Source organism: Ananas comosus, linkage group 21 (genome assembly GCF_001540865.1).
Source record: "Ananas comosus cultivar F153 linkage group 21, ASM154086v1, whole genome shotgun sequence".
Lineage (NCBI taxonomy): Eukaryota > Viridiplantae > Streptophyta > Magnoliopsida > Poales > Bromeliaceae > Ananas > Ananas comosus.
In genome coordinates this window covers 331,601-392,548 of record NC_033641.1, presented here as the reverse complement: position 1 = coordinate 392,548, position 60,948 = coordinate 331,601, and the positions used below count along the sequence as shown (strand labels likewise).

Sequence of the window (60,948 nt, the reverse complement as noted above, 5' to 3'; positions counted from 1 at the left end):
CAATGAAAGTATCTGAAGTGTTTAAATATATTTATAGAGTTAGACTTCTATGCTTTCGAAAGTACGAAGGTTTCGATTCTTATAAGTTATTTTCGATGATGGAACATCAGATTCGGTGATCAGTTCCGTTAGACATAATCTATACTATTCGAATTATTTAGAAACCAAATTTTGTAATTTTTTAATAAAAATTTTTTAACTTTATTTGCCTAATGAACGAGTAGTTTTAAAATGAACGGCTGAAAATAAAAAATTTTATAAAAAATAATAATAAAAGACTTAAATTTCAAATTAGAAGTTTTGATCTTTTACTATTAATGTTAAGTAAAATTTTTTAATAAAGTTTTATGTAATTTGAATTGTTCTACACTGCTGAACTTAAAAGCTTGCCACATCAGCGGTTAAAATAGTCATTTTTTAGACCGAAAAATTATAAAATTTGGTTTCTAGATAGTTCTAATAGTATAAATTATGCTTAACGAAGTCGATCGTCGAATCGAATATTCTATCATAAAAAATAATTTATAAATACAGAGATCTCCGTCTCTGCATATAAAATTTTATATTTTAGATTTTTTAAATGTCGTAAATAAAAATATATATTTAGATAGGCAAAGCGTGACAGGTTTTTTGTATTATACTCGAATAAAGTGGACGTACAAAATCCAATCAAAATTATCTTTGAATCATATGCGCTAATAATTCAACCATTCATAAGCGCATTATTTTTTTTAATTATTAAACTTTAGCAGTACAATTTTGACCTTTTTACGCCGCCTCACTTTTCACCACCAAATTGTACGTAAAATTCAATTTTGATACGGTGCAATGACATGGATTGGACGGTCACGATGAATTTGACGTCCTAGTGTATATTTTAAACGGAAAACTTCAAATACCACCCTGTGGTTTCGCACTTTTTTATTTTAGTATCCTATGGTTAGAGTGTATCAGTTTAGTACCGTGTGATTTCGTACTTTCTCACTTTAGTACGTTGTGGTTTAAAGTGCATCAATTTACTACGCTGTGGTTTCATTTTTCTCTTTTCGTCGGCTCCTCTATTAATATTTCATTAAATTATATACAAAAAAAACTTCAGATACCCTATTTAGATTTATCAAATATTTACTTTAGTACCCTTTAGTTTTAAGTTTGTCACTGATTAGTTTTCCTCCATTAATATTTCGTTAAATTATATACAAAAAAAACTTCAAATACCTTACCTAGGTTGATCGAATATTCACTTTAGTACTCTTTAATTTTAATTTTGTCACTGATTTAATAAAAAAAATTAGTGAAATGGGTAATAAAAAGTGAAAAATAAAATCACAGGGTACTAAAGTGAGAAAGTGTGAAACCATAGAGGGGTATTTGAAGTTTTCATATTTTAAACCTTATCTTTTTAAGCGTTTACGTAATAGATTTGTGGACCAGGCATGTGGGGTCAGGGATGCAAACGGATCCGGGTTGATGGATGCAAACCTTATCCTTTTAGTTTTTACTTTGTCACTGATTTAACAAAAAAAAATTAATAGAGGGGATAATAAAATGAGAAAAATGAAACTACGGATTACTAAATTGTTACACTTTAAACTATATGGTATTAAAATAAAAAAGTAGATACAAAATTAATATATATTACCAACCACAGAATTTATCACTACTATGTGATTTGTAAAATATATTTAGTTACTATTTTGTGATTTATAAATATTATCATTTTAGTACTCTACGTAACGGCAATTTTTAATGATAAAAAAGAGTAAAATTACAAAATAGTAAAGTGAAATATTTTAAATAATAGAGTACCAAATTCCAAATGTGCTTAACCATAGGACAACAAATTGAAAATTTTGCATGATAATAAAGAGTTATACCTTAATTTGTTTTCAGTGCACAAATATAAGAGTTTTATATATTTTTTATTATTATGAAGGCGTTGGTGGGTGAACCGTTGTTTAAACACGTGTCGCGTTTCGACCGATCTGCTTTTTTTGTCCCTTCAACTTTTTTTAAAATTTTTATTTTTATAGTAATGACTATGATAATTTATTATCGTAAAAATATAGTAAATATTTATTTTAATTCAAATTTGATCAGATTTAATAAATTTAATAGCCCTCGCAATATATTAACTATTCTAATATTTTTCTCTAATTAATATGTATAATAATCATGAGTTTCTCTCTCTCTCTCCCCCTTTATATCCTCCTCAAAAATTGAAGCACTTCAATAAAATTTCACATCTAAAAATAAATTCATTAAATTTTATCACTGTTTAGTAATTAAAGCTAATTATTATATTTAATAAATTTGATACCCCTCATGTTCTCCATATTATTATTATTATTATTATTATTAATTCCATTATTTTTACTCCAACCAATGCACAACATCATAAGATTCTCTCTCTCTCTCTCTCTTTTTCTCTCTCCCCAAAAATTAAAGCATCCAAACACAATAATTTCCCCCTCCAATCATTTATTAAAAAGCTAAAAACCACCAAAAAGAAAGGGATTAAAAAAAAAAAAAGAAGAAGAAAAAAGGACCAAAATAGGAATGACACTGTAAAATAGACCATGACAGCTAGGGTTTTGTTTTGGTCCCCCACAACACCTCACCATCTCAATTAATCCCACAATTAAGATGGTCACACCCAATTGGTTCTCCTCAATAGGATAAAGATAGGGTGATTAATAGCCGTCTGATCACGATCAGACGGCCGCCGCCGAAGAAAGTCCATCACGATTTGTTTCCACTTTCGATAAAATGGCCCGCTTATAAATTTCACCATTTCTGTTATTTTAAGGGTTGTTCGGTTTCTCATAAAAGTAATAAATAAAAAATTTTGAAAAAAAGTTTTTAAAGGTAATTTATTTTTCCAATTTTTTACTTGTTTAATTTTAAAAAAATAAATATTTTTAAACTTCTTCATATTTAATAAAAAAAAATAGTGTTATATATTTGAACGAAAAATGAAATTTAAAAAAAGTTTATCAAAAAAGGTATTTTTTTGGAATTTAAATGTATGGAAACTTGGAAAAGAGGTAAACTTTTTTCTCGAACTTTTATTTTTCATAATTTTTCGGCGAACCAAATTGCTCCTTAGTTCCTAACATTTATTTTCGCTATTAGATTCCGAATCTTTATATTTTGTCACGTTTAAATCCCGACTATCTAAATTTATGCTAACTTTAACAAAAACAGTTCCAATAAAACTACGTCTATTAAGATAGACAAAGGTTAGGATTCAGAAGCCCACAGTTTGTCTCGACACCCAACACCTGCACTTTTAAATTTCTGAAAGAATTTAGTGATATATCTGATTCCACATCACGAATGCGTGAATGCTCTGAAAGAAGCAATAAGCGTCATGTGTGAGGTTTGGTTGGTCACATGCACTAGAAGTGGCGCCAATGTAAAAAAGAAAAAATATATTTGTAAAGGTTAGGGACTAATGGTGCAGTTAATCTCGAAGATTAAGGATTTTATTGTAAAAATAAAAATATTGAGATCTAATATGAAAATTTGAATAAAGATGGGGACCAAGTTGATGAACCAAGTTGCAATATAAGATTTTTACAGGGACTAAAATATATCTATCTAAGTTGACAAATAAATAAATTTTGCACTGAATTGAAATGTAGAATTATTGTTCATTTGGTAAACTTTTAATTTCTAAAATTCTACGGTGATTTTATGATCCGATAAATAAACAATCAGATTTTTGTTAAATTATAAAAGTCTAGGGACTAAACTGAGAATGAAGTAAACTAGAGGGTCTATTGCATAATTTTTCGTATCATATCCTTCAAAGATAAGCCTATCCCCACGCCTTATCCCCTGAGCCTCCGCCACACCCTTCGCTCCGTGTATCGCACGCACACGCTAACTCCCCCGGATCCGCTACACCCCACCACAACACCACACGCCCAACTACGCTATCGTGGCACGTTTTTATTGGATGTTTCTACGAAACACGTATTCTCACTGCACAGCGGATCCTATAAAATTGGATGTTGCGTATAAGTATGGAGTACTCAATTTATTGGTTAATAATGGTAATATTCATATAACCCCCTAAACTTTTCTAAAATTTCAAAGTTTGTTCCCAAGTTCCTAAGTTTTCCATTTATTATAATATATGTATATCGAATTTAAAGTAAAATACTATGCTAAAAAAAAAAGAAAATTAGAGATGTTCAAAAACATACTTGAGGACTCTGTTTGTAATTTGATAAAATATTAGGGGCTTATGTAAAAATATCCTTATTATTATTTTGGTAATTAAATTCGGCGTTGAATACGTTGATTCGCCGTATCCTGCAGTTTGATTCCTCCGAATCTTCGATTTAAACCCGTGACCTACCCAAAAAACAATCGCTTTTTTTATACCAATTAAATAATTTAAAATTTATCCCAGCCGTACGATCAGGAGTTGATCCGACGCATCACGACCGTGCATTCGGGGCTCTGCGCTACGCTCCTCCTCGGCGCTGCCACGTGGACGAACGGCGCAGCTCTGTCTCCCGGAACAGGAAACAGTCTTTTAACCAATCATAACGCGACACGCGTCCCGCGGTTATAACTGCTCGTGGGCCCCACGTGCTTCGCCTCCCCCGAGCATGTACTTTACGCTTATCCTCGGCGTGTCCTGAAACCCGGGTGGGGCCCACGTGGATTTTTTTAATAATAAAAAAAAGTCAAAATGTATAGAGACCCCCCTCGACTTTAGGATATTTCGAAAAAGGGTCCTCACCTTTTTAGGAAATTCTTTAAGAATTATGTGATTTTAATCAGATATAAATTAACAATTTTATCATATTTATTTGTAATTTTTTACATATTAATTATTTTTGAAGTTTTGAATCATGGTTTAGTGACTAATAAATTTGGACCAATTAGTAATTGGTGACTAATAAATTGATTGAAATTAATTAAAATTTTAACTTGTGTGAGAATTAATTCCCTGTAACCCTAGTGGGGGCCATGAGGGTTTTTTTTTTAAAAAAAAAGGGCCAAAATTTATAGAGACCACTCAACAAGCGAATATTTGAAATAGATCCCTCAATGTTATTTTTTTTATTTTGTTGTTTTTGTTTGCAAAACAAGATAATTTTCATGAGATATCTTAAAAATTTTATCAAATTTATCATCAATAAATTTATTAAATTTAAACCACTTTTTAGTGACTAGATGGACCAAATAATAATTAGCAAGTAATAAATTTTAATTTAATAAAATTTTTAGCGTAACTAAGTATTTATAACAATTTTCAACCAAAAAAAAATTAGAACTTTAATATACACCACCCAATTTTAGTTTTTATTAAATTAAATTTTACTTTTTAAAAGTTTATTAAGTTTAGTTAAATAAATTAAAATCTTTATCTGATTTACTAATGCTTTGAACAAAGTTAATATTTTTTTATTATTTTTGATAAATAAAGCTGAACTAATTAACAATTAATAACTAAAAAAATTCAAATATACTAAACAGAATAATTTAAATTAAAAATGAGTTTGAGAATTTTTTTTTTTTTTTTTTTGCTAAATTGAGCTTTCCGTTCCCAAATTTTGAGGTTAAATTTTAATAATTTAAAAAATTTGAACAACAAATTTTAATAAATTAAAATTTCAGGACTAAAAACCTAAAGTTTTGAGGACCATAAGCTTAATTGAGCTTTTTTTTGCCCTCGAAAGTAATTATTATTATTGAGGGGTTTACTTACAATTTTGACAAAAAAAAAATTATAAAAAGTAAAAGGGCTCAGAAAAAAAAGTAAAAACTTCAAATACCATCATTGTGGCTTCGCAATTTCTCACTTTACCAACCTGTGGTTTAAAGTATATCAATTTGGTATTCTGTGGTTTCATTTTTCTCTTTTTATTATCAATTTCACAAATTTTTTTGTTAAATCAGCGACAAAGTTAAAATTAAAGGATACTAAAGTGAATATTCGATAAACATAGATGGGCATATCTAAAAATTTTTTTTTGTATATAATTTAACAAAATATTAACAAAGAGTTGACGAAAAGATAAAAATGAAACCACAGGATACTACCTGATACAATTTAAATCAAAGAGTACTAAAGTGAAAAAGTGCGAAACTACAGGGGTGATGTTTGATGTTTACCCTAATTATTATTGAGGGGTTTACTTACAATTTTAGCCCAGAAAAAAAATGTAAAAAGTAAAAGGGCTCAAAAAAAAAAAAGCAAAATGACGAAATTGCCCCTACCTAATTCGTAAGATGAAGGCGCGAAGCGCAGAGAGAGAGAGAGAGAGAGAGAGAGAGAGCATCTTTTTGCGTGTGTGTGTGTGTTTTTGACTGTGCGGTGACGGTAAACCCGTGAAAAGAGGCTTTGACGAATCATTGAGGAGATGCCGCAGGGGCATTTTCGTCATTTCGCATCGGGGGAGGGGTTAGTTTACGGCGCACACCTATATCACCGGCCACGTGTTCCCTGGGCCCTGGTCCACCGTGGACCTACACCCACTCAACTACATCATTTTTAAGCATGTTTTATATATATATATATAGAGAGAGAGAGAATTGAGCTCCTATATTTTTAAAAGTACTAAGTTATTGGTGCTTGTAGATTTTTAGCCATTGGATTAAGAGATATGCGATTAGGATGCTGTGGACCCCCCTAGGGTTGAATGGGTGGTTGGTTGAATAGTATAATCTAATTGTTGAAAATGATTCGAGGAGTAGATCTAACAGTAAAAAACTTACAAGCACCAAATATTTGGTACTTTTACAAGCATCATAGTTGGACTCTATATATATATATATATATAGAGAGAGAGAGAGAGAGAGAGAGAGAGAGAGAGAGAGAGAGAGAGCTAGTCTTCTATACTACTATAGTCTCATTTTTTATTTTAGGATGTTCAAATCAACGTTCCACACCGTTAAAACTGATCTAGAATATTTACAGCTTTTAGAAATGAAATTTTATATTTTTTCGATATAGTTTACTTTATGATCAAGTCATTTCAAAATTGTCAATTTTCAATGGCTACTATGACGGGTTTGGAGTTCAACGGTGTAGAAAAATCTAAATTTCTTCAAATTTTGATAGAAAATACTTTAAACTATCTAGATTAAGGTTAACATTATTGATCTTGAATTTAAAAGTCCTATAGATTATTTAATTTTCACCGTCTATTTTGACATAATTTATTAATTAAGTAAAAAATGTCGAAAAAAATTAAAATTTTATTCTTAAGAACTTCATATACCCTACATCATATTTAACGGTGTGGATCGTTAATTTGAACACCCTAAGATCGAAAACAAGACTATAGTACCGAAGCTCCGGTACTATAGATAGCATAGTAGCCTAATTCTATATATATATATATATATATATATACACACACACACACACTAAAGCATTTATATTTTTTTGAATTAATTTCATACAGGCCCTTACAAATAGAGTGAATGAAGAATATATCCCTATAAAGTTCAACTTATATGTTGTCCCTACAAAAGTCCTGATATTTTCATATATGTCCTTTTTAGTTTGCTACCATTAAAGAACCGTTAGAGATCTGTTTATAATTTTAATTTTGTCATCATAAATATATATCCTTTCAAAAGCGATAACAGTATAATATAAAACGGTAAAAATGTCAAAAATTAATCAAAGTTAAATATTTAACCTATGATCAACTAGATTTTTCTAACGAATTCTAACGACAGGTATATATTTAAAAATATTAGAACTTTTATAGAGACAATAAAGTTGAATTTGGTAGGAATATAACTATGCAGGAATTGCCGTTGAAAGAAAAAAGGTTCTATGATGAGGTGGTGAACGAGGTCCAGGGAAATGTTTGTCCAACGTGAGGTGTTTTGAGCCGACCCGTTTCCGTTTTCCGTGCGCGTGGACCGTGGAGTTACGGGCGAGATAACGGCGTTATGTTTTTCACCCCCGACCCGTTTCCCGTTATCGTGCGTCTCCGTTTCCCACTCTCTCCTCGCCCCCGCTCGTGTTTATAGCCACCCGGTACGGTGCTCCGCCCCTTCTCTCTCTCTCTCTCTCTCTCTCTCTCTCTAAATAAAACCCATCTCCACCTCTCCCTACATCGCCTCTCTCTCTCTCTCTCTCTCTCTCTCTCTCTCTCTCTCTCTTTGTTGTATTATTAGTCCTAGATTCCGGCGAGGGAGCTCGGGAGATCGATCGGGGGGTGGCAGGGTCGGGGGAGGAGGAGGACGAGGAAGAAGAGGAGGAGGAGGAGGAGGAGGAGGAGGGGTGTGATCGGGGGGGGAATGGGGGGGAGGAGAGGGTGATTAGGGCTTCGGTTGCTTGCATTGGAGGGGAAAAGGAAGGGGGAGGGAGGGGGGGAATCGTGGGGGATCGCTCTCCTCGCGTCGATCGCTTCCGCCGCCCGCTTCCGTATGGCGCACGCATTCGTTTCCGCGGCTCCTTCGCTTTTAAACCTCGCCCGGGTTCGATCCCTTTAGCCCGTAATTCCGGATAGATCCAGCGGCCCCGCGCCTCGTTTCGTGGTGAATTTTGAGGTATGGCTCGATTTTGGGGGGATTTTCGGGGTTTTTGGGGAGAATTTTGGGGGAATTGGAGGGAATTGAGCTCGATTTGGTTTTCCTGTGATCACCGCGCTCTTTGTGGCGCTTTAATTAGCGTTATACGATGTTTTGGTTTAGTATAATTTAAAAGTTTTGGTTAAAGCTTCTCGCATTAAATTCCTTCTCTAAAGAGCCCCTTCCCTGATAATTGTTACGGTCCTCCAGGCTTTTTCATACCATAAAAACCCGATTTTTAGCTGAATTTTGGTGACTTTCCCAAATTTTAGTGATCAATCGCTCGTTCTGAGGACAATTACTGCTCTTTTTGTTGAAAAATTCGTCTGAAATGCTTTGATCCCGTTGAAGTTGAACACGGTTTGGTGGTTTCAAAAAATTCTACTCTTTTGAACGGTTTGAAGTTAAATTTCGATCAAATTGAGCGTGATTTATTTATGAAAAAAAATAAAATAAAATTTGATGATCAGGTCTGTGGTGTAGAAGCGATGCCATCTGGAATCATGGATCAGAGGCATCTTTCTTTCTTTTCTGAGGAGCTTTGCTTCCCTACTGAGGTAAGTTTTAAGTTTTCTTTTTTCTTTTTCCTTTTCTTTTTTTACTGTTCATATTGTTTTCTTCTTAAAGTGTGCATTTATTCAACTGCATGTTCAGTGATTGGGTGCTAGCGCACTGAATTTTAATTATGTTTTGCATCAGTTTTTAACTTTTTTCAATTAAATGATAAATTACTGCTCTTTGATTACTTGGTATTTTTCAAAATTTAATTATTTATTACTTTTCTGATGATCCAATTTTGTTACTCAAATGGGGCCTTGGACTGATCCCTCTCCCTTTTTCCGCAGAGGCAAGTCGGGTTTTGGAAACCGGAGTCCATGTCTGATCATTGTGGTGAGTGTTAACCTTTTTCTAAGATTGCGCCTTTTTGCTGTTTTTTATTTTTTTTTTGTCCCGAGGTCGACTTTGCGGGGAATATATTGGTCAGATATGATCCTGCCTATTATGGTCATGTTGATTATTAAATTATCGGATTGTTTTCTGTATCTATCAAGAATATCTTTTACGACTCATAGATTGCCCTGGTGGAGAAGTGCTCCTTGTATGTTTACTAGATTGAGAGACTTTTAGTTGAGTTACAATGAAAAGTTGTCTCTTTGATGTTCTGTGTAGTCAATCTTTTACAGATCATTCCATTGAAACCACCCTGCCTACCACTTTAGCTTTGGGGAGACCATTTTAGTAGGTTTCTATTACCATATTCCCCTGTCCACTACACTCTTGTGCATGTTTAACTGAAACTGGAAAGCTGTGTTGTGGATGGTCACTCTTGTTATATTCGGCTCACCATCCGAATTTAGCAAGTGCTTGACTAGATAAGGCCTTTGAACCCATTTTGGAAGGAATGGGTTGGAGATTACTACATACATGTACCAATTAAATGCTATAATTTTCTTACTGCCTTCCACTTTAGGCGATGGGAGTTCATTAATTTATTGATGATTGATTCAATTCATTTGTAGGAACAGAAGGATTGCCATTAATGTCGGGGAGCAAATCGGTTTCGTCTTCTCCACTAGAAAAGCTGAATCCCACTAACGGTGCAAATGCAGTGGGTTCTCTAGATCTGCCGCAGTCTTATATATTTAAAGATCAGAAATCTAGATTAAGCTTTGACAATCGTCTGATGGGGCGAGAGACGATTGCCGACTTGTCTTCTGCTCCTTGGAAGGCCGAGTTCGGATCCCACTCCGATATATCGGTCAAAGCTGCGGCTCTATTTTCAGAACGGAATCCGAATGGCTTCCACTATGAGAATGGGCATTTCTCAAACTCCCTTTTTGAGATGTTTGATAAGAAATGTGAGTTTTGACGGTGATTAGTTTTTCTTATTTTAGATCCTGAATATTCTGAGAGAAGCAATATGTTATGATAGAGTACTTATTGATGTAACACCTGATTATTAATCTTGATGATTTCTCCCTCCTAATGACAGTTTCCATTTGGTTTATGATTTTTTTTTTTTTTTTGCAGTGAGAATAACATCCAGTAGTGCTCTTCTTGGCCAGTCTATTGACACTGTCGACTCCAACTATGCTGAAGAGGAGCCTTTTGAGTCGATGGAAGAAATCGAAGCTCAAACTATTGGAAATCTCTTACCTGACGATGATGATTTATTATCTGGTGTTATTGATGATATTGGGTATATTAATCGGCCCAACAATGGAGATGATATTGACGACGATATATTCTGCACTGGAGGAGGGATGGAGCTGGAAGCCGATGATAATGTAAATGGCAACAAAGGGGTGTTGAATATAAACGGCCCATTTGTTGGGGAACACCCTTTCGGCGAACACCCTTCAAGAACTCTTTTTGTAAGAAACATTAACAGCAACGTAGAAGATTCTGAGTTGAAGAGTCTCTTCGAGGTACTTATCTTTTTCTCCTTTCTCTTAGGGCATGTTTGTTTCAACGTAAGTAGACTTGGGGTGGAAGTAGATTTTGGGTTGAAGTGGAGTTTAGGTGAAAATTAATTCACTTCCGCTGTTTGTTTCTAACTGTGAAAGTACAGTTCTGTGAGTTTTGTTGTTTGTTGGTAGGAAGTAGATGACGTAAAAAGTGCAGCTCTCCATCCCCAGTATACTTACCTCTGAAGTAATATTATTGTCTATTTTGTTACTTAGTGAATAATAAATTATAATAAATAAAAATTAATATAATTATATATGTATATAATTATATAGATGTATAATTATAAAATAAAATTTTAAAAAATTATATTATTTGTTTGCATATAAATTATAATAATGCAACAAATAAAATTCTAAAGTTACAAAATTATTAACATTTAACAAATTCATTTTTCATCATTTTCTAAACATACAAATTAGACAAAAAATATATTAAAACTTACCTAACCAAATTTGATCACATTGCCTCTTTGCACTTCACCGGAATTGACTTCGCCCCGTGGGAGGGCGAAGTCAATTACCTTATTTTGGGTGAACTCGACTTTCGGCCGTAATAAAATTACGACAAAACAAACAACGGAAGTGATAGTTTACGGCGTAAACAACTTCCCCCCTCTCCACTTCCCCCTCACTTTCACCCAAACAAACACACCCTTAACGCTCTTCTATATGAGGTCAAAACATACAGAAATCACCTGAACTGCACTGAATTTGAAACAGATACCTAATTTAATTGTTTTTTCCAATTTTTTTTTCAATTTTTTTAAACAGATTTCTAAATTTTATTTTTTTAAATTTTGAAACAGATACCTGAACTCCATTGATTTTTTTTTTTTTTAATTTCAGTTTTTTTTTCCTGTGATTTATGTACCTCTGCTTCAGAACTTAACCGTATTTATAGCTTTTAATTTGTAACCTGCAGAATTGTCTATTTCTTGGTGGAATATTCCACAACTTTGTTTGGCAGTGAGTCATTGATTTTTGACAAAACCTTTTATGGAATTTTCTTAAATTAAAAGAACTGAAAGGTAGGCAGTAAAATCAGAACTCCTAAAGTTCAGGTATCCACTTCAAGATGTAATATAGTTCAAGTAAGCCCTATATTGTCTTACGCATAGTTTATACAGTTTTAGTTTTTGCCTTTCGTTTTTAGTTTTTCTTACACTCTTTTTCTATTCAGCAATATGGCGACATTCGAACACTTTATACTGCTTGCAAACATCGTGGTTTCGTGATGATATCGTACTATGATATAAGGGCTGCACGAAATGCGATGAAGGCACTTCAGAACAAGCCATTGAGGCGTCGGAGGCTTGACATACACTATTCCATTCCCAAGGTAGCCACCTTATTATTAGGGCCTTCAAATAGCTGTAAAATGCTTTGGAGTTGCTGTATTGCTTTTCAACTGACTCCGTCCTTTTTCCAACAGAGGTGCTCTGTGCATCACTATAATGAAGTGATCCATTTCTGGATACAAGTTGAATGCCGGCCTTAATCAATGAAATAATTTGAGATGTTAATATTCACTTTATCTTTAGCTATCTTACCTGTCTTCTAGTTGCCTTTTTTGGTTGACAAATCTTATGCGTTATTTAGATCAGTTGACTATTGTACTGTTTTATTTCCCTGCTATTGGTTTCGTGAGGAAAGAATCCAGCTTCTTGAGTTGCAATTTTTTTTTAATCTATTATGCATTTATTTCAGAAAATTTCCGGTTTATTTGCTTCCTACTTCATTTCCAATATGTATAATTACTTGTGAATGCTATCTCTTCCTCTATAATTCTCAGTTTCTCACGTTGGAGCCGTTTTATGCGGGCAATGGATGATTTCCCTCTGCTACTTTTCATTCTGCTTGACTGTCATAATCATTTGCATGTTACAATGCTGCTGCATATTGATCTGGATTCCTACATCGATATATCCTATCACCCTCATTTAATAACAGAAGTTATTTCTGTTTAGGACAATCCCTCTGAGAAGGATATTAACCAGGGAACTCTTGTTATATTTAACCTTGACTCATCTGTTTCAAATGACGAGCTTCGTCAGATATTTGGTGTTTATGGCGAAATCAAAGAGGTAATTTTATTTACAGTCTTTTACACAAATACCCCTTCAAATTATCCATTTACATTTATACCCCTTGAAATTGCGGTTCCTTATAGAAACACCCTTATTAAGTAATCATCCAATTCACAGGCCATCTTTTGTAAGTACGCGGTGTATATGCAAAAATAAGTTCAAATTTTGAGGGTTTATATGCAAATGGATTAACTTGCAGGGGTTGTACATCTAAATTTTGTTTTAGTTTCTTTATTCTGGTATTTAACTTCATTTGCGAAACTAATCTTTGGCTTTGAGTTACAGATCCGGGAGACTCCGCACAAGAATCATCACAAGTTCATAGAGTTTTATGATGTGAGAGCAGCTGAATCTGCCCTGCGTGCTCTAAACAGGAGTGATATTGCTGGGAAGAAAATCAAACTCGAGCCTAGCCGCCCTGGAGGTTCAAGACGGTGGTATTATCAAACCATACTTGCTTACTCTGTTCTTAGGCATTTTATTATTCTGGTTTCTTTTTTAATTAGAAGTTTGATTCAGACGCTCTTTAGTAGAAATAATTGCAATTTCTGTACCATGTTCCTCTTCCACCTTTGATAACATGCTCCAAAAAGAGTAATTTTGTTAGCTGCAAAGCTATTTGATCGCTCCTGCCAATGGTAGAAATTACTCCCATTGCTGCAATGGCTAATATTTATTTGCTTAGTTTTCTCTTTAATTACGGTCGGTGTTGTTAATTTGTTGCTGTTGATGGTTTTACCCTTGCATATATATATTCCCATAGGAAGGAAAATAAAAATATTATATGGGCTCCATATCCAAGAGGCATTTTTTTATTTTATTGTATTTGTCGCTCTGTTGGACAAATCTTTTAGATATAATTTCAATGAGTCTTGTCACTTGAATTTGGTTTATCCAGATTTATATTCTTCTATTTCTTCTTTGTTTAAAGTAATTCCTATGAGCATTTAAATGCTTCTAGCCAAGCTTAACCTATATGCATGTCTTGGCATTTTCTTCAGTACTCCAAAATTTGGCTGATTTTGTAAAGTGTAAAGCATTTTTTAGAGGGTCTAAACCAGGAACCTATATATTCCATGACTACTCGAGCCATATCTTCGTAAAATTGTGGAACCTATATAAGTCTATTTGGCCATGTGCAAAAAACAGCAAAACAGGGAAACACCAAACCATAAAAGAAAAAAGATGCACACAAAACAGAACACAGTAGTTAAATCTACTTGGATATGCTTCTTTTTTTTTCCTGTTTTTCTCTCAGTTGCTATGAGCATGATGTAAGTTTCTTTGTTGAAATGAGATTTTAGGCTTGATGAAGGATGCTTGGTCTCAGTATGTCTCAATTTTAACTAGTGTCCTAAATGATGCAAAGCTGAAATAAATGCACACACACACACAGAGACACACACTTAAAACTTTGTCTAAAGTATGCTTAGCTTTAAAGCCAGGCTGAAATTGCCTGAAACTACCTCATAGGGTGAATTTTGATTGCTTAAATTCTTTCCTTTTTTTGCTTTCTGGATCTGTTTGATAAGTTACATCGACAAAGCTAATATGTTTTCCGTACTAGTTGTATAAGATGTAACTTTATATATCAAGGTGTTAGAAATAAGGATTATCATGATCAGGAGCTTTTGTGCTGAGCAATACCGAGAGCGCATGCCAACTGTGCTGTGCCCAGCATTCCGATTTTGCTGTGCTATCCACGCTATCTGCTCATGCATTACTATATATAAAAATAACTTAATACAAAGCCCATGCTGACCGTATCGAGTGTCAGAACATATCATGTAATGGCACGTATCGTGCCTGTGGTTAATCACTTTGAGGACATGCAGCGGCAAGTAATCCCTGACTATGAGTTTGCCGAATTGCCTAAGCTGCTAAAATAAAAGAGAAATCTAATAACCGGGGTCGGAAAGCAAAATTTATTCATGTGTTTCAAACCATGGATATTATCAGTCTCCGTATCTGCAATTTGCTGCTGCTGTATGCAGTTTCAATCATATTGGCATTCTCTCATCAGAACCATAGGTAGTATTCCACTATCCGTGCTATTTACTTCTGTAATAGAATTAGCATCATGGCTTATTCAATATTCCTTTTTTTACCTATAATTATTATCTTACGTCTCTTTTGCTTTTAGTCGATTTGAGACTCCTAGTGGTCCTATCTGAAGATGTCGGATAAAAGGTTGTTTAATTTGCAGCAATTACTTTGTTAAGTCTTGATGTACCATGGCCAAATATTTAAACCAAATTAAGAATATACTCAATGCAGAAAGGAAAACGATAACGACGATGGATTTTGATTCACTTGAAGTCTAGGCCTAAACCAAATGTGATAACCTCGTATTGAATAGAAACCCTAGGCACAATTCTATAGCCATATAGGAAAGAGATTTTCGGTGTACTCAAAGGATAATGTTTAATGAAGAACGAATATTCTGGCGAAAAAACAGAATTCTTTATGGTTATTGTGAGTAATGGAAATCCGTTGGTAATATTATGTCAAAAGCACTTATTAAAGTCAGCAACAGCATCAAGTAAAAACTAAGAAAATTATTTCTTTCTATTATGAATCCTTAATTCCTTGAAATGGAATAATAGAATAATTCATCTTTGTGAGTAGGAAGGACTGAAGCTGGCACAGAAAAGGAAAATCGGAGTGTTATATTGAGTTGCCGTAGAATGCTTCGAGAATAACCAGGCGACCTGTGTTTCTGCTTTTTTCCGACCGTGAGATCAGCGTTGATATCCACACTAGTAGCCATTTGACAGGCAACTTGATGTGTATCAGTAGATTATGAATCACGAGGTCGACAAGTGGATCTCAAAGCTGATCTGACGTGCAAAAGCTGAAGAACCAGTCACGCGTGTTTCTGAAAGCATTCTAGCTAAATTCCTTTTATGGTAGTATTATAGTTGCATTTGATGGTCTGTTTTACATTTCTAAATGAAGTTTTATCTATTGTTAGGAATTCCATTTAAACTGACTTGCTTGATGTATTAGGAAATTTAAACCATCTTTAGATACGGAGAACACGAGTCACGAACATTAACACAGGAAATTTTATTTACTTGGCTTTGATCAGCTTAGTAGTTAACAGGTTTAATTGACACATGTAACTAGTGAGCAATCAGTTTTGTGCTTATTTGGCTTTGTACAATACCTTATCGTTTCATGAAAAGAAGCTTGTGTACTTTACATCGTAGCTGTCGTTATGAATGGGCTAAAGATTTTGCCGACCTTGTGTCAAGCCTTTAATCATTTTACATTTGCATGGCTTATGACATCCTATTTATTCCGCCTGACTAGTTACATTTGTGTTTACTTGCTTAGTAGTGCTGTTTTTATCGTTCTTTCCATAACATAATTACTTTCCCAAAGAGCTCTCTTCTCTTTATCTCTTCCTTAAAAAGTATTTTCTTCTAGCGTAAATTCTAAAATAAAGATTTTTATAAGCACTTTTATGAAGTACCATTTTAGATCTCTATGTGGACCATTGTTGAGTAACATTGTCGTTTTACTAACAGCTTGACGCAGCCGTTGCCTCCAGAGCTGGAACAAGAAGATCTTTTGGGTCACAAGCAGGGGAGTCCCAGCCAATCTCCATCTGGATGCTTTGGTATGTCGTTTGATATTTCTCATAAATGGCATTATGCTACATCGTCTCGGCATGTACGTTTGGCTAAAATTGCAGGAAATACTAAAACCTATGTAGGGGGCAAAGTGATGACAAAGTATTATAGTTTAGGAGGGTAATGCACCAATGCATAGGTTTTGATATTTCAGGACGGCCGAGTGAAAATCGCAACATTTACAGGGCGTTTCCTGCATTTTAGCTTATACTTTCTAGACATTTGCTTTTGCTATGACTTGCATTTTGTTGACATAAATATCGTAATTACCAGGTTCAGTCCCTCTTAATGGCCTTGAAAGTGGGGCTATCCAAGGCTTACATTCTTCAGTTCGAACACCAATAAGCTCATTTCTGGAAACTGCTTTTCCCGGGATTTCTTCGAGCATATCTCAGACTTTATCCTCCCCTGTGGGTATCGCATCGATCAACAATCACAATAATCACTCGGTTCATAGCGAGCTCAGCCACTCATTGGGTCAGATGAACTTGGGATTCCACGGCCTCCCTGGATTCCATCCTCAATCACTGCCGGAGCACCATAATGGAATAACTAATGGCATAACTAATGGCATTGCTTATAACTCAAATGCCATGTCGGCAACGGGTTCTAATATCAACGTGAGGCCTTCGGAAGGAATGGATAACAGAATCTTCCATAAAGTGGGCTCCGGGAGCCTCAATGGCCATTCTTTCGATCATAATGAAGGCGGTAAGTGCGATAAGTTATTTATATCTTTTGCCTTACATATGTCTGCTTTCTCATTGCACTTTGACAACCACCATTCCTTTTCTGGTTCCATATGTTATGGCCGTTGTTCGTTTAATTCTCTTTTGAACTTATACCCCAACCCTTCTTGAAAGTGCAGTTTCGTTGTTGGCTAGCCATCTGATTCATGGCGATAGTTGGTTTTGCAATAGATGTAAATTGTTAAATAGTGCATTTTTGTCAGTAGGAATGGCGTGTATGTATGAAATAAATCTTTTTAAGGGCATGTATCAAAATTCAAATTTTGCAGGGTTATATATATATGTGTATAAAAATAGATAGTAACAGGGTTAGATGCAACTATTGAAAGTATAGCAAATGTCTTTAGATTCTCTTTTTCGTTTTTTGGTCTTCTTTTCGTTTCTTATTTGCTCATAATAAACTACATCTTATCTTGTTACAGCATTTGCTATGTCTGGAAGTGGAAGCTGCCCTCTCCATGGACATCAATACATGTGGAACAACTCCAGTGCTGCTTTCCCCCACCACCCTGCCCCCCCCATTTTATGGCCTAATTCACCATCAATTTTAAACAATATTACTTCTCACCCCCCACCACAAATGCATGGAATTCCGAGAGCACCATCTCACGTACTAAACTCCGCTCTCCCTTTACCCAACCATCATGTCGGTTCCGCACCCACCGTCAACCCATCTCTTTGGGACAGACGCCACACTTACCCTTCCGAGTCGGCAGACGCCCCTGCTTTTCATCCGGCCTCTCTTGGAAATATTGCTTTCCCTGGAAGCCCTCAGTTGCATCCGTTGGAAATGGCTACTCGTAATATATTTCCGCACGCCGGCGGTAATAATTGTATGGACCCCATTGTTTCTCCTGCCCATGTTGGAATCCCTTCTCCTCAGCAAAGGAACCATATGTTTCATGGGAGGAATCCGTTAATTCCGATGCCGTCCTCATTTGATGGCTCGAGTGATCGGCTGCGAAGCCGAAGAAGCGATTCAACTGCTAATCAAGCTGATAACAAAAAGCAGTACGAGCTTGATATTGAACGCATTGTTCGTGGGGAAGACTCTCGAACAACGCTTATGATAAAAAATATCCCGAACAAGTATGATTGTCGCACCCGATCTTACTCCTATGATTCCTTCTATTAACTTTCAATTTTTAACTTTACTGAACGTAATGGACAGGTACACATCCAAGATGCTTTTGGCTGCTATCGATGAGAATCATCGAGGAACTTACGATTTCATCTACCTGCCAATCGATTTTAAGGTGAGTGAAGCTTCTCTCTAAAAACTCCCGTGCCATCACTTGCTTTTTATGGTAGATATGCGCTTTCCATTATTTACTATATCTAAACTTGTGTTTTGCCTGTTCTTCTTCCTCCAGAATAAATGCAATGTTGGATATGCTTTTATCAACATGGTCGATCCTCAGCATATTATTCCATTTTATCAGGTCCGATTTGCTTTACCATTTCTATTGTTAATGACACAAAAGCATATTGATTATGCTCGGCACCTATCACTATTCAAGCTTTCCTTTCATTTGTATTGAAATGAATATTATTTTGCAGACATTTAATGGTAAAAAGTGGGAGAAATTTAACAGCGAGAAAGTGGCGTCGCTTGCATACGCAAGAATCCAAGGAAAAGCGGCTCTTATTGCCCATTTCCAGAATTCTAGCCTGATGAATGAAGATAAACGGTGCCGTCCTATTCTCTTCCATTCTGATGGTCCAAATGCGGGAGATCAGGTACCATATAATCGGATCCGATTTTCTTGGTTCTCTTTTTGTTGATTTATTACCAGATTCTATTGTTTCTTTTTTGTAAGTGTAAAAGCTCTGCCTATGCCACTTTAAGCCAAACTTCAAAAAATATCCTGCCAGACTTTTCCCCTTTGGAAAACTACTATCGGCTTTTTAGGGGGCCTTTGGATCTTTCTATTTATTTCTTTCATTCTGTTGCAAAAAAGTTGAATATTTCTAATTCATTTCTTAGCTCTATCTCTTATGTCTCAAATTGAAGTAGTAGTTTTAGCTTTCTGTTTGCATATGATTATCTTCGGATTCCCATAACAAATCCAACTATTTTTAAGGGAGGGAAAAAACATGTCGTTCTCGGCATAATTTATCGCTTCTTTCATGATAATATTTATTTCAGCATCAAATAAGTAAGGCAAAGCACTTATAAATTTTCTTTTTTTCCTGTTACAGGAGCCCTTCCCGATGGGACCCAATATCCGGTCCAGATCCGGGCGAGCCCGAACTTCCACTAACGAAGAAAGCCAGCAAGAAAACTCGCTAGCTTCTGCTAACGAAGAAGCCTCTTGCAGCGGAACCGAAACTGCTTCTGCTTCCACCAAAGACCTGGAGTGACCCAACGCGACCCGCTCCAGGGGCACTAACCCTAAAGTCAAAACCTGTAATATCATCTCTTCTCCATTTTTTGCTTTTTTTTTTTTTTTTTTGTTCTGTTCTCCCTGCTGATCAATTTTATCATCCAGAATTGTACTGATACTTTCTGAGACATGGGTTGATCACTCTAGGGTTTCTGTAGATCTCCCATCACCAAACTCACTGAGAGGGGAGGGGTGCTAGAGTTTTTCTTGGATTTTGCTATTAAAGTAACTGAAGACCAAAAAAGGCGAAAGGCGCAGGGATGGCTTATTTAAGAGTTTTGGATGATGGTAAAGAGTACTTAACATTGTACAGGAGCTTCAAGAAAGAGAGAGAGAGAGAGAGAGAGAGAGAGAGAGGGAGAGGTCAAAGCTCGCCTGTGTCTCGCTAATTCAGATCGAGAAAGAAAGGCTTTCCTTGCATTTTCTTTCCGCTTCTTTTTTGGCTTCGTGTGATCTGTTTGTCTGTCTGTGTCTATCTGTTTGCTTGCTTGTTTGTTTCTTTTTTTTGAGTTCAGAGCTCCTCCATGCCGTTGCAGGGGTTCGTTTTTGGCACCGTCGTCAAGTCTTTGTGTCTAAACCTTGTTAATGTATACATCTATTATAGCATGAATATTTTGATCAATTGATGGTTTTCAGTTTTATTAGCAGTCATCTCAGCTTTGTATCGGGCAAAATTGCAGCAGTAGTTTTGATGAGCTGCAATTTCGTCCCTAGCGTTTCCACAAAACCTAATATTTCGCACAGTGATTCCTGGTTTATAGCCGTCCAAAGTCTTCGTGATCTCTTATTAGGGGGTGTTTGGTTTCACAAAAAAAAATAGAGTAGTTTTTTTGCTTGAAAAAAAAATGTTTTCCATCTGTGTGGTTTTTCTTTTTTAAAAATAAAGTAGCATTTTTTTGAAAAATTGTTTTCGAATTTTAGGTTAAAGTAATGTTGCCATTCAAATTTTCACCCAGATGTGGGAAAGGATATGTTTTATGATCTTTTTTTTTTTGGGAACCAAACACCCCTTCAGTTTAGATGGAAAAAAACATGTTATACAGGGATGACGGTGCAAGGAACTACTTCGAAGAAAAAGGCGGCGGACCAAATTGCTATTGATCGATCATTTTCTAAAAATACCTGCAATACCTTCCCCCTGATGCACGGCGTGTGTCGTTGATTGCTATTTCGGTTCTGCTTGCGAGTATGGAACTTGAATTCTTTTACTCGCGTGCGGCGCGAACACGCATGGCAGAATCTATCTGCATTTTGCCTCAAATCGTATCACTAAATTATACCACAGTAGATGCAGAATAATGCGCAGCGAACAAACCACACTATAACAACACTACATGAATAGCGCACAAAATGCACGTATTATTATTTATTATTTCCATCGGTTTTTTCATTTGTTGCAAATCACGTTTGGACACTGATTAGCTTGCCAATATATTAACTATGCTCTGTACGAATCTTAAATCCCTATTCTTACGGCAGTATCCTAATATTTGCAGATCACCGTATCATCCGTATCCACGAAAGTATTCAGACACATCTTCTTTGTAGGCGTAAAAGTTAGAAGAAAAAAAAAAGAAAACAGCAAAGGAGAGAGATCTTGCCTCAATTGGTTGTCATGTGGTATTGCTCGCCTCCGTTGGCTGCTCGCAGCTAACGTGAGCTAAGTCTCTTCCGCGACTCTTAGAAGAAGTCGTGCTTAAGGCCGCTAAGAACCGAGTTGCGGTAGAGGACCCCATAGTGGCCGCGCCAAAACACCAAGGTCACGTAAGAGGGAGCCCTCAGGTCCAAGATGGCCGGAGAAGGGGGTCCGGTGGCGGGGACGGCATGCTCGTCGCTGCTCCCGGAGATGAGCAGGAAGTCGTCGCTCAGAAGGCCAAGATTGAAGTTTCGGCGGGACGAGCCGTCGAAGAAGCAATAAGGCAACTTCGGAAGCTCAGGAACTGGCGCAAGCACGTCAAACTGCACCACCTTTGTCGGGATTTCCAGGGCCTCGCTGAGGGCCTTTACACGCAGCTGGTCCGTTTCGAAGTCGACTATCATGGCTTGCTCCAGCACAAACTGTTGGTAAATTGGAAACGGGAACAAGAAAAGACACAACAAATTAAACACACACACAAATAGAGAGAGAGAGAGAGAGAGAGAGAGAGAGAGTTAAGCCACTAACCTCTTCCATGCTTCTGTATTCGGCATGTATTTTCGGCCTGTAGTAATTGCTATTCATGTGAATCTCGATCGAAGTGACTAGCCTGAAGAAGATCATCACTGAACAGCAAAAAAAACAAAAAAAAAAAAAACAAAAAAAAAGAATTAACTAGAGAAAGATGATATTGAGATGCGAGTGAGACGTTGTAGAACGACTTACGCTCACCGTTCAACGAAGCATGCTCGTCGAGGCAATTAAGCAGAAACTCATCAGGGCTGAAACACCAGAATGAGCAAATCGGATTCTTTTCATACTTTAAAGGGATTATTCGAAAAAACCATAGTGCGCTAAGTTGGAGATGACGAGGGCATATGGCTGATCTTGCCTTTTGTTTTTTTTTCGCAATTTTTTTTTTCAACACTTAGAGACCATCTACCTCGTACTATTTGGTGCAGCGTGGATGATACGCTCCAGCACGTGCTGCAATTCCTGTGAAAATAAATGGTCCTAGTGTAAATGTCAAAGATTATAATGGCATATATAGGTGACTGATCAAGAGAAAGATATATAACAGGGTTATATTTTACCCGAGTGCACAGCACAAGACAATCAAATAAATAAAATAAAATAAAAATATGTATATTCTACGCAATGGTCTAAAAGAAAAGGTAATCAAGTAAAACGCACCTGCGATAATTCATCAAAGGTATATTCATGGCCTCCCAAAATTGCATTCATTCGTCTGCACTGCGAGATTCTTGAGCGTACGCGATCAAACTCATACAAGTCTTGTGTTTCCATCACTCTCTCCTGTTTATACCTCCCGCAAATGAGTCGCCAAAAACAGAATAATTGTGTCGAAAACAAAAATACTGTGATAGTGTTGAGCATGACAATTACAAGGTAGGAAAACATGAAGCTTCTGTAGAAATTGTTGCCATCTTGGCGTATTCGCCTGAATGAAGCATAATCTTCTTCAAGCAGCTGCATGGTGGATCATAAAGGTTTAATAGGTGGAATAAAAGATACTTTAAGAGGACCAAAGAAAGCAGAAGCATCAATCTAACAAAACCTTGATTTTGTTATGAATGTTGGATCGATTGATCTCGTAGTGCGCAGCTATTGCTGCCAAAGTTTCCTGCAACACCAAAAGCGTTCTCGCTTTCACATCTTCATTGAAATGAAAATTTTAGACATAGCTTGGCAGTCTGGTACACAAGTTGATACAAGAAGGGGGGAAAAGCAGACAATACATGCATCCGACAAAGGTGACGGTGACAAATCAAGTTACCGAAGCTCTATTCAATGCATGTTACTGTTACAGACGAACTACAAAGAATGTGAGAAGATAGAACATAATATGCATTGCGAGAGATTCATATTTGGCACAATATACACTATTGTAGAATGCATCATCACAACAAAATTAGTCTGGGAAAGATCAGTCGTAAGGCCAAGTTGGGGATTGTGATGTCTAAACATGCTCGCTCCCATGTTTTGATGGACACAGAAAATCCAAAAGATTGAAACTTCATCCTTCAATACTATTAAATGATCGTGGGACTCACCACTAGAGAAGCAAGCACCACTTGCTTCTCTAGCGGCAGTCCCTGATAGCATTTTATAGTATTGGAGGGGAACTTCAACACACCCTCAAAGTTTTTGGGCCCACCAAAGTATAAAAGCGAGTGTATTTAGCAGCGCAACACAAGCTAGGCCTAACTATATCAAATAATACTCACAGGGAACTATATACAAAATTAACAGCAACCAGTGCAGTAGTGAAACAAAACCAACAAACTATTGACCGGAATACAAAACACTGAGCAGTTCCAAAAATATTCCGTGTCGAATAGCAACCTAAACTATATAATAAAATAACAGCAACAAAAATGGGGCCTGTAAATGCAGCAGCAGGCCACTTACAGAAGTTCAAAGAGATCTAAGTAATGGGGAAGTAATCTACAAAAGGAGACGCTATCACTAAAAAGAACCCAAATAGATGTTAAATACCATATAGTCAGAGGAGAGAACAACCTCAAACTTGCATAGGAGATAGTATCACATCAGTTACCAAGAATTAAGCTCCTATCTAGGGCAACAAACACTTAAAGAAACCAAATAAATGTTAAGGACCATATCAGCAGACGAGGACCACTAGAAGAACTTAGTAATTTATACAAATTACGTCATCACATCAGCGACTGAACATTGTTCAGTATATTAAGCTCTAAGTCTACCATTAGAAACACTTCAATAATCCTAAACGCTAAACCTTCAAAAGGAAGACCCTAATTATTATTAAAGACCACCAAGAGCTCAGAGATTCTGATAACTCAAAAAAAAACAAGCGGAAATGAGCAACTAACAGTGATTGAACGGCAAGGACCCATTTAGGAATTCAAACTAATGAGCTAGATTGTCAGATACAACATCAGATCACTGCAAAATCAGCATTGAAGACCACTAATCACAAGAAGATCACGAGATTATGATAAACCACACAAAATGAGCTCAAAATGAGCAACTAAAGGAGATTGGATCGAAAGAACCACTGCAAGTACTCAATACAAAGAGAAATGGTATCTTCATCATCGGATCAACTCAAAATGAGAATTTGAAGACCACCAGATTAAGATAAAGACATTTATCAACCATTATCTCCACAAGAACACAGAGTGCTGGTGCATCACAAAATATAAGTGGAATTAGCAACTAACGGAGATCGGATAGCAAGAAACACCTTTAAGAACTCAAAATGAACAGCTAATCGTATCCTCCACACCAGTGGAGCACCTCAAAACGAGGTTCGAAACCACTAGGATTCAGATAAAGGTATTTATCGCCCATAATCCCAAGAAAATTCTGATGAATCACAGATAAGCTCAACATTAGCAACTAACAGCGATCGGAACAAGAAACAGTTCAAAAACTCGAAAGGAAGCCCTAAATCGTCATCTACTACATCAGATCACCTCAGAACCAGGACAGAGGCACTAGGATTCAGCTAAAAAAGCATTTCTCGACCCAAATCTCAATAAAACCACAGAAACACCGACAAATCGTGTAAAATTAAGCTAAAAACGAGTATAAACCCTAGATCGGACCGATCCAAAGCTCAAAACGAAGAAGAGTAGATATCAGGATCGAGGAGCGATTTGCCTTGTTTCCGACGGCGGCGCGATAGTTTCCGGCCCTCATCCTCTCCAGCGCCGAGACGGTGCACTGGTGCGACCTCCGAACGTCCTCCTTCTCGCCCGGATCCATAGATGGGAGGAGCTGATCGAGCTCGCCGAGCGATCGATGGGGATTCACTCTTCTTCGTCTTTTTCCTCGTCGCCGTAGGGTTTCCTCTTCTTCTTCTTCGCTCGGAGAGTGGGAGCTCTCGGGGTTTTGAGATGAGAGGGAAAAAAGAGAGGGGAATAGTGTTTGTGGGGGGTATTTATAGGGGTGGGTCGTATGGGAGGTGGGGAAGGGGAATGTGTCGGTTTCGGTAGAGCGGGGATGGTTGCGTTTCGGTAGCGAACGATGTTTTTTTNTTCGTTAGATTTACTCCTTTAATCATTTTAATCCATTACATCATACTATTCAATCAATCACTCACTCAATTTTAAAAATTTCATATCATTCTAACTATACATTCCTTAATTTTATGGCAAAAAGTTTACAAGAACTAATAATTTGCTACTTTTAAAAGCATAGAAGCTTAATTTCATTCATATATATATATATATATATATATATATATATATCTATACTATATATATAAAAGCGTATAGGATTCCGATAAGAACAGTTATAATCAATCTATTAAAAAATAGTATTCGCATCCATCTATAAATTCAATCCTATTATAATCAATTTGTTAAAAAATATCTTAAATTAAAACAACCGGTTATGATCAATTTGTTAAAAAATAGCATTTCTATTAATATATTTTATATTAAAATTAAAATTTGAATTTAAATTATGAATTAAACTTAATTTTTTGATATCAAATTTGAATTAATAATTAATTTTTTTATTACCGTGGATCAAAATTAAATTTTAAATTTTAAATTAAATGTGAATTAAATTTTGATACTTTTAGTTTAAAATACATATTTAAATTTGATTCATCAAAAATTAAAAAGTATATAAAAATATTCGATGTATATAAATAAAAGAACACGGTAGGATATTATAAATATTTTCTAATAAAATATAACACATTAATTTATAAATTAATTTTTATTGTAAAATTTTGGATATATAAAATGTACAAATTTATATTGATTTGAAATAAATTATAATAATTGTTATGTGCATTTGCACGTACATTCAACTAGTATATATAAAAGCGTATAGAAATGACAGACGGAATCAAAAAGTAATAAAAAAATATTCTCTACGAACGATTATGATTAATTTGTTAAAAAATATCTTAAATAAAAACAAACGATTATGATCAATCTGTTAAAAAAAACATTCATATCCAACTACATAAATTCAATTATACGAATGATTATGATCAATTTGTTAAAAATATCTCAAATAAAAATAAAAGGGTATGATTAATTTGTTAAAAAATAGCATTTATATCTATCTATTTTTACATTAAAATTACAACTTGAGTTTAAATTATGAATTAAATTTAATTTTTGATATCAAATTTGAATTAATAAGTAAAAATTTTAACTAAATAGTGGATTAAAATTAAATTTTAAATTTTTAAGCAAATATGAATTAAATTTTGATGTTTTTAGTTTAAAATACATCCTTAAATTTTAGATTCATCAAAAATCAAAAATTATATAAAAATATTTAATATATATAAAAAAAACTATATTACAGATATTTTCTAATAAAATATAACATATAAATTTATAAAATATAATTTTTATTCTAAATTTTTAAATAAATATGATATACAAATTTCTAATGATTTGAAATAAATTAAAATAATTGTTACATGCTTTTACATGTACACTCAACTAGTATATATATATATATGTAAATATATAGAGTGAGAAAGAATATGACTACTATACTTTTATAAGTATAGATTTTTTATACTCATAAGTTTTTGACCATTAGATGAAAAGATGTACAGTTACGATGATAGTAGTTCCTCTGAGTTGAGTGCATAGTTAGTTTAATATTATGATTTAACAGATGAAAATGATCAAAGAGGTAAATCTTACAGTCGAAAACTTATGAGTACAAAGGGATGAAAATGGTCAAATGAGTAGATTTAACTGTCGAAAACTTATAAGTACAAAAAGATTTATACTTGTATAGTAACCGGACTCTCTCTCTATGTATATAATTTTCTTAAAAGGTGACTCTAGAAATGGCAACATAATATGGTGCATTTCTAAAAGAGCTATAATAAGGATTCTAGAATAGAAATGTATATAGTGCATTTTTACGCGTAACGAATCACCACATGAAAAACAAGAAAAAAATATTATTAACAAATTAAGTATATTAACTTGCAATCATAAGAGACAAAAGGGCAATTACCTTTCTTATCCAACCATGTCTTATAATTAAGACATTCTTCTATGGTACCTTAAATGTTTCAATTAATGAACTAGTCTTTTACTTCTTTATAAAAGGTCCTCTATCCCTTACATTTTTTTTTTTTTTTTTCAGTTTTTAAAGTACTTTTATGATGAGAGACTAAAAGTACACTTTGCACTCTCTTTCTCCTTTAATTTACTCATTCTGTGTGTTATATAAGATCTTAAAAGGACCAAACTTATTACTGAGCTAGTAATAAATCTAACATAAAATGAAAGATTAAGTACATTAACTCAATTAAAAATTATTCTTGGCTATGTAATTATAAGGACTACTCTTTCTTTTAAATATAAATAATAAGGGGTTAAAAGACAAACCATCCAAAAACTTCTTTGTCCATATATATATTTTTTTTCAAACTTTTTAAATTTTTTTTTAAAAAGATGAAGATTGTCATAGTTTCATCATTTTGAGTACCTTCTTGATCAGTTCTTAAAACTAAAATTAACATATAGTCCAGCATGTGTTTTATGAGATATCGTGAAATCAGTAATATAAGGCGCAAATACTATATAAGAATATTTCAACACAAAAGTGGAGTTGAGCTAGAATACTATCAATAGCAAACGGGCTCCGTTGCCGCCCGTTTGTTTTCGATGATAGAGCCTCCAAATTAACGATCGGCACTGTTGAATATAATCAATACAACTTAAAGTGTTTAGAAATCAAATTTCAAATCTTTTCGACATCATTTGCCTAATGATCAAAGGGTCTCAAAATTTGTAATTTTAATGATCGATATGAGGCGTTTTCTCGTTTAATGGTGTAAGGATATCCAAATCAATTGAATTTTTGTTAGAAAATTCTTTAAACTATTTAAAACAAGATCTATACTTTTGATCTTGATTACAAGACTCCTATCATTATTTTTTAAAGAATATTCATTTTCAGCCGTTCATTTTTGTGTCAACTCGATGGATAAGAGAACAATATCGAAAATGTATGAAATTTGATTTCTAAATACTTCAAGTAGTACAGATCATATTCAATGGTGCCGATCGTCGATTTGGATGCTACATCATCGAAAACAAATGGGTGACAACAGAACCCGTTTGCTGTCGATAGTATTTTAGCTCAACTCCACAAAAGTGTTCTTTTATTACGTCTTATTAATTCAAGTATTCTTCTCTCTTTTTTGGAATAGATAATAAAAAGAGAAAAAAAAATCACAGGGTACTAAATTGATATATTTTAAACCACATAGTATTAAAGTGAGAAAGTACAAAATCATAGAAGTGGTATTTGAAAATTTTTCTTTTTTTTTATTTTTTATCCTAGTGTGCCCTTTTCTTAGAGATATGATATCATGTTTTTCCCCCTCAGAAATTCGGTGACGAAGCCACTCAACCTGCCGACTTCACTACTGTACGGTTCTGATTAAAATCGGCGCGCGAATCTCAAAGCAAGTTCAAACAAAGAAGAATTAGGTAGAGTAACGCGCCAAAATTTTTTTTTTTTCTTTTAAAAAAGAATAAACTTCCAATATCACTATATGATTTTACATTTTTTTTATCGTAGTACTTTATATTTTAAAGTGTATTAATTTATCACTCTGTGATTTTATTTTATTTTTTTCGACAGCTTTTTTATTAATATTTCGTTAAATTAATACATAATTACTTTAGATACTCAATTTAAATTTATTGAATATTAATTTAATAAAAAAAAGTTAATAAAAAAATAATAAAAAATTATAGAATACTAAATTAATATATTTTAAATTATTAGAGAATATTAAAATAAAAAAAGTTTAAAACTATAGAAACGATATTTGAAGTTTTTTTTTTTGGAAAAAGAGAAAGAAAAAGAAAAAGAAATTAAAAGAAACAAAAAATGCCGCGAACGAAGCGAGTGGCTCGAAGGGGACTGGGCGGGCGATTCGGGGAGAAGCGCGCGCGATCCCCGCCGCGTCCTCCTCCTCCCCCACCTCCTCCCCGCTTCACCCCTCGCGCGAAGGAGGGCGATGGCGATGGCGATGGCGATGGCGATGGCGATGGCGATGACAAGCCAAACAAGGTTTGAAGCGATTCGATCCCGTCTCCGATTACTCTCGTGCGCGCTCTTCGGATTCGTATGATTTTCGAGTGTTTTTTTCGGGGGAGGTTTTTGGTGGATTTTTGTGTGTTTTTGGAGTAGATTTAGTTTGATTTGCTTAAATGAATGCCCTAATGTTTTGGAGTAGACTCGGTTTGATCTCATCTCCGATTCCCCTCGCGCCCTCTCTTCTGATTCGTAAGATTTTCGCGTTTCCTTTTGATGAATTTTTATGTGCTTTTGGAGTTGATTTAGTTCGATCTGTTTGAACAAAGCCCAAATCGATGTTTTACCCTCTCTTGCCCTTTTAATGCTTGTTTGATGGAGTTATACGAAACTTGTGCAATCTCCGATTCTCGCTCTCTCTTCTGATTCGTATGACTTCGTGTTTTTCGGGGGATTTTTTCGTTGATATTTATGTATTTTTGAAGTAGATATAGTTTTTTTTTTTTTTTTGGAGTAAACGGGGGTATATCCTATTGAGAAAGAACAAGTAGATATAGTTTGATATGTTTAAACAAAACCCCCAATCTTTTGCCCTTTAATTGCTTGTTTCATGGAGATCTATGAGGTTTTCCCAGGTTCTCAGCGAATTTGCGCCCTAAAGATTCTTCTGACGAAGCAAGCAATTCGATCTAATCTCTGATTCTAGTACTTCTCTTCTGGTTCCTATGATTCCGCTTCTTGATTCATTTCGCTGGTTTTTTTTAAGGATTTTTGGTGGATTTTTACGCTTTTTTCGGGGTAGATTTTGTTTCATTTGTCTATGGCAAACCCTAACTAGCTGTTTGATGGAGATTTAGGAGTTTTCTGGAGTTTCTTATTAACGAATTCTTACCCTAGTGAATTAACAATCTGATGATTCAATCTAATCTCCGGATTACTATCTCGCCCTCTCTTCTAGTTCATGTGATTCTGCTTCTTGATTCATTTGTGTCTTTTTTTGGGGATATTTTGGTGTGATTTTTTTTTTTTGTGTGTTTATTTTTGGGTCAAATTTCATTTGTCAAAAATGGAACCCTCATTAGTTGCTTCGCCATCCTTTCTATTCTTTTAATGCTTGTTTCATTGTTATCTATGAGGCTTTCGTGAGTCTCTTATACCGGTTTTATTGAATTTGTGCCAATCCAATCTAAAATTGGCTATGTTTGCATCTCTATGCTTTGTATTTCTTTCCTCTAACAGAGAATTCTTGATTCTTTGACAACATGTGCAGGGGAAAGAGGTAGTAGTAGAGGTAAAAGGCAAGAGCGAGCAATTTGTACCGCAAAAATTAACCCAAGTTACTCGTAGGAAAGCTTTTCAACTGCTTGGGTACAAGCAAACATATCTCCGGCCGAAGTGCAAGCCCTGCAGCATCGTGGGAGCCTCAAATAGGTCGAGCAGGCTGTTCGCGCTATACGCAGGGTTTACATGGGAGTCGGTGGAAAACTTAAATGTCCATGCTCTAGGAGCAAAGGTCCTAGAATTCTCTACTCCGAAAGATTTTGTTTACTTTTTTTAAAGTTTAGCAGCTTATTATGATTCATAGATATCTGATTCGCTGAAAAATTCTGGTTATAGAGGTTATATTTAATAAAAACTTGGTTTGTTTTTTCCATTCAATCTCATATTCAATAGACAAGAGAAAGTAGGGTCCGAGTAGTGGAGGAAAAAGAAGAGTGGGAAGTTAGCAATTTGAAGAAATAATAAGAATAAAAAAAAGAGGTCAGTGGCATAAATGGCAAAGAGTCTGATTGCTGCAAGAGTATGATTATGATGTCCTATTCTCGACTCCCCTAGGATGAATACCCTGGTGAATGAGATTTGTCTTTTATGCAAGGATTGCCATGCCACTAGTATGGAGTGTGCTGGTGTGCCAGCAGTGTGGCATGGCACGCCTCGGCATACACCCCATTTTATACGTCAGCACTGGAAGCATAGGCTTATCGGCACTGGCGGCGTGGGCGGCATGTGCCTGCCTTGCTAGACTGCCGACTGGGAAATTTGAATTCTCTATTAGACCTATTACAGGAAGTGATTTACAAAATTTTAAATTTAATGGGCTGAAAGCTAACATCTGTATCCTAAAGCAGCAAATTTGTCTACAAGCTAATGTTTTGACTGATTGAATTTGTTTAAATAGGTCACAAGCTCTTTAGAGGAGAGGAACTAACATAGTGTTGCATGCATGGTTAGTATCAGTCTGTGAAAGCAGAAGATTTTTTGGTATTGCAGGAACCTATTCTAGCACTGGGTGCTGAGTTCCCCGTAGACAGCTACGCAATACAAACGAAAGTCAAGGTCTATTCTGGTTTTACATTAATAGCTTGTTGGTGGATTGGTTCAGCTTTATTCACAAGCAAATTGTTTTTGGTGCAGATTATCAATGAATATTTTTCTTTCTTCAGACGGGCACATCAAGATGGCAACTGTTTCTATCGATGTTTCATATTTGCCTACCTGGTACTTTATGTTCCCTTTTAAGTATTGTACTTCTTCATAACCCTCGCTTGATGGAACAAAATGTTTCGACCATTTATTGTACCCTGAAGATAAAATGAGCTTCCGTATTCCAAACCAAAACGTGCAATTCAAACCTTACGCTTCTGCAGCTGAGCTCATTGATGATAAAGTTGTTAGTGTTTCTTCAAACAGCATTATCAAAGGGGAACTTCTGCATATGCTCCATCCAGGCCGAACAGGCCTAATGTGATTATTTTCTAGCTTTAAATGTTAAATTTTATATGTCTATATAGGAACAAATGTTTGAAGCACAAGATGAGGATGAAGTCAAACACATTCGTGCATGTCTTCAACAGTATCGGCAGGATTATGTTAGGCTTGGAGGAAAAAATGATTACTTCAGGGATCTCGCTGAAGTAAGTCCTGATTCTCTTCGGTGATTTGTAGGCATGATTTATTTCTGCAACCTTGCAGGTATACATTTCTTTGACTATCAAACACATCATGTGCGGTTCATTAAGGGGATGAAAAAAAAATTACAAAGTGTAAACTCATGCAGGTCTACATAGATTTCATTTTTGGTGATACAACTCAACCCATATTGTTAATTAAAAAAAACTCCTGCAACATTCCTTTTATTTTTAGGATTAATTCTGTCCGGAAATTCTTGCTGATCTACTGTTGTCATTTATTCCCAAATTATTCCATCTGGTATAACTGCGATGATGATTGTTGTTATTGTCTTCAGGTGCTCATTGATATGATTACAGATATTCCAGACGGAAAAGCAGTCAATGTGATGTATATACTTGTTACTGACTTGTTCCTCTGAATGTTTGCATTTCTTCCGATAATATTGTCTGCAAAGAATGGGCAAAAAAAAAAAACCATTTTCTCTGCAGCTACACGGTTGAGGATCTTTATATGATGTTTGAAGATGCAAACGAGATGAACTACAGTGAGAAACACACGGATTAGTTTTGTTCGTCGTCACTTTGTCTTTCGGTAAATAAAGCAGTTTGTTGGTCAGTTTTGTCTCTTCTCAGATTGGTTGCTTCTGTTGAGATCTGCAAGAACAAAGAAATTTACAGCCTATTTCTGGACAAATTGAAATATAGAACTCCGCAGGAGGTTTGTGCTGCTTCTGCATCTAGCCTTTTATCTTATCTACTAAAATACAATCTTTTTTTTTTTTTTGCTTTTTGGTCTTGAATTAGTGAGGTATCATCTTCCATGATGCTCTTGTTATCATTTATGAATTTATCCGCACTAATTAATTTTTCTTTCATTTGCTTTGCGCCAATCAAGTAGGGAACAAATGCTAAGTAATTAGCTTTCGGGAGTATGTTTGTGCGCAAGTGCAAAATGTAAGAAAAGAAGATATTGCGTGTGCTACCCACGAAATTTCAGTAGTTGAAAATGAAGATGCATAATAGATAATGTAGGAAGTGCTTACTTGTATAACCGTGCGAAGTATATCAGATTTTACATGTAGAACAGTGCGAGCTATATTTACAGATAAATTTCTGTATAATCATGTTTCCGCCATTAATTGGGTGATCCTAATTCATGAGACCTGCGCCTTTGAAGTGTGTATATGAGGAGTCAGATTTTTTACAGGAGTCTTTGCGGAAATTAGTCATTTCTATTCTTCTGTTTTAATCTACTGCTCGTTCGAACAGTTCTGCGAGAATGAAGTTGTCCCGTTGGGTGTGGAAGCTGCGCAACTGCAAGTTATAGCTCTGGCAAACGCATTACGTGTCAAGGTAAGGATATTGCGCATCAATTCAGCCACATCGCCTCGAGGGACCGCGAAACTGAACATCCGCAACTTCAACCCCAGACCGATCTACAACAGCGGACAAGGAAGCAGTTCTTCCGGAAGAAATAGGCACGCTTATGTAGTAACTTTAGTGTATAGGCCTGGACGTTACGACATTCTCTATCCCAAGAAACGAATTCGGTCGTAAGGAGAAAAGTTTTTGAAGATGTTAGGAGATTGCTCATTCAGATCGGGCAGGCTCTGTTTAAAGATGCAAGTTACTTCGGAGTTTCTGCTGGTGCGTCTGCTGGTAGTGCTTCTTCAACAGCACTCGCGCAGAAGCTCCAGCCAAACAAAATATGTAGTTTGAGAAGAATGTTATTGTGCATGGTTGCAACCTGTAGTTCTGCTCCTCTTTTTTTTCTTTTACCATGGTTCCAATCTGATATGCTGTAAATTCGGCACAATAGTTTGTAGTTCAATGTATATATGTAATTCGAGTCTCGCAGCTCGCAAATCTAGTTTTCATTTGAAGTTTCAACTATTTTTGTACAAAATGATGCAATGCATCTTACTCTGTACAGGATGATATACCTTCTCATCCACTGTTATCAATGAATACATGTGTTCATGTAGTGCTCATGCAAAAAATAAAAGCTGGGGATTGATGGTGTAATTAACCCCCCAAAAATAACAAACTCTAATCCATCTTCTGCAGGTTCTATATTTATATTTCTGTTAATGTAGTGGGATTTTCTTTTCTCCTTTTACTTTTTGTTCCTTTTATCCATGAATTAAACCACATTTCTTGATCATCCATACATGTTAGTGAAATCTAGAATTATTAATGTTTAAGTTGATATAGCTCATTATTGAAAAATAAATATTTTTTTATTAACTGGGTAAAAAGTTAGAAGCCACGGATATAAATTATACGAAACAACCGTTGCACTCTAGAAGTTTAAACCAATGAAGAACAGTATTTATATGTTTTTGTTAGATGTATGCCCTAGAAGCCAACAAGGCCGACACATGTATTCTTTCTAGGACATAATTTTGTTTTTGATTTTAAAATATTATGAATAACTTTGGGTTTTTATTTCCATTCATGTTGTGTATGTGTCCATGAATCGTCCAAGGAATTAATAAGATGATGACATATATTTTCAAGTGTTGAGAATTTGAGACATGTGTCATTGGTGATTAANTTCCACGATCATCAAATTGAGGGAAGGATTTATCCGCGAAAAAGGTAATGATTCGATCTTACTTTACCCTTTAATCTTAAAGAACATGAGGGATCCTAATTGCGTGGTTTTTGAGATTTGATCTCGAGAGTTTTCAAAAATCAAATTTGTTTGATTTCTTTTTCCGCTGCGTTTTTACCGTACGCAATTTTCTAACAGTTTTTATATTTAACACTTCTCTTCGTGTCTGGACTCGAGACTTTTTATTAGGCTTACGATGTGAACTTGAATTAAATGAGAGAAATTAATAATATGCTGATATAACTCAACCTAGGATCTTTTATTCTGATACTATGTAAATTATATAAAACAATCGTTGTAATCTAAAATCTTAAATTTATAGAGAATGATATTTATATATTTTTATATTGAACAACGAAAGTAAGACGTACCAATAAGATGGATTCTTTTCACGGAGGGATGTAAAACGGACTGGGCAGGTTATTAGTTGGCTCGACTGTAGCAATTTTTACAGTATTTGTTGTGAAATGGCATGCCACAATGTGACTCATTTAATCTTATAGAGTTATTTTTATTTGACTATTTTTAAATTTTTTTTCTCTACTCGCGCGTATAATTTAAACTATTTAAAATTTGAATTACGTTCTTAAAATAATATCCCAAACTTATTCATTGAATAAATCACTGTATTTATGAATATATACTATAAAACTAACAATTAGCAAACAAATATGAAATTAAAAATTTTTAAAAAAATTTAGGCCAATCCAAGGCCCCCGCTGCACCCCTATCGCCACTATAAATACTCCCCGACTAGTTCCAATTTCACCCGTTCCCTCTCATTTCGAAGCGCTCGCTCTCTCTCTCTCTCTCTCTCTCTCTCTCTCTCTCTCTAAAGAGCGAAAACCCTGCGATCGCGAGCGAAGAGGAAGAAGAAGAAGAAGACGAAGACGAAGACGACGACGACGACATGGTTCCATCTCTCAACGGCCTCTGCTCCTTCGAGATCCGAATCAACGAGGAGGAGGAGGAGAGGATGAAGAGGCTCCCGCGGTGGGTGCGGAACTCGCACCAGAGCGCCGTCGAGGAGCTGGAGCGGATGAGGCACGACCCCGCAGTGGGAGATAAGGTAATGCTTTTCTCGATCCCGATCTCTCTCTCTCTCTCTCTCTATCTCTCTCTCTACTTATTTTTGAGTTGTCGAAGGGGTTTTTGCGATCCGATCGGTGATTTTCTACTCGTTTTTGGCTTCATTTTTGGTGATTTATGTGGAATCCTTGAGTTCGTGCTGAGATTTGCGTTGAAGATGCTTTTATGCGAATCCTAGTGATCTGAGGTGCTCTGATGATGCAGATGATTGATTTGGCCTTTGTGAGTTCTCAAGGAGTTTACGTGATGCGATCTTTACTAAACTCGTTTTCGCTTAATTTCTGGTGATTTATTTAGAATCCTTGAGTTCATACTGAGATTTGTGCCAACACTTTTATGTGAATCCTAGAGGTTTTGAAGTACTCTAATCATGTAGATGATGATTTGGCCTTGGTTTGTGAGTTCTTAACTAGTTTGCGAGATACAACCCGTAATTTTTAGCTCATCTTTTGCTTAATTTATTGATTAGTGTGGAATCCTTGAGTTCATACTGAGATTTGTGTCGATAGATGCTTTTATGTGAATCCTAGTGGTTTTGAGGTGCTTCGATGGTCCAGATGATGATAAAGCTCTTCTTCTTTGTGAATTATTGTCGTGGTTCGTGTGAATAGATGTTTTTACCTGAATCCTAGTGCTTTTGATGCGAGTTGTAAGGTGCTCTCTCTGATGACGTGGATACTGATATGGGATCTCAGGATTTGATCTGTATAATTCTAGTTTCTTGCCTACTTTTCTCATGATTTATTAGTATTCCTCTAGTTTGTTTTGAGATTCTTATGGTTAAATGCTTTTACCTGAATCCTAGTGGTTTTTGATGCTTGCCCTAAGATGCTCTGATGATGTACCCATTTTTCGCTTTTTTTTTTTTCATCATTTATGAGAATCCGTGAGTTCTTATTGTGATTAGTGTTAATAAATGCTTTTACCTGAATTCTAGTAGTTCTACATATTGGTTTTGAGGTGCTCTAATGATTTAGATGAATAATTTAGCTCTTCTTTGAATCCTTCATGGTATAAACTTTGCTTTTGGCTTCTGAGGCTCTTGTTTCGTTCACTATTTGAGTTCTTTTTAGGTGTTACGGCGCAGTTTTTGCTGTTTTGTTTCGTTCAAGTCTTTCTCGTAACTGAACATTATTTGATTCTCTGTATGTGATTGCTCGTAACATAAATTTCTCTTCTGGGTCTATTAATTTGTAACCTCTGCTGCGGTGATTGTTCATTACATGCATAACAATGATGATAATAATAATAATGATACTAACAGTAATAATAATTTTCTCATTGTGTTGTCGAAGAGTATGATCATTTGAGCTTATCAGATGCAATCATTAGCTCTTCTTTTGTTCAATGTACGGTTTAGGCTGATGTTGATTTCCTCGATTGTACGATCGGTTGCTCAGAGATGATAATTGCGAAAGAATGATAAACTTGCTTGGAGACATTTTGTATGTAAACTTGCATTTTTAGTATTTAATAGAAAAGTGAGAGATTCTATTGGTGTTGCAGGAAAAGTTCTCGTCATTAGCTGCTGAGTATGAATTCAGCTATTCTGACATTGTCGAAAAAATCGAGGTTAGTTAAATGGCTGTTGCTTCTTTATCCGCGATTTTCTTATAACTCTTTTAACTCTTTTAATCATACCTGATTAGCCCGCAAATTATTCATGATGCAGCTTCTTGGCGACGACTACGAGTCGTTCAGGCAAATACGCCGCGATGGCAACAATTTCTACAGAAGCTTCATCTTCTCCTATCTTGTAATAGCCGTGCCGAAATCATAATATCGCGAATATTTTCTTGTGAGTATTCTGGTTTTAGGACTCATTTGCGGGAGGTGTCGATGTAGGAGCATCTTATGGGGAAACACCCTTTGCCAGACGCAAACGAGTTATATCGCATCCTCTCAATCCTGGAGAAGTACAAACAGATGAATGCGGCATTGGGTGGCCGTCGAGATACCTTTGACTACTTACTGCAGGTGCGCTGAACTTCAATTTTTTTTTCCCTATATGACTACACCTTTCATGTTTCTCTTTAACTTCCTAGAAACACCTGGAGAATTTTTTCATGTGGGACTAAACCTCAAATGTGACATAATTTAGGAGGAGAAACAAAACTCATAGACGACCCTGCAACCTTATCAACATGAAGTTATTCTTCCGAGTTCAATTGACATGATAAAAGCATTAATCTTATCTTAGTGTATTAAAAATCTCTCAGCAAACTCGAGAATGCTCTGTTAAGATAACCCAGGACAAATCTTTAAATCTAATTATTATGCATTTCAAAATATTTGCTCAAAACATACATATACATGTATTCAACGTGCGAAGTTTCGACCGTTGGCTCTTCATTCCTCACTATTTTCGACTAATGCTTTATCTGTTGTCCCGTCTCAATTACATCTCATGCGAGAAAAACCTGTTTTCAGGAATTTAAGTGCGTGCTGGCGAATGTTATCTGTGGACCGCCAAGGGATGTGAGGTAGATAACTCTTCTGTAAAAAAAAAACGAAGAAAAAGCAATACGCGAGATGCGCCATATGCCCCTTTTCGTGTCCATTTTACCTTCAAAATTTTGTCGAATCGCCTTTTTTGAGTATGAAACATACCGATCCGCTCGTTGTCGTGGTGTTCAGTGCCGAGAAGTATCTACGGGATTGCCTCGATGAGCAGAACGAGTTGAACGGTGCGTGGAATCGCTCTACATTCTCCTACTTTCGTCTCCTCGTTTGTTTCCTTCGTTTTCCTCTTACTTGGTTTGCTTTCGGGGGCTCAGGTATCATCTTATTGAGACTAATCACTTCTGTCGAGATTCACTCGCAGATCAACCACTACTCACCGACGATAGTCGCCTTCACTTCCGCAAGCATAAAAGAGGTTCGCGATTGGCCATATCCTTCTACATAAGATTCACATATATATATATATATGAAGAGTGAATCATTGTGATCACACTGTCGAGATTTACTGAGAATTGCCGAGATTTCTTTTGAGCTATCACTTGATGAATCATTGATTCTGTTGAATCGTAACTCTCGGTGAATCACGCTGTTTTCGTTTCTGATCTGTTTTTTTTCTTCTTCTTCGTTTTTTTTTTGGATTTGCGTATTGCTGAAACAGTTTGTGGTCGAGAAGGCGAACGTATTGAACATCCTGAAGGACCTGATATGCGCCGAGGCCCTCAGCAACGCCCTCGACGTCCCCATGCACGTGGTGCAGCTCGACGCGCCCCCCCTTGGGGCGATAACCGAGGGGCTGCGTGTGCACATGTTCAACTGCTCCTCCTCTCGGCGCGGTAGAGAGGCGGGCGTCACGGATTACGTCGTGACCCTGCGCACCCCGAAACCGCCAGCTCCTTTCCCTTCGTCCGGTCTGTCCGATATGAAGGGGTTGGCCGCAGCATTGGACGACGACGGTGACGGTGACGGCGATGATCATAGTCGTAGTAGCTCGGAATGTGCTAGGGATCCTCGTGTGGTGTTGATGTATTGGCGAGGACATTACGGCGTACTCTACCCGAAGCGCGGTAGCAGCACCGCCACCACGGCCATGCTGTGCTCTGCTCCGGCCGAGTCTCCTCCCTCCGAGTTTGACTCTGATTTTGTTATTTAGAAATTGCAGGAGAGGGAAGAGAGAGAGCTGCTGAGTCTTTGACCGTGCCGCGCTTCTTAACCAGATTGAGGCAAGCTCTCTCTCTCTCTCTCTCTCTCTAGATATAGTAAAAACTGCTAACACACGATGGCTAGGTCATATTGAAGAGAAAAAGTAGTAAAGATTCAGTTACACAAAGCTGAGCTCGTATTACAACGTCAAGAGACATTTCTTCTGCAATTGCAATAGATAATAAAGTTTCAGTAAAGTGAACTTTTCGCAGTAGCATAGTAAATTCTCTGTTTTTGTTACTTTCCAGTGAAATACAGTAAAGTGCATATTTTGCATCATGAGATTTTGAGGGCCCTTCAGCACGTCTATGCAGGGACACTCATGTCTCCAATTTTCCATGGTAAGGCAAGCTAAGGGTCCCTTTACCTAACGTGAAATTGTGAAAAATAATTTTTTGTAGAAAGAAATTTTTGATAGAAAAAAGTTTTACATTTTGTAGTATTTAGTTTGTAGAAAAAAAAAATTTTTTTCCATCCATATTTATTTGATTGAAAGAAAAAAAATTCATATTTGTTTGGTTCGGTGGAAAAAATTAAATGAAAATTTTTTACACAGCTTGAATTTTTACTTTTTGCTGAAAAACAATAAAAAAAGAATTTGATAAATCACTATTTATGTACTTAATAAAACAAATATATACATTTTTAAAAAAAGTAAAACAAATCAATACCTGAAAAACTCAGACAATAAAATTTTGGGCTGTAGAACAACCAGTTTGCATGCGGCATCCATATCTTCATCGTTACAACGCACCGTACCGTATACAAAAGACTACAACCAGTTTGCATGTTAGCATATGTTATATTTACAAAAGAATTCAAGCCAACGAATCGGAGCACTTGGAAAGTAAACAAAGATGCCGAACAGCATTCATGAACTCCAACTCTCTCTGTGAATAAACCTAACGTAAGATGTAACCTAATGTCGGACCAGTACGCAATCTATATCAGAAGATCACCTCTATCAAAAATCCTGCTGTGGCCGGTAAAGAGTTACTTCGGGTAGAGGATATCATAATGGCCTGGCCTGTACAGCAAGGTCACATGGGGCCTGGGCCGAGCCGAAGCATTGCTCATGCTCGCTCCGTTGCCTCCTGTAGAAACACTCCGCGAAGGCTGATACTGGAGGCTCGAGCACGGGAAGAAGTCATGTCGGTTGGCCTCGAGGGTTCCGGAGCTCGATAGGGTTGGGGAGGAGTCGATGTTCAGCACACTTACGGGCACGCCCAGCGCGTCCACCAGCGCCGTGATCTGCAAGTGGTCAACTTCGCTGCCCATCCTGACGACCTCCTCCGCGCAGAACTGTTTGCCCAAAGCAGCAAATCAAGAGAGGGCGAGAGAGAGAGAGAGAACTCTAAATGAATATTATTCTATTGGTGAATTCAGAGGATATGCTTGCCGAAGGTAACTAGAAAATTCGAAAGCATTCAAAGGGGGAAAGAAGGAAGAAAATCTCTTCTGATCGCCCGATTGCCCGTTCGTTGAGAAGTGGAAAGATTCGTATTTTTAGCATTACGGAGTATGCATCAAGAATGTTAACGAAATAGCAAAGATTGTTGTATCTGGCAGAGCTGTAAGTTTGCGAGCATCGAGGCAATGATAGGTGGACTGAAAATTGCATCACTGTTCGGCTGCGGCAGCAATCATAATGAGGGGAAAGGAGAAAGGAAGTTCTCATGCATACGAAAATGTTAAAAGCAGCATCGGCACTAACCTGTTCCAGATTGCGCCCTTTCATGTCGAACAGAAAGGGATCAAAATGCTCCGCTCGTTTGCATATCTCGACGGAAGTTACTAACCTAAAGAGGCCAATAACTGACCAAGAAAATGCATCAATGCCGTTAGTTTCACAGAATTGCAAGAACAAATACGAAAATGTCGAACTACGCACACAAAGTCCGTATTTACATATGTGCCCTTTGAAACTGAGTTTATTTGCATTCATGCCCCCTCCACTGTATCTGTGCAAAAAGCGGTGCTTTGCAAAGATATCCTCAGCAGGTGGACACATAAATAAGTTTGTTTTTCAGGGGCACACCTGAAAATATTAACTTTGCAGAGATATTTAGGCAGTTTCATATATTTGCGGAGGTATGCATGCGAAAAAAAAAAAAAAAAAAAATCCCAGAAGGATAATAAAACTACAGCCTTGTAGGTAGGGATGTAAAACAGGCCGGGCGGCCCACGCATGCCCTCCGGCTGGGCTGCAGCCTAGCCCGGCCTGGGCCGGAGGCTTTGTAGCTCCGGCCCGGCACGGCTTGGCCCGGATTTGGAACTGGGCTGGGCCGGGCTTCCCCTAGCCTGAATCGGCACGGCAAATGTGGACCATGCCGCCCTTGGCACGGCCCACATTACACTCCTACTTGTAGGGTTCTGTTGCGAATTATTGTTTTTCTAAACACAAGTCTTATGCATCGGGATTCACCAATGATGGTGGATTGCACACAATCTATACATCTGAATTATTTTTTTAAAAAAACAGAAAACTATTTGTTTTTTTTTTTTCCTTATCTTTTCCGAAGAAGATGCCATTTTGCATCTGGCTGAGGCACATTGCAAGCTAATCTGCTAGTGTCCCCAGTCACATCAAATTCTTGTTAAAGTAAAAGAATGGAAACAATAACCAAACAAGGCCTAAGGTGTTAATTTCTTACTGAAATTTGACTTCAAATCATCCCGGCTCTCCAGCAGAAGTTGCTCATGGCAGTGGCTGGCTACACAAAGGGCATACCATATTCCTTTGCTAAGCATGAACTTTCACCAGGAACTTAATAGAGAATGGTATTCTGTGGTGTTTTAAAATTTTCCACGCCAATTTTGGGAGATGCCAACAACAAGTTGTTAGTTAGCATCTACCTTGTAGAAGTTTTTCTCCACTCCATAATATTCATAAGCAGGCCAATGAAATCCTGCAAGATGTCAGAAAAACACAACCCAAAACAGAACATCAGAAATAATCGTAAACTAGATTGTTTTGAGAAGACAATTTAGATGTAGGACTGGATAGTGACAAACATCTCTTATAATGAGGTCATACAGCAAACAATTACTTGGTCAAGGAACCTTAGAAGAAAATTATCTTGCGCAGTCAAACTCGAACAACTTATTATCTGACAAACTAATACCAAAGTCCAGAAGCAAAACGTGAGCATTGCAACTCCAGAATCAATATTAATAATATTATATGCCTTTTGGAGGTTCCGTAGGTTTTTTTTTTTTTTTTTTAATTGTATAAAGTTGGCTACTTCCCATTTCGCACAGTGTTGTGATGAATATCATGATCAGCAATTGGACAAAAATTGAATAATTTGTCTTTCTATTGGATATCTGTGTTGGGAGGTGATGGATGCAGGTGGGTTGTTTCGTTGACTAGTTGCTGAGAGTGGCACTTCATGTGAAATAACTAATTATGGGAAAGTAAAAGCACAAGCTTCTTGTTAAAAGGATTATATTGAGAGAGTTGTTAGTGCTTATCAAATAGTTTTACTCAAAACTGCATTTCTGCATAAAGCTTCAACCGGGCGAAACAAGTGCTTAGAAAATTTCTAGCCAAACACAGATCATGTACCCTCATTTTACCAAGCGAAACGGTTATGTTGAAAGAGTTGTTAGTGCTTGTCGAATAGTTTTACTCAAGCTGCACTTTTGCAGAAAGCTTCACCCAATTCCTAGCCAAACATGGATCATATACCCTCGTTTTAACAAGTGAAACACATCAAGCAAATAAAAGAGCCGCCAAACGTAAAACATTATAAGGATAGCTAAAGGGGAATTGGGCAGGCTTACTGAATAGTGATTTTCAAACAATGAGCTGGGCTTTCCAAGATTTTGATATGCCATCTTGTAATTCTGAAAAATTTGAAGAATCTGCAAGGCTTCTTCCTCATATTCTTCATCTCCCATGGCAGCAACTTGCTCCTATTTTGTACATTTAAAAAATCGGTATATAAAACAAAGAACTTGCATTTAAAAAAAAAAAAACAGAAAGTTTCTCTCTTTTGTACTGAGAAGAAGACCCGTTATCTTCAAAAGAATAAAGGATGGAGAGTGCAATACCAGGTAGGAAAATACGAAGCTTCTGTAGAAACAGTTACCATCTCGACACGAGCGCCTAAAAGAAACATACTTTCCACAAAGTCCCTGCATCATAAATAATCAGAATAATAAAATCAACGCCAGTTTGCAATAGGAATTGACTTAGAATGCTTTTGGAAGTGATTTTTTATTTGTTGGAAATGCATCATGATACAGGCGCGCACACTATTGGTAAAAATTTTGATGTGCATAATACCGGCATGCATCCTAAAATGGGTCCTTGCAAATCTTACTGCTCGTTAAGGCACAGAAAGCGGAAGCACAGCTTTCAGTCCTTCCACAAGTGTTGACACTCAATTAATATGATAAATTCTTTCTAGTTGCTCTGGAACAATTAGGAGATTTTCTGGAAGAAATATGGGGTTATGCTTCTGGTGGCAACATGCTATTGGGTAGTGGTCCCGCTTATAGGGTCAAATCAATACGTTCTAAGAAGAAACATTTGAATATCAATCTCATCGATCTCACAAGTATTATACCAAATCCCATCAATAGAATAAAAAAGGGGTAATCACAGTTAATACTGATTAACAAAATCAAATTAGCGAACCTTGATCTTTTCCTGAATGACGAAGCTATCTGATGGAAAATCAGAAGCTAATGCTGACGACAGAGGCTCCTGCAGCACAACAAAAGTTGATTAGAATAAAACAGAAATCCTTTGAAGGAATCGCGACGAGTGTTAGGGACACATGATCCTAACAGAAGAAAACCTATTGAAAAGAGATCCATAAATTAACATATACAACCCTTATTGTCTTATCTTTAGAAAGGCATTCTAGGCTCAAGAAGTTCAAAACACTAATGAATTTAAAAAAGACACAAAAAAGAATGAAATTAAGGAGAAAAGGACTGATAGATCCTGACCTTCTCCCCAATGCAGGGCATTTTGTTGGCTTCCTCAGCCAAGATAGCCAGCTGCCGCATCGTGCCATCGTCACCGCCCGTTAAACTGATCCCATGGTTCGATCCATCTGAGGTGACAGCGGTTGACGATGATGGTACGCCAATGTTGCAAGCCAGTTGCATCAAGGCGTCGCAGATTGCATCTTCGTCGACAGTATTGATAGGCACGGAAAGATTCTTCTCAATACTGATTTGATCGACACCTTCCGCCAGTGGTGCCTTCACAAAGTTTTGATCAACGCCTTCCACCAGTGGCGCATTCCCTTTGTGATCCAAGCCTTCTTCCTAGATGAAATTTTCAGTCTACACTCATTATAAAGATTAAAGAATGCTAAGCTTTAATCTTTCAAAATATATATGTATATAAAGAGCGCTAAGCATAGGTTTTGAATGTGGTGCAAAATCATACACAAGTAGCTTTTTTTTTTAAAAAAAAAACAGAAGACACAAAGAGTTCATTCCCTATAATTCATTTTTTTTTTCCGACTGTACAGAAAGTCAAGATGAGCTTTCTTTTCAGACTCGTGTTAGAGAGGTTTCAAGATCTAATAAAATCAATATTAAACAACACAATCTGCAAAAAATTTACCTCATTATTGCAAATCAAATAAGAAAACGCCCTAATCATTTAATGAGATCACGAATCGAACATTTATACACAACAAATAAGCCTAACTAGTTTGGTGCTTCAGATGCCAGCAACAGTAGGGAATCAATAGAATCAACACTAAACAACACTCTTCACAAGAAATTGATATCATATTGCAAAGTAAGAGATCACTAATCGAACATTTACACACGACATATAAGCCTAATTTGGTTGCCTCAGATGCCATCAGCAGTGAAAGAATCTAATAGAATCAACATAAAACATCACAATTCTCAAGAAACTTATCTCATATTACTATGGCCCTTCGGATTCCATTAACAGCGAATAAATCTATTAGAATCCACATGAAACAACGCAATTAGCAAGAAATTTATCTCGTAATTGCAAATTAAACAAGGGATCACCCTGGTCATTTCAAAGAGATAAGCAACCAAACATTTATAGGCAGTATACGAACCTAATTTGAGTGATTGCGGGATCTCCAGGGTTCACGAACAACAAACAAATCAAAGAAGACGAGTAAAAATAGAACCGATATATAAAGAGATCAAGAATGGTGATAGATCGAGACCTTCTCCGCGAGATCCATCTGCTGCAACTCGGCATCTTCCGAGGCGGCGGCAAATAAGGCCATCACTGAAACTCCGTCGAGGTCCTCCTCCGCCGCCGCGTCCCATGAAGCTGCGGCATGCTGCTCCGTCGCCGCCGACGATGACGACGATGACGACGACGACATCCACGGCCGCGGCGACGAGCAAGGCAGAAACACCGAAGACGGCGACGGCGATGGCGACGACGGTGACGAAGACGACAGGGACGGCGACGGCGACGGCGACGACGACGGCGGCCACGAAGACGACAGGGACGGCGACGGCGACGTCGACGGCGGCCACGACGACGACAGGGACGGTGACGGTGACGTCGACGTCGACGGCGGCGACGAAGACGACAGGGACGGCGACGGCGGCGACGAAGACGACAGGGACGGCGACGGCGACGGCGACGTCAACGACAACGAAGAGGACAGGGGCGGCGAAGGCGACGACGACGACGACGACGACGACGACGACGACGACAGGGTCGACGACGACGACGGCAGGGTCGGCGACGGCGACGGCGACGTCGGCGTCGACGGCAGGGACGGCGACGACGGGGGCGGGGACGGCGACGACGACGAATCTCCAGCGAAATGCGGCGGCCCCAGGACGCGTCCGCGCCGCAAGGGCTCTTCCGCTCTCTTGGGCACCAGCACTCGGCGCCCTCGTCCCCGCGGCGAGAGTAGCTTCCGAATAACCGCCATTTCGCTCGACCATCCGATGCCCGCTACCGAGAGGCTTCTTTACATCGATTGTAAAAATGTATCCAGAATCGGGTGCTGTCCATCGAACGGCTCGCGTCCTCGCGCTTTCCTGATCCTAGCCGTTCAAATTTTCCAATCCTTGTGCCCTCACCGTGCATGTACGGAATCAGGTGTACGTGTGTTCTTCATCGAACGGCCCACATCGCTCCCGGACACAAATTCTATGGGCACGGCCCCCAAATTACTTCATTTGGGGTTCACTCCCGATGGGCGCCGCATGGCACGGGTGTGCCACGCGGCGCCCATCGACCACTGCTCTCACAATATGGGGAGAGCGGTGAAAATTTCGGGTGCACTTGGTGCATCTATATTAGGTGCACCATAAAATTATTTTTTAATTTTTATTACTTTCAATTTTTTTTGAAACCAAATAGAGTGTAAAATTTTAACTNAAATTAATTTTATGGTGCACCTAATATAGATGCACCAGGTGCACCCGAAATTTCCACTGCTCTCCCAATATTGGGAGAGCAGTGGTCGATGGGCGCCGCATGGCACACGGCGCCCATCGGGACCGGCCCCAAATTAAGTAATTTGGGGCCGGTGCCCGTAGAATTTTTGTCCATCGCTCCCTTAATCCCAGCCGTTACATCTCTTTCCATTTTCCTCCCCTCCTCACCGTGCTTGTATGTACGGAATCAGTGTCCTTCATCGAACGGTGAACATCCTCCTGCTCCCTTGATCCCAGCCGTTAAATTCCTCCCCCCACCGTGCTTGCAAGGAATCCGCAGTACACGTGTCCTTCATCGAACGGTCGACGTCCTCCTATTCTTCTGATCCCAGCCGTCAAATTTGCCCCATCGTCGTCCCCTCACCGTCCATCGAACGGTCCACATCCTCCCGCTACCTTCATCCCAGCCGTTAAATTTCCCCNGATCCCAGCCGTTAAATTCCTCCCCCCACCGTGCTTGCAAGGAATCCGCAGTACACGTGTCCTTCATCGAACGGTCGACGTCCTCCTATTCTTCTGATCCCAGCCGTCAAATTTGCCCCATCGTCGTCCCCTCACCGTCCATCGAACGGTCCACATCCTCCCGCTACCTTCATCCCAGCCGTTAAATTTCCCCGATCCTCGGCCCCTTACCGAGCTTTATATATACTCCTCGCTCGCTCTCCTCCGCTCTTTCTCGGCCTCAGCCATCATCAACTGCGCAGGTACACACCCTCTCTCTCCCCCCTCCCCCCCCCCCNCACCTCTTTTTTTTTTTTTTTTTTTTTTTTTTTTTTTTTTTTCTTCGCCTCTCTCTCATACTTCAGACTTTCACACACACTCTCTCTCTCTCTTAGGTTTAAGGGGTTAGGGTTTAGGGTTCGACTCTTCGTTAGGGTTTAGGCATTCTCCGCGCTCCGATTTAGGGTTTACGATCTGATTCTCCCCTGATTCGCGCGGTGTACATCGTCTTCTCCGTTGGGAGGGAGCTCTTCTTCCTTGTAGAGAAGGTGAGAGAGGTGGATTTGTTGCTTTGCATCCCTTCGTTCTTGGAGGTGCCAATGGTGAAGCCAAAGAAGTTTAAGAACAAGGGAAAGGCCAAGGCCGTGGCTTCGGCGGCCGCAGCGGCAGCAGTGGGGGCTCCTCGAACCCCGGGCGCTGGGCCTTCGAATAAAAGCAAGAAGAGGTTTAAGGCTAAGAAGAATAAGCCCATGGCTGTGCCTCCCTTCGCGGCGGCATCGGTGGCGGCAGTGCCTCCCTCCGCGGCGGCATCGGTGGCGGCAGAGGATGGGGGAGCCCAGGCCAAGGACCTGGCCTCGGCTTCCGTTTCCGCCTCCGCATCTAAATCGGCAGCTGCGGTTGTTAATAGCAAAGGAGAGGAGCGTAAGGGCTCCGCGTCCAAACCTGCGGTTGACGGTAATAAGGTAAATAAGAAAGGAGATGCGAATAAGGTTAAGGAGCCTGTGGAGAAGAGCTCGGGGTTCATCTTTATGTGCAGTGCGAGGACGAAGCCGGAGTGCTACCGCTACCGGGTCTTTGGGCTTCCTAGGTGGAGAATTGAGGACGTCGAGAAGATCAAGCTTGGGGCCAAGCTATTCCTCTATGACTTTGATTTGAAGCTTCTGTATGGGGTGTACAGGGCTACATCAAAAGGTGGGCTCAACCTGGCTCCGGAGGCGTTCAACGGAGCATTTCCTTCTCAGGTAATTGAGCTTTTGGGTACATTCCTGCTCTTAGTTTAGTTTTTTTTTTAGCAAGTTATCGAACATATTGCCTCTGCCATAATTATGCATGTGGTGGTACTCACGGTAGATGGCTGCTTATCAATTTTGTTGAAATAATAAATTTTGTTGAAATAATGGAATTGGGCTCTTGTTTTCTTGGAGGCCATTTGGTTGATGGCATCCTTTATGCTACCGGGGTTTTGCGGACTAGGAATGTTAGGTTCCTATGCTTGTTCAACAGTAGCATCTGACATGGCCAGACTATAGGATTCCCTGAAAATTATCTTTTGTAAAATGTGGAAATTCAGTACCTATTTGGGCAATCATATTTGTGTGGACAAAGATACATCTTGATTGTGCCATAAACAGGCAATACTTCAACTGTACTTGTCCTTATCGTTACCACTTTATTCACCATCACCATCACGGTTGTTACCACTATTGTCGATCTCCCAACAAGCATAGATACCACCATTGCTATATCCATTGCCTCTGGGTCTATTAATGAGCTTTCCACTTGTAAGCAACTTGTGCTTTAGTTGGAAGTTTGAGAAACAAGGTCTCACTCACTTAGTTTTGATATTTGTAGTATTAGACAATCTTCGAATTGAGTCGTTCACAAGCAGCTCGCTTTAGGCTCCAAATGAAATGAACTAGCTTAGGCCTTTCGATTATGAAAGTTTGCGCATACTTTGATTGCATTTTTGCCACTTGTAAATGATGTACTTCAATTGCAAGCGTCATTTTTCACTGCCATTTCCATTATCAGAGTGTTGCTATTATTGTCGTCACCCACCACTACCGCCAAACTACTGCTGTTGCCACCCTCCCTGCTACTTCTACCACCACCAACCAACACTGTCCTTGCCTCTGAACTAGCATTGCCGCTGTTGCCACGACTACAGTTCCTACTACTATTGCAAGTGCCATATCCTACTATAGTTGCAGCCTCTATCGCCCTTCATCGCTGCCACAACAATCGTCTTCTATAGCACAAACGATATTTTGGCTATTATTATTGTCATCACTATCACCACTTCCTCAATGGTTATCAAAATTTTATCATTACAACTACTCCCATGGTTGTTGCCGCTATTATGACTAGTATTGTTGCTAGATTGTTACTATTATCTCCGCCTTTGCCATTACCATCACTATTAGCTCCTCCTGCTACCATCATCTCTATTATTGCCATCATTGCCAGTATTGCTTATCATTGTTGCTGTTGCCACTAGTGCTGTCGGTACTATTACTAATTTGCCCAATATCTTTGTCTCTCCATATGGTTGTAGCAATTATGGTCCACTACACAATTGACCCCTTACTACTTTTTCAGTGTCATGGCTAACTTCCATTTGGCACGTTAGTGCTATCTCCATTATTGCCATCTCTCTTTAGATTTATTGTAGTCTCGTGTTGAAGCTAATGTAGGTATAATACATTTTTAGGATTCTTGAGCCGCTAGATGAAGAGAAATGATTATCGTCGGTAGACCTGAGAAAACATCAGCTTACCAAGCATGGTTAGGCCAAGATTATAGGCAAAGAGAAAATTGCATACTTGAACCTACGTAAGTTGGGATGTTTTGAGCTATTGTAAGTTTGATGCGGCCAAGTGAACTAAAAAATAGCTACACTATGAAATTGGTCAAGGCTAGGTAAGCTAACTAAAGAATTGAAGGCATGAAGCCATTCCTAATTTTCTCAGTTAGTAGTTTTTGAGACTTGACTAGACTCAATGAACCAAGTTGGGATTGACTTGAGTCACTCGACAAGTAAAAGATTTGGCTGGATGTCTCTCATCTTTTTGGTTGAAGTCTCTCAAAGTAAGAATCAAGCACATACTGATTTGAATAAGGAGGAGAGGTTGGAATTACGTGAGCAAATCTAATTGGCAGCTGTGGTGATGAATCTAGTTTCGTAACAAGTTAAAGATAATGCGTCTTATTTTGACCAATTAAATTGGATAACTCTTTTTTGCTGATGGCAAGAGTTGTTGAAGTGTTGGAGGGATTGGTATTACGAGCTCTTTTGGTTTTGAAGACAAGGTCAAGCTATATGTTGCCAATAGTCAATGTGGATTTTCTTTTTTATTTGAAGGACATTAAAGTTTCGTGAACATAAGATATTGGGTAAGGGCATGGCTTTGACTATCCATTGCATGTCTTCAATGTATAACTAAATTGAGTATATTAGGGTATGTTTATCGAAGAGCTAAGTATTTAGGTGCAATACTTGATGGAGAATGATGAATTTTCAACGAAAAGTTGGTTGACTAACTCGTTAAGTGGAAAAAAAATGTTAAGATGTTACCTATGTCTATTTTTGATTTGTCTGGGATTCGACTCTTTTCTTGTCAACAATTTTTTAGATATGTGATCGGAGGTTGGCGATGTTACGTATTTTCTGATTTTATTTGGTTTCAAGTCCTTGCCTCAATTCGATGGAAAAACTCGATGGAAGGACTTGAGTGTAACATTTTGTGAAGTTTGAACTATTGAATAGTTCAAATAAGAGTTTAAGGACTAAAGTGGAACTAGATTCATTATAAAGGACAACCGGTGCAACTTGCACTAATCTAATTTTGCCATTTTATACTTGTTCGTAATGAAACTCAAAGGAAAGCGGACCATATAGTCCTCAGTAAGTCGAACATTACAAAAGACTATTTCGGGTAATTGCTAACGATTGCAATAGGCCTATCTTGTCATTTTTAAGTTTTATGTTTTCTTGGAGTTGGTTTTGTTTTGGAAATTTTTTAAGTTCATAAAAGAGCATTGGTTCTTATGTAAGGTGATAATATTAATAATGCCGGTTTCATTTAAAAGCTTTTGTAATTTGTCTGAGTAGATTTTATCTATGCTTTGTGATGTTGAAGAAAAATTATTGATACTGGCGATGACCTCACAATGTGTTAGCGGATGTGGAAGATCCCTCTTTTTGGAGATTATGAATGGCTAAGAGGTTACTTCTATGATAGTAAACTAATACAAGAGTTTATCCTATGCAGGTAAAATTTAGGATTGACAAGGATTGTCTTCCTTTACCGGAGGGCACTTTTAAGCATGCTATAGAAGACAACTACAAGTCAAAGGGCAAGTTCACCCCTCAGCTTAACTCAAAACAAGTGAGTTGGGATTCTTTAACTTCTTTATGTAGGAGGAATAGAAGAAGAAAAGGTTTTTTACATACACCCTAGCTAATTATGTATTTTCATACATATTTGTTTGCAAAATTTGAATTTCACATGTAGCCTTCAAGGACTTTATTTCTTACATATATGTACCTCATACTAAAATTTGCCCTCTTTGAAAAGGCCTTTCAAATGCGAAGCTTGACTCTCTTTATGAATTGAATAACCCTTCGTATATAGAGAGTTGAGCTGGAATGCTATCGGTAGCAAACGAGCTCTGTTGCCACCCATTTGTTTTCGATGATGGAGCCTTCAAATCAATGATCGGCACCGTTGAACATGATCTATACCACTTAAAGTATCTAGAAACCAAATTTCAAATCTTTTTGACATTATTGATTTAATGATCAAAGGGTTTCAAAATTTGTAATTTTAATAGTAGATATGAGGCGTTTTCTCGTTTAACGGTGTAAAGCTATTCAATTCAATTAAATTTTGGTTAGAAAATTCTTTAAATTATTTAGAACAAGATCTATACTCTCGATCTTGATTACAAAATTTCTATCATCACTTTTTAGAAGATAATCATTTTCAGCCGTTCATTTTTACGCCCACTTGATGGATAAGAGAATAATATCGAAAAAGTATGAAATTTGATTTCTAGATACTTTAAGTGGTATAGATCATTTTCAACGATGCCGATCGTTGATTTGGAAGCTCCATCATCGAAAACAAATGGGTGACAACGGAGCTCGTTTGCTACCGATAGTATTCCAGCTCAATTCTCTCTCTCTCTCTCTCTCTCTCTCTCTTTCTCTCTCTCTCTCTCTCTATATATATATATATATATATATATATATGCTAGCGCTACTGTACTCTTATGAGTATAGATCCCTTTGTACTCATAAATTTTTGGTCGTTGGATGAAGGGATGTGCGGTTAGGATGATAGTCCCCGGTTAGAATGATAGTAGTCCCTTAGGGTTGAATACGTGGTTGGTTGAATAGTATAATCTAATGGGTGAAAATGGTCAAAGGGGTAGATCTAACGGCCGATAACTTATGAGTATAAAAGGGTCTATACTTATAAGAGTATAGTAGACGGACTATATATATATATATATATATATATATATATATATATATATATATATATATATATATATATATATATATATATATATATATATATATATATATATATATATATATATATATATATATATATATATATATATATATATATATATATATATATATATATATATATATATATATATATATATATATATATATATATATATATATATATATATATATATATATATATAGTTGAGCTAGAATACTCTCAAAAGCACCAAGGGAGTGGTGCTTTTGAGTTTTTAGCTATTGGATGGAGAGATGTAGGGTTGAGATGATAGTGGTAGGTGGTGGTAGGTGGAATAGTGTTTGATCCAAAGGCTATTGGTAATGGAGTAGATCCAAAAGGTTAGAAATCTAAAAGCACAAAGGGTTGGTGCTTCTAAAAGTATTCTAGCTCAATTCTATATAATATATATATATATATATATATATATATATATATATATTTATATATGCTGGAATACTATTATAGTCTTTGGATTTTTCTGCTATCGAGTTTTTAACGCTTGAATGAAAAATTGTAGGGTTAGAATATGGTCCGGGTCCCCTAGGGTTTAGTGGTGGTCCCCCTAGGGTTGAGTGGATAGTTGGTTGAATAGTATGATCTAAAGGGTGGAATTGATTAAAGTGTAGATCTAACGGCTAAAAAATCGATAGTAAAAGAGCTCAAATACTATCAATAATATTCCATCTCAACTCTCTCTCTCTCTCTCTCTCTCTCTCTATATATATATATATATATATATATATATATATATATATATATATATATATGCGCACAAATACGTGTGCTTTCAGAAGCACGGTGGCCTTCGTGGTATCAAGTTGTTTTCGATGCTGGGACTTTCGAATTGACGATCAGTTCTGTTAGACTTGATCTAGAGTGTTGGAAGTATTTAGAAAATAAATTTCGTGATTTTTTCTTATTATTTATGTAGTGATCGAAAGGGCTCAAAATAAACGGCTAAAAATAAAAATATCATATGATACTAAAGTTTCAGATTAAAATATTGATCTTGTTTTATATAATATAAAGAATTTTCTATTAAAATTTTACGTGATTTGAATATTTCTATTAAAATTTCATGTGATTTGGATATTTTAACACTGTTAAACTTGCAAATGTTTTACCACGACTATATCGTGTTCACAGCTAATTTTGATCTTGTTTTATATAGTATAAAGAATTTTCTATCAAAATTTCATGTGATTTGGATATTTTAACACTGTTAAACTTGCAAATGTTTTACCACGACTATATCGTGTTCACAGCTAATTTTGATCTTGTTTTATATAGTATACATGATTTTCTATCAAAATTTTTATGTGATTTAGATATTTTTTTACCGTTAAACTTGCAAGTGGCTGACCATTGTTGAAGTTGTTGATTTTTGCCTCTTCGATCACTACGTAAATGATATCGAAAAATTGTGAAGTTTATTTTCTAAATACTTCAAATACTCTAGATCAATTCTAAAGCAGTTGATCGTTGATTTGGTAGTCCCAACATTGAAAACAACATGATAGCACAGAGGTCACTGTGCTTCTAAAAGCACACAAGCCTATATATATACATATACATATAGTAATATATACTCATACGTTGTACATATACATATATACAAATATATATACATATATATGTATGTATGTGTGTGTATGTGTATGCGTATGTATATGTGTATGTGTGTGTGTGTATATATATGTATGTATGTATGTATGTATAAATATATAGAGGTCGGCTTGTGTGCTTTCAAAAGCACGGTCCATGCTTTCGAGTTGTTTTGGATGATAGGACTTCCGATTCGACGATCGGCTTCATTAAATGATCTAAAGTATTTGAAGTATCTAGAAAACAAATTTTGTGATTTTTTGATATCATTCACCTAGTGATTAAAAGAACTAATCGTCAATTGAAAATAAAAATCTTATAAAAAGTGATGATATAACACTAAAATTTTAGATCAAAGATATTGATCTTATATTATATAATTTAAGGAATTTTCTATCAAAATTTTACTTGATTTGGATATTTTTATACCGTTAAATTTGCAAATGGCTCACTTCAACCATTGAAATTGTAATTTTTGAGCCCCTTTATTACTAGGTAAATGATATTGAAAAATCGCGAAATTTATTTTTAAGCGCTTCAAATACTCTATATCAAGTCTAACAGAGCCGATCGTTGGCTCAAAAGTCCTATCTTTGAAAACAACTAAAATGCACAAAGGCCTTCGTGCTTTCGAAAGATACCAGTCTTGTTTGATGTGTGTGTATGCGTGCGCGCGTAATATGTAGAGTTGAGCTAGTACACTATTGATAGTATATGAATAATGTTTACTATCAACTTTTTCACCTTTAGGTATTACTATTACACCTTTGAATTATTACTATTCCACCGACCCCCACTAAACCCTAGGCATCCAATGGTCAAAATTTGATAATTAAACACTATTCTTATACTATCAATAGTATTTTAGCTCCATTATATATATATATATATGTGTGTGTGTGTGTGTGTGTGTGTGTGTTTGTGTAGAATTGAGCTCCTATGCTTCTAAGAGTACGAGTCACTGGTGCTCGTAGGTTTTTAGCCCTTGGATTAAGGGATATGTGGTTAGGATAATTGTGGTCCCGTAAGATTGAGTAGGTGGTTGGTTGAATAGTATGATCTAACAGATGGAAATGGTCAATGGGGTAAATTTAATGGGGGAAATCATACAAGTATCAGGTGCTTGGTGCTTTTGAAAGTACCATAGCTGAACTCTATATATTTATATGTATGTATGTATGTGTGTGTGTGTATACTAAAGTTGGAATACTTTTGGAAGTAAAAGGAGCAGTTTATTTCTGCATCGTTTCTGGTGATAGGACATCTGAATCTAGAGGTGGCAATCCAGCTCGTTGTTCGCAAGCCAGCTCGTGTTTGGCTCGAAATGAGCTCGAGATCGAATCACTCGTTTAGTAAACGAGCCGAACATGAGTTGAATTTTTCGGCTCGTTTATTAAACGAGCGGAACACGAGCTGCGGTCAACTCGCTCGTGTTCGGCTCGATAACAGCTCGAATGCATATATTTTATATTTATATAGTTTATTTAATTTATATTTATATATATAAATAAATAACTATATATATAATATATATTTTTATTATTTAATTTTTAGCAAAATAAAAATATAAAGACGAACTCAATTATAAAAAGACTAATTTATATGTAAAGTTTCAACTATTAGATCAAAATTTAATGGATAAGATTTTATAAGTTTATTTTTTATATATATTCAATATTATCCGTTTAACTTATTGTTCGTTGGCCAGCTCGTGAGCCAGCTCGTGTTCGGCTCGTTAATAAACGAGCTAAACACGAGCTGAATTTTTCGACTTGATACTTTAACGAGCCAGCTCGTGTTTGACTCGTTTATTAAATGAGCCAAACACGAGCCGACCCCAGCTCGCTCGTGTTCGGCTCGTTTACACCCCTATCTGAATCGATGATTGACTTCCTTAAACATGATCTATGCTATTTAAACTTCCTAGAAATTAAATTTCACGATTTTATGATTTTATTTTTCTAGTGATCCTGTGGTGTCAAATTTATTTTATATCAGCCAATTAAAAAATATCGAACTTTCGAACCACTTGAAGACTTGGCAAACGATATAAAAAATTATAAAGCTTGAAACTTAAAATGTTTGAATACCCTCGATCATGTTTAAAAATGCCGATTGTTGATTCGGATGCCCTATTGCTAGAAACAATGCAGAAGAAAATGGGCTCGTTTACTTCTAGAAGTATTTCAGCCTAGCTCTCTCCCTCTCTCTATATGCATATACACACGCGCGCACACACATATAAAAGAGATTTTGCAGGGATGTATGTGAAGGTCCCTACAGTAAAAAGGTGTTGGAGGCTTAGAAGGGAGATCATCGTCCTTTACATATACTTTCCCTTGCTAATTGTTATTAATAGTCTTTTTGTTGTTTAAGTTACTTCTTGCGCATGTTGTAGGTCCGTAAATTGCTGGACTTATTCAGGCCCATTAATTTAGTGTCGCCGCCAGCACCCGTGCAGTACATTGAGAGGCTTCCCCCACCTCCTGTTGTTCATTTGCCGCCTCCCGAGGATCCGTATAGATGCGGACAGGTGTTACAAGCTCCACCTCAAGTCGAGCCCCAATATGTGTATCAGCCTCTCCCTCGTGCACCTGACCCATATGCACATCAACCTCCTTTTCGTGTAGCTGATCCATACGCACATCAACCTCCTTTTCGTGTAGCTGATCCATACGCACATCAACCTCTCCCTCTTCCAGCTGATCCATATGCACATCAACCTCCCCCTCTTGTAGCGGATCCATACGCACATCAACCTCCTCCGGTTGTAGTTGATCCATATGCACACCACCGATTTGCACCTGCTGCTCCGGAACCTCCACCTGTTCATGTGGCCGTCCTGCCTCCTAATGATCCATATTATCCAGCTCCCGTAAGTGATCCATATCAAGTGGAAGCTGTGCGAGCTTACTATCCTGAAAACCCTGTTCAAGCTGAGCGGTATGTACGGTCTCCGCGCCCCCCCCCCCCTCCATAAAAATATTAGCACATAGTGTAGTTGCTTTTATGCTTGATTTATTTGTAATTTAACTCTTTGTTCGTATTCTGTTTAGATATCGGATCGCTTTCTCTGCGTTTAAATCTCTGAATAATTTAGTTGTAATTCAAAATTCCTTAGATGTATTTGAACATGAGTAATTGGAGAAGCTGCATTCACCCAAAAATTTTTAGCAATTAACATTTAACTGAGCAATTATTTTGTTCGGTAATTTTTAGAGAATCTTAATTAGAAGAATAAATGGTCAGATAAGAACTTACCCTGTGAGAATCATCCAGCTCCAAACACCAATTATGCAAAAGAAACTGATAAAGAGTAATACTGAACTTGGAAATCTGGTACGTGCCAACTCGAACCATTTGCGAGAAGACAAAAGGAATTCAGTAACTTCAATCCTTTACCTTGTTTATTCCTTGGAATAGATTGTGTTTGTAGCAGTGAGTTGTAATTTCATTCGTTTTAGTCGGCATAGGTTGTTTTCTGCTGTGAATGACAATGGTAAACAGAGAGAAAAATGAAGGTCTAACTGGTGTAACTTATGGAGCTATTTTGAGGTGGAAATTTGTGGATCAGGAAGGTTGTTATTAGGCTTTTTTTGTTACTAGGGACTTTTGTAAATAGTAGTTGATTGCAAAATTTTTGTTTGCATCCCATGCTTCCACATTTTTTTCAACTTACATATGTCATATCGATGATAACCAGTTCTTTGACGACCAAGTTTCACATTCTTGCCTTTATTCTTTAGTTCACATTTACTACTACTATGATGAACGGAGTTGGAAAGTAATTGGCCATATATTGCTTCATGTTTGCATGTACAAGTTTCATAAGTATTTTCATGGTCATCTATAAGTATTTTTGTCGATGCTTCATTGTATATGGCACAGCTTAAACATTGATCAACTTCGCGGTAGCATACGATTTGTAACTCTTCTGCTCAATTTTTACGCTTGTTTTCCCTTCAGTATTGCGTATAGACTCGTCCCTGAGGTGATTCCGAGGGACCAGCTCCAAGGAAGGGACTACCGGCAATTAACGGCCCGGGAGGGCGAAGTGGCCCCTCCGCCGCCGCCGCCGCCTCGATCTGATCATGTGCACGAGATGTACTACCCCGAGCGGTCTGCCATCAGCCACGCGCCGACACATTCCGCAGCAGCTGAGTTGGCTCCTCAGCAAGCCCTGCCCCCTCCCTCTCAGCAGACCTATTACACGACAGTCTATGAGGATCCGAACCGCGCATATGCTGCCGAGAGCTTGCGGAGGCCGGTCTCAAGCCGTGTTGATTTGCAGAACATGCCCGTCTCCTCCCTCTACTCGTTCGCGGGACCTTCCCCCGCATACCGCTGATGTTCCAGAGGATTCTAGAAGTCACTGGTTTGTATGTCTAACTTCTGTAAGCGCTCTTGCATCTCTCTCTCTCTATATCTCTCTTGGGCCCAACTGTTAGGACTGTCTTGCCATGTTACAAGATGATGGTTGCTCTGATGAAAATTGCAGCTCTGCAAATCTTGTGAATTGGAAAAAAATGAAAAATTGCTTGTGCTCTTCTATGCTTGATTATTTTGTTAGAAAATAATTGCTATATTCGATTCGATTCCTCAAACTTCAATTTTCTGTTCTGATTTGAATTGTTGCGATCGGTTAAATCAAGAATTTTGTTGAATTGCTTGCTCTGGTAGCGATTACCTGATCGATTTTTGTATTTTCATTTGCTAAAAAATGTAACTCTTAAATTTTCTATGAGTATATTGAAAAGATTTATAAATTTTGATTTTTTTTTTTTTTTTTTTTTTTTTACTATAATACCTCTCTAATAGTTGTAAAACATCTACTACGTATTAGAGGGATCTTTTGGTCTTTTACTTCCTTTAAAATTCTATAAAACCTAGAAAATGAAAAGGACCAAAAAGAAAAAGAGAAAATATTAGGCTGGCGCGGGCTCGGCTCGTGCCGTGCAGGCTCTCAATGGCTGTGCCGGGCCGCGGGTCTGAAAATTGTGGCCCGGCACGACATCGCTCGAATTCGGCCCTCGTCCGATTCCGCTTTGCGTGAACGCGGGCCAGTAACTTTTGTCCTCGATCTTTCTCATATATTGCAATTTTGCGCCTAGCCTTCGATTCGAAAATATTGCAAGTTTTTTCCTACAAAATGATCATTTTACTCTTCTGAAAGGGCATTTTTTTTGTTATCGTATATATACTCGAAATGAGATTTTTAAAGTTTGTTTTGCAAGAAAACTATGCGGCTCTAATTAAACCACAATATTATGATAGTGCAAGGACTAACCATGCAAATTTTTTTGTTCTTACTTAGGCCAATGAAAAGAGAATTATGGAAAACCAAAGGAATTATCATATGAATCCAAAGTAGTAATAATCAATCAGAAAACACCAATGAATGCATGATATTTAGATATCAGGACAAATTATTCAATAATAACTTGTCCAGTACGATTTTTTTTTTAAAAAAAATATATAATTGAAATGTAGGAGTTTGATTTTTGTTTCTTTAAAAGACCTTGATATTCATGATTTTATAGGTTCATTTTATTTTGAAAAGAAGACTTAAAACCCGAATATATTATTTTTAATAGAAAGTTATTATGTCAAATAGGATATCATTAAATAATTTATTTCGCCTAGGTCTAAATTTATATATGCACCTTGAGTCCAACTTTATATATGCATCTTGAATGAGACTCAATTCAATGTATGAAAAAAATACAAAAAAAAAAAAAGTAGGATGCAAACAAGCTATAAACAAGCTGTGAGCCAAAGAGAATATGAATGTGTAGAGGAGAATAAGAGATTTAACTTCCACTAAAAAGCTGATTCTTATCATTTCCCAAACCCCCTCATTTGATTCTCATCTTTTTCTAAATTCCCTATTTTTGCTCTAGGTATTAGCGCATGATGTTCCCAAGCTTATTTATTTATTTCTTTATTCCTTCATTTCCTCTTTAATTTTTGTACACTAAAAAAAAAATCTTTTTTCTTTCCAAATTTGCTCTTAGATTCCATACCCCCAAACCAACATAAAATATTGAGGACCAATTTGATGATGAGGTCTGTCTAACACT

The 60,948-nt window shown here is 37.1% G+C and overlaps 6 protein-coding genes across 15 annotated transcripts; 4 read left to right on the top strand and 2 right to left on the bottom strand.

Annotated features, from left to right (window-relative positions):
* On the top strand, window positions 8,355–20,532 carry LOC109726240 (protein MEI2-like 4). 8 transcript variants are annotated; one of them, XM_020255745.1, is made up of 16 exons: window positions 8,355–8,535; window positions 9,027–9,113; window positions 9,402–9,447; window positions 10,077–10,415; window positions 10,588–10,985; window positions 12,208–12,366; window positions 12,995–13,111; window positions 13,400–13,551; window positions 16,648–16,739; window positions 17,026–17,463; window positions 17,924–18,590; window positions 18,673–18,757; window positions 18,875–18,943; window positions 19,062–19,241; window positions 19,704–19,911; window positions 20,047–20,532. In XM_020255745.1, exons 2-15 carry the CDS (start codon window positions 9,045–9,047, stop codon window positions 19,863–19,865), a joined length of 2,973 nt encoding a protein of 990 aa, XP_020111334.1. In that variant the 5' UTR covers window positions 8,355–8,535; window positions 9,027–9,044; the 3' UTR covers window positions 19,866–19,911; window positions 20,047–20,532. The 8 variants fall into 8 exon arrangements, with proteins under 8 accessions (XP_020111334.1, XP_020111331.1, XP_020111333.1 ...); XM_020255742.1 differs by having other exon boundaries at window positions 20,036–20,532; XM_020255744.1 differs by having other exon boundaries at window positions 19,994–20,532.
* Window positions 21,271–25,428, bottom strand: LOC109726246 (ubiquitin thioesterase otubain-like). Its single transcript, XM_020255755.1, has 8 exons — window positions 25,194–25,428; window positions 23,104–23,169; window positions 22,932–23,015; window positions 22,719–22,841; window positions 22,468–22,520; window positions 22,257–22,306; window positions 22,053–22,150; window positions 21,271–21,946 (listed from the first exon to the last, which is right to left on the bottom strand). The coding sequence occupies exons 1-8, from the start codon at window positions 25,296–25,298 to the stop codon at window positions 21,569–21,571; spliced, it is 957 nt and encodes a 318-aa protein (XP_020111344.1). The 5' UTR covers window positions 25,299–25,428; the 3' UTR covers window positions 21,271–21,568.
* Window positions 29,414–34,445, top strand: LOC109726247. 2 transcript variants are annotated; one of them, XM_020255756.1, is made up of 8 exons: window positions 29,414–29,612; window positions 30,847–31,089; window positions 31,848–31,913; window positions 31,992–32,075; window positions 32,369–32,491; window positions 32,824–32,876; window positions 32,978–33,206; window positions 33,758–34,445. In XM_020255756.1, the coding sequence occupies exons 1-7, from the start codon at window positions 29,430–29,432 to the stop codon at window positions 33,051–33,053; spliced, it is 828 nt and encodes a 275-aa protein (XP_020111345.1). In that variant the 5' UTR covers window positions 29,414–29,429; the 3' UTR covers window positions 33,054–33,206; window positions 33,758–34,445. The 2 variants fall into 2 exon arrangements, with proteins under 2 accessions (XP_020111345.1, XP_020111346.1); XM_020255757.1 differs by lacking the exons at window positions 32,978–33,206; window positions 33,758–34,445 and having other exon boundaries at window positions 32,369–32,549; window positions 32,824–32,890.
* Window positions 35,920–40,103, top strand: LOC109726245 (ubiquitin thioesterase otubain-like). Of its 2 annotated transcripts, XM_020255754.1 has the most exons (8): window positions 35,920–36,174; window positions 37,701–37,766; window positions 37,867–37,950; window positions 38,040–38,171; window positions 38,625–38,677; window positions 38,832–38,881; window positions 38,972–39,072; window positions 39,316–40,103. In XM_020255754.1, the coding sequence occupies exons 1-8, from the start codon at window positions 36,016–36,018 to the stop codon at window positions 39,805–39,807; spliced, it is 1,137 nt and encodes a 378-aa protein (XP_020111343.1). In that variant the 5' UTR covers window positions 35,920–36,015; the 3' UTR covers window positions 39,808–40,103. The 2 variants fall into 2 exon arrangements, with proteins under 2 accessions (XP_020111343.1, XP_020111342.1); XM_020255753.1 differs by having other exon boundaries at window positions 38,832–39,072.
* LOC109726725 (ubiquitin thioesterase otubain-like) lies at window positions 40,526–46,310 on the bottom strand. Its single transcript, XM_020256510.1, has 9 exons — window positions 46,040–46,310; window positions 44,820–45,143; window positions 44,503–44,571; window positions 43,914–43,997; window positions 43,644–43,775; window positions 42,714–42,766; window positions 42,512–42,615; window positions 41,572–41,672; window positions 40,526–41,159 (listed from the first exon to the last, which is right to left on the bottom strand). The coding sequence occupies exons 1-9, from the start codon at window positions 46,202–46,204 to the stop codon at window positions 40,851–40,853; spliced, it is 1,341 nt and encodes a 446-aa protein (XP_020112099.1). The 5' UTR covers window positions 46,205–46,310; the 3' UTR covers window positions 40,526–40,850.
* LOC109726244 (proline-rich protein 4-like) lies at window positions 48,097–59,532 on the top strand. The gene is made up of 4 exons (XM_020255752.1): window positions 48,097–48,961; window positions 51,992–52,108; window positions 57,267–57,811; window positions 58,835–59,532. Exons 1-4 carry the CDS (start codon window positions 48,320–48,322, stop codon window positions 59,214–59,216), a joined length of 1,686 nt encoding a protein of 561 aa, XP_020111341.1. The 5' UTR covers window positions 48,097–48,319; the 3' UTR covers window positions 59,217–59,532.

Coding starts and splice junctions, on each gene's coding strand:
- LOC109726240 (XM_020255741.1), top strand. CDS start 9,045: ATGCCATCTGGAATCATGGATCAGAGGCATCTTTCTTTCTTTTCTGAG. Junction 18,758..18,874: donor ACCTGCCAATCGATTTTAAG/GTGAGTGAAGCT, acceptor TTCTTCCTCCAG/AATAAATGCAATGTTGGATA. Junction 18,944..19,061: donor ATATTATTCCATTTTATCAG/GTCCGATTTGCT, acceptor ATTATTTTGCAG/ACATTTAATGGTAAAAAGTG.
- LOC109726246 (XM_020255755.1), bottom strand. CDS start 25,298: ATGGATCCGGGCGAGAAGGAGGACGTTCGGAGGTCGCACCAGTGCACC. Junction 22,842..22,931: donor GCTTCATGTTTTCCTACCTT/GTAATTGTCATG, acceptor AGGTATAAACAG/GAGAGAGTGATGGAAACACA. Junction 22,521..22,718: donor CCTTTGATGAATTATCGCAG/GTGCGTTTTACT, acceptor TTATTTTCACAG/GAATTGCAGCACGTGCTGGA.
- LOC109726247 (XM_020255756.1), top strand. CDS start 29,430: ATGCCGCGAACGAAGCGAGTGGCTCGAAGGGGACTGGGCGGGCGATTC. Junction 31,090..31,847: donor TCCATGCTCTAGGAGCAAAG/GTCCTAGAATTC, acceptor TTGGTATTGCAG/GAACCTATTCTAGCACTGGG. Junction 32,877..32,977: donor GGAAAAGCAGTCAATGTGAT/GTATATACTTGT, acceptor TTTTCTCTGCAG/CTACACGGTTGAGGATCTTT.
- LOC109726245 (XM_020255753.1), top strand. CDS start 36,016: ATGGTTCCATCTCTCAACGGCCTCTGCTCCTTCGAGATCCGAATCAAC. Junction 36,175..37,700: donor ACCCCGCAGTGGGAGATAAG/GTAATGCTTTTC, acceptor TTGGTGTTGCAG/GAAAAGTTCTCGTCATTAGC. Junction 38,678..38,831: donor GGACCGCCAAGGGATGTGAG/GTAGATAACTCT, acceptor CGTGGTGTTCAG/TGCCGAGAAGTATCTACGGG.
- LOC109726725 (XM_020256510.1), bottom strand. CDS start 46,204: ATGTCGTCGTCGTCATCGTCGTCATCGTCGGCGGCGACGGAGCAGCAT. Junction 41,673..42,511: donor TGATTTGAAGTCAAATTTCA/GTAAGAAATTAA, acceptor TTTCTTGGTCAG/TTATTGGCCTCTTTAGGTTA. Junction 41,160..41,571: donor AAGGGCGCAATCTGGAACAG/GTTAGTGCCGAT, acceptor TTGGGCAAACAG/TTCTGCGCGGAGGAGGTCGT.
- LOC109726244 (XM_020255752.1), top strand. CDS start 48,320: ATGGTGAAGCCAAAGAAGTTTAAGAACAAGGGAAAGGCCAAGGCCGTG. Junction 52,109..57,266: donor CTCAGCTTAACTCAAAACAA/GTGAGTTGGGAT, acceptor CGCATGTTGTAG/GTCCGTAAATTGCTGGACTT. Junction 57,812..58,834: donor AACCCTGTTCAAGCTGAGCG/GTATGTACGGTC, acceptor TTTTCCCTTCAG/TATTGCGTATAGACTCGTCC.